Below are 72089 nucleotides of genomic sequence, written 5' to 3'. Positions count from 1 at the left end.
GGAACTGAAACATCTCCCCCTGCCTATGTAGTTTTCTGTGTATGATATGACTATATGTATGTATTGGGGTTTCTTGTCGTTAAAGACTTTTTAAATGTATTATTTTTATTTTAGATTCTAACTATTAGATTTGTCATTATATATTGTTTTTATCATTGCTGTAAGCCGCCCCGAGTCTACGGAGAGGGGCGGCATACAAATCTAATAAATAATAATAATAATAATAATAATAATAATAATAATAATGATGATGATGATGATGTTTGTCTGGTGGTGGTCACCAATCACAGAGCACTTGTTGCATGTTGTGTGTGTGTTTATATTCTATAAAATCAATTTAAAAATTTTATTTTTAAAAAAAGGCTATGAAGGCAGCATGAAGTTTCACCTACCTGCCCAGAAACCGCCATTTGGGTTCTTTTCCCTCTACACATACACAGAACGCTTTGCACATGTACAGAGGATAAAAGAACCCAAATGACAGGTGGGTGAAGCCTCATACTGCCTTCGCAACTGGCTCTCCAATGACCAACAGGCACAAGCGAACTGGGAGCATTTTACCCTTGTCCTAATCCAACAGCTACAAGTGGAATAATAATTCAACATCATTTTCCAAGTAAAACTCTGAAAAGCAGAAGCAAAACAAAGTACAGTGGTACCTCTACCTAAGAACACTTCTACTTAAGAACTTTTCTAGATAAAACCTGGGTGTTCTAGATTTTGTTGCCTCTTCTTAAGAACCATTTTCTACTTAAGAGCCCAAGCCCGGAAAAATTTCTTAGGAAATATGAGAGCGGCACAAAGGCCCGGCCTGTTTCCTGCCAGGTGTATGGGAGGCGCATACTCTTCCTCGCTGCCTCAGAGTCCCTCTTTTTTTTTAAAGTCTTAAAATTTTGGATTTTTTTGATTCCCCTCACCTCACCTTCTTCCTTCGGCAGTGACTGTCCGCCTCCTCTTCTTCCTCCTCCTCCTCCCACCCAAATTCCGAGCTTTTATTTCTTTCCTAATGGGTTGGCACACATTATCTGCTGCACGAATCCCAGCGACCGGTTAGGTCCCACAGAGTCGGTCTTCTTTGGGTCTCGTCAACTAAACAATGACGTCTGGCGGGACCCAGGGGAAAATCCTTCTCTGTGGCGGCCCCGACCCTCTGGAACCAGCTCCCCTGGGAGATCAGAATTGCCCCCACCCTCCTTGCCTTTCGTAAGCTCCTTAAAACCCACCTCTGTCGTCAGTTTTGGGGGAACTGAACTACCCTTTTCCCCCTAGGCCTATACAATTTATGCATGGTATGCTTGTGTGTATGTTTGGGCTTTTTAATTATTTTAAACATTAGATTTGTTACATGCTGTTTATTACTGTTGTTAGCCGCCCCGAGTCTACGGAGAGGGGCGGCATACAAATCTAATAAATAAATAAATAAATGAATAAATAAATAAATAAGTAAGTAAGTAAATAAGTAAATAAATAAGTAAATAAGTAAGTAAATAAGTAAATAAGTAAATAAGTAAATAAGTAAATAAATAAGTAAATAAGTAAATAAGTAAATAAATAAATATTTGTTTTTACATTGATTCCTATGGGGAAAATTGCTTCTTCTTACAAACTTTCCTACTTAAGAACCTGGTCACGGAACAAATTAAGTTATTAAGTAGAGGTACCACTGTATTGCTTAACACCTGAAACCAAACATTGCCTTAAGAAGTGTGAAGGACCTACTCAATCATCCTGTTCCTACAATACTTGACGTCTGTAAAGTACACAAAAGCATACAGAGTAGATGCATCTTCCAGGGAAGGCTGTGAGCCAAGGACAAGTGAAATATAACAGGAGCCATGCTTTTGTCTTTTCAGAGTTGAGACCGTGAGCTCCAAATACCCACCTTTCAACCACCAGAGAATGTCAGCGTACATCTTGTCCGAGACATCTGGAACAGAAACAAAAAAAATTGGTTAGGAACTGCAGGGCAGCTGTGGCTGAATGAGGGAGTAGTCTCAGCTACTCACCCTTTCATTTATGCTCCTCGCCCTGGTCAGATTCCTGAGCTTAAGAACAGGTTCAAAACCTGCTACATTTCCACCTCCCACCAGAATCCTGAGCTGATCCCTTCTCATCTCCAGCAAACCTTTCCTACTTCAAAGTTATTGGTTTAGCATTAAGAGCTTTGCCTTGGAATTAATCTGACCCCCAGGAAACAAGGGCTGTGCATTACTGAATATATTTCTATATCTTTAAATGGAATGTGTCCCCATCATTCAACGATCTAGTACCGTGATAGTAAACCTATGGCAGGTGTGCCACAGGTGGCACACAGAGCCATATCTGAGGACACATGAGGCATTGCCTTATGCCAGCTTCAGTGCGCATGCGTGCGCTGGCCAGCTGATTTTCAGCCTTGGGGGAGGCTGTTTTTGCCTTTCCCAGGCTTCAGGAGGTTTCCCTGAAGCCTCCAGAGTGGAAAAAACAGCCCAATGGGCAAACCGGAAGTCTGTTTTTTTTAACTTCCGGTTTGCCCGTTGGGCCATTTTTCACACTCTGGAAGCTTCCAGGAAGTATAAATTACGTTGTATTTTATTCAGGTTTACTTGATTATTGATATTAAATGACTAAGTACCCTTAATACGGAGTGCCAGTTTAGTGTAGTGTTTAAGATACTAGTCTAAAAACCAGGAGATTTGTGAGTTATAGTTCTACTTTGCACACAAGGCTAGCTGGGTAAGTTTTGGTCAGTCACTCTTTCCCAGCCCTAGCCAATGAAAAATGTTGCCCACCCCCCAAAGAAAACCAATCCTCCAGGAAGTCCACCATTGATTCAGCACACACACAGGAGGGGGAAAAAACACAATTAATATGAAGAGCCAGGTTGGCATAGCAGTTAAGGAACCAGGTGAAAAAAATATGTAACCTATGAGTCGTAATTCTGTTTTAGGCCTGAAGACAGTTTAGCAATAGTAAAACTTTCCAAAAATATTACTAAAAACAAAAAACCTGTAGGGACTAATTCAGTGTTTCTCAAATTTGGCGAAGGAATTCTGGGAGTTGATATCCACGTATCCTTTTTTTCCTGCAATACGTTTTATTATATTTGGTCTTTCAACATTTGCTTTCTGAGTTCCGTCCGTCCGTCCGTCCGTCTCCTTCTTTCTTTCTTTCTTTCTTTCTTTCTTTCTTTCTTTCTTTCTTTCTTTCTTTCTGTATTTATTTATTTATTTGATTGATTGATTGATTGATTGATTGATTTGTTTGCCACCCCTCTCCGTAGACTCGGGGCGGCTCACAACAGCAATAAAACAATTCATGACAAATCTAATAATTTAAAAACATTTTAAAAACCCCGTTATTAAGCAGGCATACACACAAACATACCATGTATAAATTGTATAGGCCCAGGGGAGATAACTCAATTCCCCCATGCCTGGCGGCAAAGGTGGGTTTTAAGGAGTTTACGAAAGGCAGGTTTACGAAAGTCTTAACAATATGTATTTTTAAATAGTTACAATTCATTATCATTTCATTTTAATACAACTCTCTTGTTTATTTTCATCTTAATATCTATGTTTTAGTCTTTTGCCCCTCTTATTTTATTTCTGTTTTAACCCTCTATTCGTTCCCATTTTTCCTACTCTTCTCTTTCCTTTCCAACAATCACAGATGTGGGTTTTTTCCACTTTGTAAATTTCTAATATACGTACATACATTTCTAACTTTAAAATATTTTACTTTCCTTATCCATATCAATTTTACTCTTTAATACAAACTAAATTTACCTTCTTAAGAATTAATTCTATCACTTTATCAACTTTATCAGTTCAAAGCTAATTCTTATCTTATATGTCCCATACAAATCACTTTTCAAAAAATGACCAGTTTTCATTTCATCTGGCTGACTGAATGACTGACCATAATATCAAAGTACTTTCATCTTAAAATTTTTAAAAAATAAATTACATTTTAAGAGGCTAAGGTTTTGAGGGACTCCCTGCAACATCAGTTTCTATGATCTTGAATTAAAATCACCTTATAATCCTTACAATTCAACAGTTAAATGACAACTGCAAGGAATAACAAACTGACTAAAATGAAAGTAGAGTTCCTTAATTATTTCCAGTGGCGGAACTGTTATATTTTTGGAAAAAGGGGTTTGGTAAGTATGGGGCCACTCCCGAAAGAGTTTCTTCCTGGTACTTTCAGCCCACTATAATTTATTTATAGAGTTAAAGTGCTACAGTTTTAAAGCACTTCCCTGGCTGATTGTAAGCCCGGGCAGACTTGTATTGGTTCAGGCAATCCTTTAGGTAAAAAGGATCCCTAAATTTTGCCAGTCCTGATGCATCCCACCTTTTGAATGAAGAGCTCCAATTATACACTATTGAAGAAGATCTGTTTTGGAGCTGAAATGTTTTTGAGTATTTTCCATTAAAGGTGTATATATTCGGCTGCATTGCTATAGGTATAACAAGCAGGAACAGGGAGATTTTGATCCTGCTGTATAGAGCGCTGGTGAGACCACATTTAGAATTCTGTGTCCGGTTCTGGAGACCTCACCTACAAAAAGATATTGATAAAATTGAACGGGTCCAAAGACGGGCTACAAAAATGGTGGGAGATCTTAAGCATAAAACTTATTAAGAACCACTTAATGAACTCAATCTGTACAGTCTGGATGACAGAAGAGAAAGGAGGGACATGATCGAAACATTTAAATATGTTAAAGAGTTAAAAAAGGTTCAGGAGGGAAGTGTTTTTAATAGGAAAGTGAACACAAGAACAAGGAGGCACAATCTGAGGTTAGTTGGGGGAAAATCAGAAGTAACGTAGGAAAATATTATTTTACTGAAACAGTAGTAGATGCTTGGAACAAACTTCCAGCAGACATGGTTGGTAAATCCACAGTGACTGAGTTTAAACATTCCTGGGGTAAACATATATCCATCCTAAGATAAAATACAGGAAATAGTATAAGGGCAGACTAGATTGACCATGAGGTCATTTTCTGCCGTCAATCTTCTATGTTTCTATATGGATCTGCTCACAGTCTGCAACAAGAAAATACATACAGCTTAGCTCAAAAGATTATGTGCCTAATTGTTCACAAGAAGTGCATTTTTTGTGATTGCATCTATTTGCTCGTGACAGAGAGTAGAAGCTTTTCACTTGCAAAGATTGGCTGCTTCCGCAAAACTTTCTCCTCCTGAGCAGCTGAATTAACTCAGCCAACCAAATGCACTCGGTTTGCACGACACACAATGTTTAAAAAAAAAAAAAGAATCACAGTGATACTAAACAAGCTGAGCGTGTTGAACGAATGAATCTGCTGAGGCTTCGCCTAATCTGACGAGGCTGTACTCAACCGTACAATTTGCACACTTACAGCCTTAAACCTGTAAATCGGGGATGTGCAATTTCCATTGGCTCAAAGGACAATGCTGGACTTTGCACAATTTGTTGGTTGCCAGATACTCCAAAATGGCCCAGCCTGGACCTATAGTTCTCTTGATCTGGGAGATTATGGGTCCTTTCTTATCTTTTCCCCAAACTCAATTGTTTGCTGTGGGTGGCAAAAAAGCAAAAAAAAAAAAAAATCCAGGTCAGGTTTGGAAGCTGTGTTTTAAATCATTAATGAGTAATAGGGCCTTTGATGAGCTAAAGTGCTCTCAAGCCATCTTTGAACCAGAAATGAAGCCAGCATGAATTGTGTCACAGCCCCATGGCTGATCCCTGTGCTGCCTCCATTGCTTCTGTTTTAGCAGCTGGTCTCCTGACCACTGGACAAAAGTAGAAACATAGAAGATTGACGTCAGAAAAAGACCTCATGGTCCATCTAGTCTGCCCTTATACCAGTAAAGGGTGACAGGCAGCAGATTTATACAGACCTCGAGACTGCCCTTGAATACTTAAAATTTTGCGACCTTCTGACATGCAAAGTCAATGGGGGAATCCAGATTCACTTAAGAACGGTGCTACCCAACTCAACAACTGCAGTGGTTCACTTAATAACTGTGATTACAACCAACATACATAAGAACATAAGACCATAAGAAGAGCCATGCTGATTCAGGCCAAAGCCCATCGAGTCCAGCATTCTGTGTCACACAGTGGCCTACCAATTGTCCATGGGGATCTTGAGCAGAAAGAGAAGGCAAAACTCTCCCTTTCCCTTGACCCCTAACAAATGGTACTCAAGGAATCCTGCCTGCTTCAACCAACATAGAGGCGGCACTTGGACATCTGTTTCAATAACTACTGATACACTTGGCATCCATGAATCTGTCTAATCCTGCCTTGAAGCTATCCAGGCTGACAGCTGTCACAACCTCTTCTGAAAGTGAATTCCATAAACCAATGACCCTCTGGGTGAAGAGATAAGAAATATGACAAATGTCTTACTTAGAAACAGAATTTTGGGGTTTAACTGTGGTTGTAAATCAAGAATTACCTGTTGTACTCTGTCCAAATACTAATAAGGTCCAACCTTAACTTTTTTTGATATCAGACAAGATGAGCTAGATGAGGGGTCTCCAACTTGGGCAATTTTAAGACTTGTAGACTTCAACTCCCAGAATTCCTCAGCCACAAGTTGCCAAGGCTGGAGACCCCTGATTTAAATTGTACTCACTAGCCCAGTGATGACAAACCTATGGCACGCATGCCACAAATGTCACACAGAGCCAAATATAAGGGCACGCGAAGCATGTACAATTTTTTAATAAAAAATCCTGGGCCCTATTAAAGAATACAAACACGACTAGACCTATAAATTAATGTGTACATTCAGTTGGCTAACCCATCTTTCAAAAGTGTTATGTTTAAAAAATTATACAAACTTTAATAATCAGGGGGAAATCTGACTCCAACCTCCAACCTCAGCAACCAGTTAGGTCTCACAGAGTTGGCCTTCTCCGGGTCCCGTCAACTAAACAATGTCATTTGGCGGGACCCAGGAGAAGAGCCTTCTCTGTGGCGGCCCCGACCCTCTGGAACCAGTTCCCCCCAGATATCAGAGTTGCCGCCACCCTCCTTGCCTTTCGCAAGCTCCTTAAAACCCACCTCTGTCGTCAGGCATGGGGGAACTGAAATTTTTTTCCCCTTCCCCCTAGGCTTATAGAATTTATACATGGTATGTTTGTATGTATGATTGGTTCTTTAAATTGGGGTTTTTAGATTATTTTTTAATATTAGATTTGTCACATTGTCTTTTTTATTGTTGTTAGCCGCCCCGAGTCTTCGGAGAGGGGCGGCATACAAATCTAATAAATGAATGAATGAATGAATGAATGAATGAATGAATGAATGAATGAATGAATGAATACATGTTCGTAATATGGAGTATTAGTTGAACTCCCAGAATTAAAGTGTGACACAATGCCTATTGATTGAACTTGCACAGCACACTTAACACTTATTTTCTGGATTTGCACAATACATTAGATCTCACAGAAAATCCCTAACCAAGATTAAAATTAAATCAAACTTGTAAATTATGCCCATACAGTCACCAGTTATTTAAATGACTTTAAATAACTAAATATTTAAAGTTATATGAGTGGCTCCTTCATCTAATCCTTTAGAGCAGGGCTCTCCAACCTTGGCAACTTTAAGACTTGTGGACTTCAACCGAGGAATTCTGGGAGTTGAAATCTACAAGTCTTAAAGTTGCCAAGGTTGAAGACCCTTGAGCTAGATGACTAGACGAGCCCTCCACTCCTCCACTTGCAACAGAATACCCTACATAACTAGACTTACAATCCTAGGTTTAGCAAGCTTAGAACTACGTCTTCTTGAACACAACCTAAGCATAGCCCATAAAATCATCTGCTACAACGTCCTTCCTGTCAGTGATTACTTCAGCTTTAACCACAACAACACACGAGCACACAACAGATACCAACTTAAAGTAAATCGCTCTAAACTCTACTGCAGGAAATACAACTTTAGTAACCAAGTAGTTGATGCATGGGACTCACTATCTTACTCTGTAGTATCACCACCTAACTCCCAAAACTTTATCCTACCCCAGGGGTAGGCAAAGTTGGCTCTTCTATGGCTTGTGGATAGTGATGGGCTATCAACATTTTTACTACCATACCGTGAGCGTGGCTTATGCATTTTGTTTCAACATCTTTCAGCGCAAATTGGGTGATCTGGGGTGGAGCTCCAAATTTTGCTATCGGAACGGAGTTCCTGACCGTTCCCGTAGGAGCCCATCACTGCTTGTGGACTTCAACTCCCAGAATTCCTGAGCCAATCCTGCTAGCTCAGGAAATCTGGGAGTTGAAGTCCACATGTCATAGAAGAGCCAACTTTGCCTACCCCTGCCCTAGGCTATCCACTGTTGACCTCTCCCAATTCCTTTAGAGGTCAGTAAGGGGCGCACATAAGTGCACCAGAGTGCCTACTGTTCCTGCCCTAATGTTTCCCTCTTACTAGGTATCATGTATATTATTATATCTTTGTATACCACCAATACGTACTTGACAAAACAAACAAACAAATTATCATAGCTAATAATGCAACTACTGTACTGTATTTCGCTTGTGGCTAGTCATCCATTCACTCCTTTGCTGGGCCATCCCCAAATTCTTCAGTAGAATATATCCTTTTGTCTTTTAAAATTTCATTCAGGCAGGCAGGCGTGTTTTTTTGACATATTTTCCTCTACCATTTGTGTCTGTGAAATAGCAGCATGTGAGTTAGGACAGTGTTTGCCAACCTTGGCAACTTGAAGATATTTGGACTTCAACTCCCAGAATTCCCCAGCCAGCATTCGCTGGCTGGGGAATTCTGGGAGTTGAAGTCCAGATATCTTCAAGTTGCCAAGGTTGGCAAACACTGAGTTAGGAAACCAAAAATACTGAAATAATTTTGGGTTGTTGTTGTTGTTGTTTTAAATAAATGCACTGCCTGAATGAAAAGCATCTGTCTCTTCAGTGCCAAAAGGGCGTGCGTGAGGTTCTTCTTTTTTGTGTGCCCTGCCACTTCCTGCTGCCCCTCCCTCACAAAATGCCCTGCTCCTTAATTATCACTTTGAAGAAGCCAGGATCTGGGGAAGGAAAAATGAGCCTTTCTACTGAGCCACGCTCCTCACAAAGATGCCATTGGGGTGCCACCTGCTGTCCACAAAGAGAACTGCAGGAGAAACAATCAGAAAATCCGTTTCGCGTTTTTTCTTCAAAGAACCAGAAAACTAACCTCGAGAGGTCAGCTTGAAGATTCTGGCCTGGTACTGAGCCAAACAGAGCTCTGCTGAACAGGGTTCTTCTAAAGCTAGGTTGAGGACAAGTCCACGGAACCCCCTTCTCCTGGCATGAAGACAACCACTTTGATTAAATAAGGTCCAGGAGGGAAGTGTTTTTAATAGGAAAGTGAACACAAGAACAAGGGGACACAATCTGAAGTTAGTTGGGGGAAAGATCAAAAGCAACGTGAGAAAATATTATTTTACTGAAAGAGTAGTAGACCCTTGGCACAAACTTCCAGCAGACGTGGTAGACAAATCCACAGTAACTGAATTTAAACATGCCTGGGATAAACATATATAAGAGCCGGGGTGGCGCAGCAGGTAGAGTGCTGTACTGCAAGCCACTGAAGCTGACTTGTAGATCTGAAGGTCAGCGGTTCAGATCTCATCACCGGCTCAAGGTTGACTCAGCCTTCCATCCTTCCGAGGTGGGTAAAATGAGGACCCGGATTGTGGGGGCAATAGGCTGGCTTTGTTAAAAAGTGCTATTGCTAACATGTTGTAAGCCGCCCTGAGTCTAAGGAGAAGGGTGGCATAAAAATTGAATAAATAAATAAAATATCCATCCTAAGATAAAATACAGAAAATAGTATAAGGGCAGACTAGATGGACCATGAGGTCTTTTTCTGCCGTCAGACTTCTATGTTTCTATGACTTCATTCATCAGACCAATACTCGAATACAACTCGCTTGTATGGAACCCACATTGCATAACTGACCTTGACACAATTGAGAGAGTCCAGAAATACTTCACAAGAAGAGTCCTTCACGCCTCCTCTCGAAGCAAACTACTGTACCTTACTCCTCCAGACTTCAAATACTAACGGTTAAACAATCTACAACTACGTCGCCTCCAATTTTTAAATTTCAAAAATAATCTTTATTAAATACTTAAAATTTAACTGTTGTTCATAAGATCATACACCATAACGTCCTTCCTGTTAGTGGCTACTTCACCTTCAACAACAACAACACAACAGCACATAATAGATACAAACTAAATGTAAATTGCTCCAAACTAGACTGCAAAATATAACTTCAACAACAGAGCAATCAATGCCTGGAACTCACTACCTGACTCTGTTGTTTCTTCTCCTAACCCCAAGATCTTCAACCTTAAATTATCTAAAGTTGACCTCTCCCCTTTCCTAAGAGGTTTGTAAGGGGCGTGCGTACCTACCATCCCTGTCCTTCTCTCCTATTATCCTTTTTATCACCTCTTTATACTTTGTTATGTTAATACAAATTCTAATTCTAATTCTTAACTATTCCCAGGGAGGTGTCCACATTCAACTCCAGTACCTGCCTTTCAATATCCACCTACAAGTAGGCAGCCCAGGGTGATGGAATATAGTACACCAGGGGGTATTTCCCGAGGAGCAAAGAGGCAGCTCAGAGTGGAATCTTTGGCATGAAGAGACCTACAATGGATCCTCCCTAACTTTTCACAGGGCAGTTGTTTTGTCGGGCTGTCTGGTAGACTCCTCACGAAAATTCACAGGTACAAATTTCAGACACACACACATTTGAAAATTCAAAACAATGTTCTTTATAATGAAAATTCACTCAAACCAAGCCCTCTTTTGGTATAGCCAAGAGCACTCGTCTCCAAACAAACTGGTAATTGGTACAAGTCCCTTATCAGTTCTGTGATACTTAGCTTGCAGCTGTGAGGCAATTCACAGTCCTTCTTCTTTCACAAAGTGAAACACACTTTGCTCTGGTTTAGTTTCAAAGCAGGGAAAAATCAGCACACAAAAGGTCAAATGCAGCAAAGCAGGCACCAAACACAATGATCAGATAATCCTCCACAATGGCCAAACTCACTAATTACCACAGCCCCACCCAACCACAGGTGGCCTCATTTTCTTTGATAATAATCTCTCAGTTGTTGTTGCCTATGCATCGCTCTCCGCATGCGTGGCTGTATCATTAACTCTTGTTCCGAATCCAAGGAGGAGCTAGATAATTGATCTCCTTCTGAGCTGTCTGCCACATTCTCCTCCTCCCTGTCACTCATGTCTTCTTGGTCAGAGGAGCCTTCATCAGCAGATTCCACCGGGGCAAAACAGGCCTGCAGCATGTGGATGTCTCCCCCACATACACAGTCCTTGGGGCAGGAGCTGGGCCAGAGCTAACCACAACATCAGTGATGGCCTGTTACTGGAATGGTAAAATGCTATGTTCCGGGAGCGATTATTTGGGATGTGCGTGCAGCTGTGCACCCCCGAAGCAGGCACACACTCCCCCGTGTGAGATTTGGCTTCTGCACATGGGCACCATGCAAAATCTTGTGTGAAGGCGCTCGTGCGAGCAAAATTTCAGAGATTTTTGGTGACTTTTTGCTTCTGCGCATGCACTGAAGCAAAAATATTAGCGAAAATTACCAAAATCTCGCTCTCACAAGCATCTTCATGCAAGGTTTTGCTTGTTGCACATACACAGATGCCAAATCTCACACCGCCGGGCTTGCGACAGCTGCAGAGGGTGCACCGGTAGCGGTAGCATCAAACATGGCAGGCCTTATGCTATATTACCGTAATAGTTATGGTAATAACCAGTAGTGGTTTGCTTCCAGTACGGATAAGGATCCCCTCAAGATATAAAAATCTTTTATATACATAATAGGTTTCCTCCCAATTCTAAACCCATCACTCAAAGTCAACAGCCGGACTTGCAAAGGGCAAGGATTTCAAAACTCCACAGAGTGTCAAACCATATTTCCTCCCTAACGGGCCCAATACACTCTCTGGGCAGAGGTGGACAGCAGGCAGGATGGGGTGGGATGCAGTTCCACCGGCGGAAATGAAGATGAGTGTGTAGCTCCATCTGATCGGTGGCTGTCACTTCCTGGATTACTAGGCTCGGCTCGGCTCTCCTTTCCCCCCCCTACTGCTGTGTCTGCGCTCCTTGCTTTTTTCCTCTTTCCTCCTTCCTGGCCTCAGACAAGCTTCCCTCTCTCCTGCCCGGCTCCCCTCCAGCCTCACACAGCCACCTCCCACCTGAGGTGCAAGTAGAAAGCGTGGGTGGAAGTGGTGCTGGCAGCATTTATGCTTCTGGCAGCACCCATTAACCTAGCTACCCAGCTCGAGGTGTGGGGGGGCCACCCAGGAAGGAGATTGTGGGAAACGCGAAGCAAATTGTCACCCCAGCAAGCAGCCCTGGTAAGGTTGTAAGTCGAGGACTTAACAGTTCACAAGGATGATGATTGTTCAAGCCACTCCCACCTGATCACATGGCTGGCAAGCCACTCCTACACAGTGACATGATCATTAAGCCACACCCACAAAATAAGCCATACCCACAGTGTAGCAGTAAAAATTTTGGCTGCCCATTACTGTCTCTGGGGTAGACTGCATTCATGCATGTCCTAAAAAAACAACAACTCTTGTAGCCACCTTTTTATTTTAAGTCATGGCTACCTTAGATTGCCAAGCTATTTTGCTGTTAAATAAACTCTACTTTGACTTCAAGTAGTTGTCCTGTGTTCTTTGAAACCTAGCTCAATGAACCAGAATTTACTTATTTATTTGTTTATTCGACTTCTATGACGCCCAATCCCAAAGGACTCAGGGCTGCTTACAACAACAATAAAAATACAGTATGAATGAATACAGAGTGATAAAAATGAAGTTGAACATTATCTAAAACTAAAACATTGTCTAAAACTAAAACCCCATAAAAAGGTTATTAAAAAAGAATTTCTTTTAATACTTGGTTCCTTGCTTCTGATATGCAGGGATACTTTAGTAGTGCTTTCGCCTCTTATTCCATCTTCATTTCAGGGAAAATAGCCTGAAATGATACGCTCCATATCCACAAATTTGTGGCACTAATTAACCAATTGATGCTGCCCTGCTTATTTGGTCTTTGGCCTGTTTCCCCACCTCTCAGCTATGAGGATCACCTGAATCCCAGGTGTTTTTTTTCTTTTTTAAATGGGCCGACTATTTAATTCCCATCTTGATGAATCTAACTAAATTATAACAGAAAGGCTATACCTTTTGTCCTTCAGTAAACTTGCCTGGCAGGTAATTTTCTTTCCAGTGGCACTTCCGTCTTTCCACTCCTCACTTTTGCCCTTAGGGTACGGTACTTTTTAGCTCTTACACTGCTCCCCTAAGCCAAGCCCCTTTTTTCAAACTCCAACTCTTCAACAGTATTATCTGGCAGCTGCAGCGATATGGATGACCACCAGATGGCAGGCATGACACACAAAAACGTTCTTTACTGCCATCTAGTGGTCAATGCATCACATTGGTGGATCAGTCAAACCACCGTTTCAAGGAACTATGAAAAAGTTCAACTGACTTATGGTACAATGAGAATGGTGAAAAAAATAACATGGCAACACAAAGATATCCAAAGAGTTGTGCATGCCAACTAGAAGTAATTTCCACATGGTGGTTAAGGTGGACAGAGCAGGAACTATAACCAAGGAAATTACAAATGATGGCTTTTACATTATCTTACAATTGCTCTGCTAATCAAATAATTTGCTCACCACCATCAAACTATTCACTAAGGTTGCATTGCTATTACTATTAATCTTCTCATCGTTCCTATCACCCATCTCCTCCTACTTATGACTGTAAATTGTTGCCTCCTACTTATCCTGAAACTTTCTGTTAATATTGATTGATTCCTGATTGCTTCTTTGAACCCTATGACAATCATTAAGTGCTGTACCTCATGATTCTTGACAAATGTATCTTTTCTCTTGTGTACGCTGAGAGCATATGCACCAAAGACAATGGATGGATGGATGGATGGATGGATGGATGGATGGATGGATGGATGGATAGATAGATAGATAGATAGATAGATAGATAGATAGATAGATAGATAGAGGAGGGAGGGAGGGAGGGATAGATGGATGGATGGAGGGAGGGAGGGAGCGAGGGATGGATAGATAGATAGATAGATAGATAGATAGATAGATAGATAGAGGATGGATGGATGGATGGATGGATGGATGGATGGATGGATAGATAGATAGATAGAGGAGGGATGGAGGGATGGATAGACAGACAGACAGACAGACAGACTCATTACAAATGGACCATCAATGCCTGCTCTAGGGAACAACAAGACTTTCTGTTGCCTCTGGGACAGGAGGGTAAGCATAGGTCAAACTTTGATAACATACCTACAAAGAAAGCACTAAACCTGGCAATGGACTTCCCTCTCTGTAACTTGAGGAGGTCATCAGCCTCCCGGCTGTAAGTTGCACGTTCTGGTCCTTGTGAATCCAAGCAAGTCGATGTCCTCTCTGAGCGTGCTTTCATCACCGCCTGCTTTTTCCTTGGGACCGTAACATAGTCAGACGGGAAATCCAAAACCACCTCTGACTCCATAGCTGGCTGGTCCAATAACTGTTCTTGAGCTGGCACACTGAAGTGCCTTTCTTGCCAGTCTGGTGCTAGGTGGGCAGCGCAATGGTCCCTAGGCTCCGGAACGTAGAAATTTTGGTACGTCTCCATCCAGTCTGGTGCTGGTAGACTGGCGCGCTTCTTCGAATCTGGAAACAGGTGGCCAGTGTCTGCTTCAAGTAAAGGCCACCAAGTGGACTGAGGCCCAAACTTCTCTAGACACCGCGGAGGTAGGTTTCCGCCGGTCCCGGCAGCTTGTGCGTATGGCAAAGCTCTGAGGTTAGTTTTTGCATCGGGCTGAGTCAATTCCTGGCCGTTCGCTGCAGACAGCCAAGGGGCGTCAAGACTCCTTGGAGGAAAGGCAGGCAGGACCTTCCGTGTGGTTTCAGGCCTGCTGGTGAGCGAGTTCCTCTGAGCCTCAGCTCTTTGTGCAAAGAACTGCTTCTGGGCTGCTTCCAGTTGTCGATGCAGCTTGCACCTGTACTCGGATTCGCTCTCTGGATGGAAAACGGGTTTACGGAGGAGTGAAGTTTGGTCGCTTGGTAGGGATTCCGACCACAAGGTCTCCTCTTGGATTGAGTTGCGCACTGCTTTCTTCTCTTTGGGCGGCCTTACTTCTTTGCTTGGTGGTAGGGAGTCTCTGTGAACAGGGCAATGTTCTTTCATGTCCGTATTTGAGGTAGAAACCGGGGTCCAGGAGAGCGCCTCATCTCCAAGAGAAAGGGAAGGTTTGAAGGCCCTTTTTTCCATCTCTTGGTGGAGCTGACAACGATATTCGGACTCGGTCTCTGGATGGATGACCGGCCTTTTGATTCCCTGAGTCGATTCACGTTTTGTCTGGAGGTTCCTCCTCACGTCAAGCTCCATAGGTGCAGCATAATGGCACACGGGTTCAGTCCAGGTGAGGAGGGAATTCTTTCTCTTCTCGTTCTCTGTCGAGAGGGGAGTTTGATGAAGTAACTCAGGCCTCGGAGAGAGGCAACGTTTGTGGGCTGCGTCCATCTCTTGATAGAACGGCTTCATATAATCCGGCAAGGGGGATGCTTTGGACCTAGCTTCGGATCCGAGAAGGTTTGTTTTAGTCCACATCTCTAATTGAGGCGCCTCCTTTTTGGAAATAAAAGTGTCTTGGCAAACAATTTCTGTTTGAATGCATTTATCGTTTGGGCTGGGGACACGTTTACGGATTACTTTCTTTGGGGTTCGGGATGGACATTGCTGCCCAGGTTCGGTCACCAACTGAGAAGTCAACTTGTACGTTTGAGTCCACGAGTCCTTTAAGCTGCTAGCAGGTTTATCAAAGTACCGGGGGGCTGGTGGGAGGGAGTCATTCCACACCGTTATGAAAGGTATGCCTTTGTTCTCCATTTCAGAGTTCTCTGTACTTCCCGAAGCTCGGCGTCTCTGGTAGATCTCGTCTCTTTGTGAATTCAGGCTCTGCTTCATTGCTATAAGCATGCGGCTAGCGGTCATCTTAACCTGGCCAGGCTGGTAGGAGTATTTTCTATGAGAGTCCATGACAGCTTGAGGTGATATGGTTCGGGCTGCTGTCTTCCCTTGTTGTGGAGGGTTGGTTTCTCTTTGGGGTGAAATATTCGGGTTGAATTGGCTGCCTCGCCTTGAGTAAGTACCCTGAGAGAACTCGCTTCCTCGATGGGGTGGGGCATTGGCCGGGGCCTCTGTCCCTTTGTATGGCGAGGCACTCCTGGTGGTAATGTTTCCTTTCTGAGGAGGAAACCTCTGTGCTGGGTCGTTTGGTTGCTGAAGCGAAGAAACCTGGGAGGCCTCACTCTCTCTCCGCGAAGAAGGGCTTGAAGAAGTGGGGACCGATCCTCGTGGAGAAGACATCCTTTGGGTAGCCTCGCTACCCTTCGGGAAATTAGCGGGACCCTGTGGGACTTCGCTCCCTCTCCGTGAGGTGGAACCTGTGGGGTAAGATCTCCGCGGACCTTCATTTACCCTTCCTCTTGGAGAATAAACATTCTGGGGGGGCGTGCCCTGGGAAGCTTCACTTCCTCTGTGGGGGGAGGTGCTCCGGTTGAGGTCACTTCCTCTCGGGGGTGAAGCTGTTTTAGCCATCTCGCTTCTTGGCGGAGAAAGAGATGCCATCGGAGGGCTGCTCCTTCGACGATCCTGCGGACTAAGGATCCATTCCCGCTGAGGTGAAACGGCCCTCGGAGGTTCATTATCATGATGGGAATATGGGTTTTGATAGGGATCGTAAGCTACTTTGACTGGAATCACATGAGACATAGCTCTCCCTTGTCAGCTAGCCCAGTCTGGTTGGTGATATTTTGTCATTGGATGTTATACATTGATCAGTTTTCCTTGGGTTCTCCATCAATTTTGCACCGACCTTATCCACCCAACAGTGGCCCATTTCTGCCTTTCATAAACCACTTGGTTTTTCTAATATGGCCCCTTTATTTCATCAGTTCTACACTAGCCCAGTAAGATCATAAAGCAGTGATGTCACACCCTTAGACTATGACATCAACTACTCCACGCCATTGGAAACTTTCTAAGAGATCACACAATTCTTCCACTTCTAATTTTCAGTGTTTTACTTTATTCATCTCTTCATTACATACTCACCCATATTTTTAAAATTCCATATTTTTCAGAATATAAGAGGCACCTTTTTCCTCCCTAAAAGAGGCTTATACTCTGAATGTAGCTTTTCCAAAGCTTTTTTCCCAGCCCTAACAAGGTGCTAATGATCTTCCCAGCTCTTACTTTGCAGGCTCTTTCATTGTTACTCTCTCCGAAGAATGTTTTTCCAGCCCGAAGTCTTTGCAGGTTTTTTTTCATTGCTCTACTTGCTCTGAATAATTTTCTTTCCAGCCCTAATGAGGTGCTAACAATCTTCCCAGTTCCTACCACCTTGCAGGCTCTTTCATTGTTACTTTCTCTGAATAAGGTTTAATCAGGGGATAAAATAATGTGCTCAAGCTGACCAGGCTAAAGACGCTAGCCAGATAAATACCTGGCGAGCAGATTTTTCCTCTATTTCCCTCCCCAAAAACTAAGGTGCGAGTCTTTGGAGAGGGGCGGCATACAAATCTAATAAAAAAATATTATTATTATTATTATTATTATTATTATTGTTGTTGTTGTTGTTGTTGTTGTTGTTGTTGTTGTTGTTATTGTTATTATTATTATACCACGAAAAATACAGTACCCAAAGTGTCTTATAAATTGTAAGAGTTTATAGAAGTAAGATGCCACTACCAAATAGGGTCCCATATTTGAGATAGGCTAGTGATGGCAAACATATGGCACAAACATATGGCACATATCTGCTGGCACATGAGCCGTTGCCCTAGCTCAGCTCCAATGTCCATGTGTGTGCGGGCCAGCTGATTTTTGGCTTGCACAGAGGCCCTGGGAGGGCGTTTTTGGCTTCCAGAGAGCCTCCAAGGGGATGGGGGAGGGTGTTTCTACCCTTCCCCGGCTCCAGGGAAACCTTTGGAGCCTGGGGAGAGTGAAACACGAGCCTACTGGGCCCACAAGAAGTTGGGAGAGAGGCCATTTCCAGCCTCTAAGGGGCTTCCTCTGGGGTGGGGGAAGCTGTTTTCGCCCTCCCCAGGCATTGAATTATGGATGTGGGCACTCGTGTATGTGCAATGGCGCGCATGCATGCTCTTTCGGCACCAGAGGAAAAAAAGGTTCGCCATCACTGTGATAGGCCTTCTCAAAACTATTGCCTCCTAAAATACCAAATGCCCCCAAATTCATAAATTGCTTCAGATTTGGGTATTTCATCAACTGTTTCAGCCTAGTGGTGTTCAGGCTATTTGTAGATCAGATGTCTCAAATCAGGGCCACTTTAAGACTTGTGGACTTCAACTCCCAGAATTCCTCAGCCAGCAAAGCTCAACACCTCACCTCAGCAAAGCTGGCTGAGGAATTCTGGGGGTTGAGGTCCACAAGTCTTCAAGTGGCCTGGGTTTGAGACCTCTGTTGTAGATAGCTGGGGTTTGTTTTTAAATATATTTTATTAATTTTCAAAAACAAACATAACAGACATAACATACAACATTTAGTGGAGCTACAGTCGCTCCGCTCAAAGTGGAAGTCATCATCATCATAATAAAAGAAGAACATCATCTATAAAATGTATGAAGATGTATAAAATGAAAATATCAGTTTTAACATTGTAAATCTAAACCTATATAAAAATTTATAGAGATATATATTTTAAAAAATTTATGAGAAGAATTTATGTTTATATTAGTAAATAATTACCATCTAGTACAATTTTACTACTAAATTCAAATATTCAAAGTAATATAACAACACACATCCCTTTTTCCTTGTTTCCCACCAAGTATATACCTTCTGCCAAATATCATAAAATTCTGATTCTTCTTGGTTGTTTAACCGTCTCATCATCATGTCGAGCTCGGCACAATCTAAAACTTTCTTAAGAATATCTGTTTCTTTTGGAATCTCAGTATCTTTCCATTTTTGCGCAAAAGCTATCCTAGCTGCTACTAATATGTGAACCATTAAATAATATATGTCTTTTTTGTATTTATTATTTGATATGCCTAGTAAAAAGAATTCTGGAATTTTCTTAATTTCTTGTGTTATTTCTCTCAACCATTTTTCTTTTAAGTTCCAATATTCTTTTGCTTTTGGGCACGGCCACCAAGTGTAATAGTAGGTACCTATTTCTGTTTTATATTTCCAACAGTTAGGCGAGTTAGTTTGAAACATTTTTGAAATTCTACTTGGTGGTAAGTGCCAGTAGATAGCTGTTTTATTATATGTACATTCATCCATTCATCCGTTCATTCATTCATTCATTCATTCATTCATTCATTCATTCATTCATTCAAAGAGTTGGAAAACCTTGCAGGTCATCTAGTCCAACCCTACACCACCCCAGAAAGATGGCAGTCCAATCTCTTTTTGAAAGTGTTGAGTGTTGGGACGTTCACAACCTCCGCAGGCAGGCCATTCCACCGATTGATCGCTCTTACCTTTAGAAAGTTCTTCCTTATTTCCAGGTTGAATCTCTCCCTGGGCAGCTTCCATCCGTTGCTCCTAGTCTGTCCCCCTGGTGCCCTGGAAAATAGTGTGACCCCCTCCTCACTATGGCAGCCCCTCAAGTATCTGAAGACTGCTATCATGTTAATGGCTTGTTTAGTGACCATCTTGGACTGCAAGATATATTGCAATTACAAGAGTGATGAAAAGTAATTTTGGGGCACATCTTTACATGTATGACCTTTGAAATTCTGTAAAGCGAATGAAACTGAAGTTAAGATCATATGTAGAGTCACAATTTCACTTAGCGACTGCTTTGCTTAATGACCAAGTTGCTAGTCCCAATTGTGGTGGCTAACCAAGGATTACATGTATAGGGTATGATTTATTCTTAGCCGCTATGTACATTAATGTTTGTTTATTGTAATTGCTTTTATTGTATTTTTTTTGTTCAGAATCGTTTGTTGAGATGGATGGCCATATAAATGGAATCTAAGAATGAACAAATTAAGGAAGGACAGAATAACAGAGTTGGAAGGGGCCTTGAAGATCTTAACAGCAGATATCAACCAGAATATCTCCGGGATCGTCTTCTGCCGCACGAATCCCAGCATCTGATAAGGTCCCACAGAGTTGGCCTTCTCCGGGTCCCGTCGACTAAACAATGTCGTCTGGCAGGCCCCAGGGGAAGAGCCTTCTCTGTGGCGGCCCCAGCCCTCTGGAACCAACTCCCCCCAGAGATAAAAACTGCCCCCACCCTCCTTGCCTTTCGTAAATTTGCTTAAGATCCGAGTCTGCGGAGAGGGGCGGCATACAAATCCAATAAATAAAATAAATAAAATAAATAAATTGCTGAAGACCCACTTATATCGCCAGGCATGGGGGAATTGAGACATCTCCCCCGGGCTTATATAGTTTATGTATGGTATGCTTGTGTTGTATGGTTTTTAAATGATGGGTTTTAGATATTTTTTAATCTTAGATTTGTTATATTGTATATTGTTATTATTACTGTTCTGAGCCGAGTCTTCAGAGAGGGGCGGCATACAAATCTAATAAATATTATTATTATTATTATTATTATTATTATTATTATTATTATTATTATTATTATTATTATTATTAGACCAGCAAGGGGGTGCCCAACATCTTTAACTTTTAGCTGAAGAGCCCATGGAACAAAAAAATTAATGTCTTATGTCACATGATTAGATCCACATACCTATCGTAAATTGCACCACCTAGATCCGTGATGGTGAATCTATGGCACGGGTGCCACAGGTGGCACACAGAGCCATATCTGCTGGCACACGAGCCGTTGTCCTAGCTCAGCTCCAACGTGCATGTGTGTGCCAGCCAGCTGGTTTTTGGCTCGCACAGAGGTTCTGGGAGGGTGTTTTTGGCTTCCAAAGAGCCTCCAGGGGGAATGGGGAGGGCATTTTTATTCTTCCCTGGCTCCGGGGGAAGCCTTTGGAGCCTAGAGAGGGCGAAACACGAGCCTACTAGGCCCACCAGAAGTTGGGAAACAGGCCTTTTCCAGCCTTCAGAGTGCCTTCGGGGGACGGGGGAAGCTGTTTTTGCCCTCCCCAGGCATAGAGTTATGCGTTTGGGCATTCACACATGCGTGATAGCACACACACAGACTCTTTCGGCACCCGAGGGGAAAAAGGTTCGCCATCACTGACCTAGATAAAATTGGCTGATCTTAAGCTAAGCAAAACCTGGTTAGGATCAAGCTTGGATAGGAAACCAGGATATGTCAGAAGTGTAGACCAGACTAAGATGAGACTAAGAGCCCTCGGAGAGGGGCGGCATACAAATCTAATAAGTAAGTAAGTAAGTAAGTAAGTAAGTAAGTAAGTAAGTAAGTAAGTAAGAAAGAAAGAAAGAAAGAAAGAAAGAAAGAAAGAAAGAAAGTAAGAAAGTAAGAAAGTAAGAAAGTAAGAAAGTAAGAAAGAAAGAAAGAAAGAAAGAAAGAAAGAAAGAAAGAAAGAAAGAAAAGAAACATGGGGAAACAACCAGAAAAAATGTAGCAGTAAATCTCTTTACTGACTGTTGCCAAGAAAATGACCCCAGGAGTCAGGATTAATTTATGAGGGTCTTTACTTAAAATCCACTTTCTAGCTATTCTTAGAAGTTTGACTCCCCCGCAGAAGCTTTCTGAAATGGAAGACAACTTTTTAAAAGTTGAAAGCAAGCTTTACTAGCTGCTAGTTTGCTTCCCAGTTCAATACAAAGTGCTGGGGATCGTTCATGTCCTACACAACATGGAGGCCGGTTATTTGAGGTGCCGCCTCTCACTGGTTACACTACTCATGTGGCAGGAGGGACATGTTATAGCAGGGGTGTTAAACTCAAGACCAGGGGGACCAGATCCAGCCTTCTGGATGCTTACATCTGGCCTGAGGGGCTGCCCTAGAAAGAGCAAAGGATCACCCTGTGGTGCCTCTGCCGGAGAAAACAGTCTCCTGGGCTCAGTTTTTGCTGGCAGATGCTTACAGGAGGCCGTCCCAGCCGAAAACAGAACTTTCTCTAGCAGAGCACTTGGGCCACCACAAGCGTCCAATGTCAGTGACATCAAGCTGGCTAAGTCCATCCTGGCCAAGGCTGACCATCACCCCCCAGGTCGAACCCAGCCCTGATGTGTCTCTCAATGAAATTGAGTTTGACACCCCTGCGTTATAGGTTCTGCCTACCTAGAGTCCCCTCCAACTCTCTTGTTGTTGCTATTTATTATTTATTATTATTATCTGATTGGACCCAGGAGTTGGCCATTTTTTACTGTGGCACTTACCCTTTGAAGCCACATTCCTCCCCAAGGTGAGAGTGGCATGAACGTTACTGCCCTGCTCGGAAGGTCGTCATAACCTGGTTTTGCCACTGGCCCCGGGGATCCCATGGAAATACTCAGCTCACAAAATTTTATTTATTTATTTATTTATTGGATTTGTATGCCGCCCCTCTCTGCAGACTCGGGGCGGCTAACAACAGTAATAAAACAGCATATAATAATAATCCAATACTAAAAACAGTTAAAAACCCATTACTGTATTATAAAAACCAAACATACATCATGCATAAAATTGTAAAGGCCTAGGGGGAAAGAGTATTTCAATTCCCCCTGCCTGGTGGCAGAGGTGGGTTTTAAGCAGCTTACGAAAGGCAAAGAGGGTGGGGGCAATTCTAATCTCTGAGGGGTGTTGGTTCCAGAGGGCCGGGGCCGCCACAGAGAAGGCTCTTCCCCTGGGTCCCACCAAGCGGCATTGTTTAGTTGACGGGACCCGGAGAAGGCCCATTCTGTGGGACCTAACTGGTCGCTGGGATACGTGCAGAAGAAGGCGGTCCCTGAGATAATCTGGTCCGGTGCCATGAAGGCCTTTATAGGTCATAACCAACACTTTGAATTGTGACCAGAAACTGATCGGCAACCAATGCAGACTGCGGAGTGTTGGTGTAACATGGGCATATTTGGAAAAGCCAATGATTGCTCTCGCAGCTGCATTCTGCACGATCTGAAGTTTCCGAACACTTTTCAAAGGTAGCCCCATAGAGAGTGTTACAGTAGTCGAGCCTCAAGGTGATGAGGGCATGAGTGACTGTGAGCAGTGACTCCTGGTCCAAATAGCTGCACTGTGTATAAGATTGTGATTGCATTGTGTGTAAGATTGCAATTACAGTAGTACCTCTACCTAAGAACGCCTCTACTTAAGAACTTTTCTAGATGAGAACCAGGTGTTCAAGATTTTTTTGCCTCTTCTTAAGAACCATTTTCTACTTAAGAACCCAAGACCAGAAAAATTTCACAGGAAATTTGAGAGTGACACGAAGGCCCGGCCAGTTTCCTGCCATTCCCCCTTTAATCACGGCCATCTCGGGCTTTTCTGGGCTGCCAGAGGAGCCTTTCGGTGGCACTTAAGGAGGCTTTGGCAGTCCAGAGTGAATGGAGCATTTTCCTTTCTTTGGGTGCTTGGAGAGGGAATAAACCACTTTGCCGTGGTGACTCCCTCACGCAGCCTCCCATACATCCGGCACGAGGTTGCCTCCTGGAGCGTCTGGGTGCGGAAAGGCAAAATGGGATGCTTTGCCTCAGCTGGATCAACTCGGCTTTAGCCAAACCAAGGAGTCACCACAGTGAAGGAAAGGCACCAGCTACAAAGCGAGTGAGCGAGAGGAGAGGGGAGCCCTTCAGCATGGGAAGGAAGAGGAAGCAGGTAACAGTAGCAGCAGCAGCCGTCTTTCGGTCAAAGGAGCGGGAGGTTCCCCCCTCTCACCCTCGTTGGGTTTCTCTCTCTGGTGGAGTGTATGGGAGGCAGCCTTGCGCCTGGTGTATGGGAGGCGTGTGCTTCTCTTCGCCGCCTCAAAGTCCCTCTTTTTTTTTAAGCCTTAAAGTTTTGGATTTTTTTGATTCTCTTCACCTCACCTTCTTCCTTCGACAGCGACTGTCCTCCTCCTCCTCCTCTACTTCCTCCTCCTCCTCCTCCCCTACTTCCTCCTCCTCCTCCCACCCAAATTCCGAGCTTATATTTCTTTCCTAATGGGTTGGCACACATTATTTGCTTTTACATTGATTCCTATGGGGAAAATTGCTTCTACTTACAAACGCCACCCCCCCAGAGGCCCTCCAAATGCCAAAAATTTCCAAAAATTAGCACAGAGGTGGCATTCCATCCTAGGGAGACTCTTTCCAAATGCCAGGGATTTGGGCAACCTCTGCATACTTGTTCAAGAATCCTACCTCTCTGCATTGGCCCTGGAAACAGAATTCAGGGCAGCTTCTCTTCAGCTGACACTTTGATGGATAAACAGGTGCTTTAACCATCTACTGGGAATGTTTATTTATTTATTTTTGTTTGTTTTGTCAAACACGTATTGATAATATACATAGATATGACAATGTTTATTCTGATAAGAGGGAAACATTAGGACAGGGACAGGAGGCACACTGGTGCACTTATGTACGCCCCTAACTGACCTCTTAGGAATCAGGTGAGGTCAACAGTGGATAGTTTTTAGATTGTTTTTAATATTAGATTTGTTTACATTGTTGTTAGCCACCCCGAGTGTTCGGAGAGGGGCGGCATACAAATCTAATAAATAAATAAATAAAATAAAGATAGACTAAGGGTAAAGTTTTGGGGGGTTGGTGACAAAACTACAGAGTCAGGTAGTGAGTTCCAGGCATTAACCACTCTGTTGCTTAAATTATATTTTCTACAGTCAGGTTTGGAGCGGTTCACTTTGAGTTTGTATCTGTTGTGTGCTCGTGTATTGTTGTGGTTAAATCTGAAGTAGTCGTTGACAGGAAGGATGTTGTAGCAGATGATTTTATGGGCTATGCTTAGGTCGTGCTGAAGGCGATGTAGTTCTAAGCTTTCTAAGCCCAGGATTTCAAGGCTGGTTGTGTATGGCATTCTGTTGCGAATAGAGGAGTGGAGGACTCTACTAGTGAAGTATTTCTTTTTAATGTAATAAAGTCCAGTATGTGGTGTGGATTCCAGACAGATGAGTTGTATTCAAGGATTGGTCTGGTAAATGTATTGTATGCTCTGATCGGTAGTGTGATATTATGGAGAAGCAGCTACATAGCATTAGGTTAACAACTCTTGAAGCCTTTTTGGCGATGTTGTTGCAGTGGGCTTTGGCACTTAGGTCATTTGATATGAATATTCCAAGGTCTTTGACAGAGGGAGAGTTGTCTGCAAGGTCTTGTTTATTCAGCTTCTGGTTTGAGTTTGTATCTGTTGCATGCTTGTGTATTTTGCACCAGAGGATTAAGGGTTCAAAAGTTCAAATCCCCACTGGACCATGGGGCTCATTAAAATAATCATCCCAGCAACAGGCAGCATATCAATTTATATCATCATCATTTATTTATTTATTTATTTATTAGTTGGACTTGTATGCCGCCCCTCTCCGAAGACTCGGGGCGGCTCACAACAAGTAAAAACAGTCACAACAATCCAATTAATTAAAATATTTAACGATTTAAGAAAACCCCATGTAATAGGAAACACACACACAAGCATACCATGTATAATTAACATGCCCAGGGGAGATGTTTAGTTTCCCCATGCCTGACGGCAAAGGTGAGTCTTAAGGAGTTTTCGGAAGGCAGGAAGAGTAGGGGCAGTTCTAATCTCCGGGGGAAGTTGGTTCCAGAGAGCCGGCGCCGCCACAGAGAAGGCTCTTCCCCTGGGACCCGCCAACCGGCATTGTTTAGTTGACGGGACCCGGAGAAGGCCCACTCTGTGGGACCTAATCGGTCGCTGGGATTCGTGCGGCAGGAGGCGGTCTCGGAGATCATCATCATCATCATCATCATCATAGATCTGTTCATTTTGCCCTACACCGGCCTACCTCACAGTAAGGATACCAATGAAGAGTTACCCCATATTGCCCTGCTTCAGGCTCCTTCTAAAGGCTGATGGGGGGATGAAATAAGTTAATTGGACATAAAATGAAACAGGGACAACCATTTCAATATGAGCCAGCAGTGTGCAGCAGCTGCCAAAAAAGCCAAAACAGTTGTAGGCTATGTTAACAGACGAATATAATCAAGATCATGTGAAGTGTTAATATCACTTTATAATGCATTGGTAAGGCCACACTTGGAATATTACATTCAGATTTGGTTGCCAGGATGCAAAAAGGATGTTGAGACTCTAGAAAAAGTGCAGAGAAGAGCGACAAAGATGATTACGTGACTAGAGGCTAAAACATATGAAGAATGGTTGCAAGAACTGGGCCTGGCTAGTTTAATGAAGAGGGACCAGGGGAGACATGGTAGCAGTGTTCCAATATCTCAGGGGTTGCCACAAGGAAGAAGTCAACCTATTCTCCAAAGTACTTAAGAATAGGACAAGAAGCAGTGGGCGGAAACTAGTCAAGGAGAGAAGCAACTTAGAACTAAGGAGAAATTTCCTGACAGAATGGTTGATCCATGGAACAGCTTGCCTCCAGAAGTGGTGAATGCCCCAACACTGGAAGTTTTTAAGAAGATGTTAGATAACTATCTGTCTGAAATAGTGTAGGTTTTCCTGCTTAAGCAGGGGGTTGGACTAGAAGACCTCCAAGGTCCCTTCCAACTCTTGTTGTTGCTGTTGTTAGAATAGAATTCTTGTATGACTGTAACTTGCTGTTTGTATCCTAAGATTTTTATTAATATTGTTTCTTCATTGCTTAGTTCAGTGTTTCCCAACCTTGGCAACTTGAAGATATTTGGACTTCAACTCCCAGAATTCCCCAGCCAGCATCCGCTGGCTGGGGAATTCTGGGAGTTGAAGTCCAAATATCTTCAAGTTGCCAAGGTTGGGAAAAACTGGCTTAGTTGACCCCTATGACAATTGTTAAGTGTTGTACCTCATGATTCTTGACAAATGTAACTTTTCTTTTATGTACACTGAGAGCATATGCACCAAGACAAATTCCTTGTGTGTCCAATCACACTTGGCCAATAAAGAATTCTATTCTATTCATTCTTTATTGGCCAAGTGTGATTGGACACACAAGGAACTATTATTATTATTATTATTATTATTATTATTATTATTATTATTATTATTATTACAGTATTATTATCCTCATCCTCATCATTATTATTACTACTACTACTACTATTATTGCTACTACTACTACTATTATTGCTACTACTACTACCACTAAAGCCCTCACACAACAAGCCGGCCATTCCCACCTCCGCGGCCCTGCCTGCCTTTAAAGCTGTGCACAAAGAGGTGGTGGTGACACACGCGTGCAGGCAGCGACGGCTCCCAATTTGCACGGCGGGGAACGCGCATCCTTTCTCTTCCTCCCTTAGACATCCGTCGCAGGCGGGGATACGGGCTGGGTACTTTGCACATGCTCAGAAGCTCCCCCCGCCTTCCAGGCAGCGGAGCCCCCTCCCCTTTCCGTCTGCTCTCTCTTTCTCCCCCCCCCCAGAGGAGGAGGAGGGAGGAGGAGGGAGGGGGGCCCGCCCAGCACGTGCAATTAACGCCCTCCTTCCCCCGTCGCCGCCGCCTGCGCCGACTTCTCTGCCGCGCCCACCCTACCCTCCCTCCCCGCCCAGCCGAAACAAACGGGAAGGCTCGGCGGAGGAGAAGGAGAAGGAGGCGGCGGCCCCTTTAAGAGCAGCGCCGGGGGCCGCCCTCTGGCGGTCCGCGGCGGCAATTGCAGGTGCAGGTGCAAAGGCTTACCCCGGGCTCCTTCCAGGTGCGGCCGCTCCGTCTCGGCTTCTCCTCCCTCCCTTCTCCCCCCCTCCCTCCGCGGGCCGGTCGGCGCGGAGCATGGAGCGCGAGCGGGGCCCGCGGGCCTCGGCCGTGGACCTGGGCTTCGGGGCGCTCAGCACGGCGCAGCTCCGCGCCCTCATGCGGGACGAGACCTGGCTGGAGCGCATCGTCAAGCTGAGCAGGAAGGTAACCCCCCCCTTCCCCCGAAAAAATAATAATAATAATGAATAATAATAATCATCTTTTTTAAAAAAAAACCAACGCCGCGGCTTTTTGGGGGGTGGGGGGGTGGGAGGAAACCCCGGAGGAGGATCGGGCCCTCCGGAGGGGCGAAAGAGAGGGAGAAACGGAGGGAGGGGTGGCATCCTCTGCCTTCCATTCGAGGGGGGGGTGTCTCCCAGCCCGGCGGCAGCAGCAGCAGCCTTCCCTCTCCCATCCAAATACAAAGACCGCCTCCGCCCCCCTCGGAGGGGGGGGGGAGAAAAGAAGCCCAGGCAGCCTTTCCACAAAGGGGGCATCGAGGAGGCCCGCCTGAACTGGCATCCCTGGGGCTGTGCCACCCGAGCCCCCCCCTCTTTATTTTGCAGCAAAGGCAGCTCCGGTTGTGTGTGTGTGGGTGCTTGGAGTCTGGCAGGGGAGGGAATGGGGATGGTGGGGGGGTGTCTAGTGCCAGTCCATCCAGCCAGGCCTGCGCCTAATGCCACAAACAATGGCCAGAACCTTTTTTTTGCAGAATGTCTTTGGCCCAAAATGCACAAGGATAGCTGGGCCTCGGGTGGGAGGGGAGGCCCTCTTACCCCAACTGTTGGATATGCCCTTGGAAGATCTAACAACCCCCCCCCCCACACACACACACCCCTTCTCATGACAAGATAACACCCTGTCCCGTCTCTATAAAGATGCCACCACCGGGATCCAGTTTTCGGCTACTCCGGTTCCACCTCTCCAGACGCTTATGAGGCCCCCTTTGTGGACTGTTGTTGGGTTTTGGGGGGGGGGGGGCTTCTCCACCCACCTGTCACTCAGCTTCCTTCCTTTCCCTGAAAAGGAGTCTCTTTCCTCTTCTCTAGCCCCCCCATCTTAGAAATACACCCCAGAAAAGAGATGCCCAAGAAATGTTTGACATTATTATTATTATTATTATTATTACTACTACTACTACTACTATTATTATTATTATTATTATTACTGTTACTATTATTATTTGTTAGACTTGTATGCCGTCCCTCTCTGAGGACCTGGAGATGATGGAGTCATCCAAGGGAGGGTGTGGGTGGGATGCTTTGGTGGTGGATGTTCCCAAGGCCTCCGTGCTTTTGTCTCAGCATCCTGGACCAGACCCTCCCTTCCCCATCTTTTTTCTCCCGCTGGCGAAAATCAGCCACAATGGTTGACCCTGCGCTGAAAAGAAAAGGGGGTTTATTTTATTTTTTCTTCCCAGATCCAGCAAAGCCTCATTGACTCAGCCATGGAAACACGGGCGGGGGGGGGGGGTTTGTTGGCAAGGGGGGGGGGGACTGTTGACCGTGTGTCTAGCCAGGCAGGCAACATGTCTTGTGCTGGGTAACCGAGGGGGAAAAAAAGGTTGCCGAATGAAGTGCCACTAGCGTGTCAGGCGTTTTCATCATAAATGCGGTATGATTTTTTTTGCCTTTCGACAGGCTGTTGGAACAAAGCAGGGGGATAAAAAAACCCTCCCCTCTTCTTTTTTCCCCCCTTTATTTATTTGGCATCCAGCTAACTTCCTCCTTGCTGCCACCCACCCCCCAATTGCAGGAATTCCCCACCCCTTTTTGTGCCACCCTCCCACCCACCCCCCTCCAGACCTTCATTGAATCTGCTCCTGGTCTCACAGTTGCAACGTCACACGTGTTGTCATCCATCCTCACAAGGAGACGTTTGAGGCTGTTGATTTTGGAAAGGCACCTTCTCTGCCTCTTTTCCCAAGGAAAAAAAAACCCAGCTTCGCTTTTTGCAATATCTTTTGTCAGTTTAGGAAGAGCTGGTTGCTCCTGAGCTTCCTGCCCTTGGTTTGCGCTGGAGGCAATGCCGGCTGCCTGTATACAAAATCTTTAACCGGGTCAATTAGAAGACTTAAGCAGCTGCTCTCAATTGTGGTTAATTTTCATCTTGGTTGGCCTTTTGCTGCTTGGTATGTTGTGTGAGCCCAGCCTGTATGGAGAGTTAGGGTTCAGTCTCTATTCAAAAACAGTGGGTTAGTTCGGTCTGCGGAGAGGGGCGGCATACAAATCTAATAAATTATTATTATTATTATTATTATTATTATTAATATTATTATTATCATCATTAATCAAGACAGCGTACAGTATTGTGTGAACAGGCATAGGGAGTTGCTAGAACACACAAGGAGCCCAGTACCCTCTTAAAAGTTGTCTATTAAGATACTCAAAGTCTTTTCCCCATAGTTTACCATCCCCAGTGGCCCCCATCACTCTTAAGACGATCCAATAAATCTATGTCTTCCCCAAATACGAGTTCAAGTGAAGTACTAGATAAACCACAAATATTACACAGCATATTTATTAAAATACCATCCCCAAAATGTGACCTTTTTAAATTAAAGGCAAATTGTCATAGTTTCAAGACTCCCATAGAATACTCAGAGTTGATTTACCAAGTCAGTAAATAGGAATTTCTGCTTGAAGGAGCTGTACTCCCCGAAAATATCTAATTCATAATTGAAGGGTGAGTTTCTGACATATTCTCCAAAGCAGGACAAGAAGCAATGAATGGAAACTAATCAAGGAAAAAGCAACCTAGAACTAAGAAGAAAGTTAATCAGTGGAACAGCATGCCTCCAGAAGTTGTGAATGCTCCAACACTTGAAGTGTTTAAAATGCTGGATAACCATTTGTTTGAAATGGTATAAAGTTTCCTGCTTGAGGGGGTTGGACTAGACTAGAAGACCTCCAAGGTTTCTTCCCATTCTGTTGTTATTGTGGTTTGTTCAGAGGTTTGATAAGGGCAGTCACTCTAGAACAGAGGTATGCAAAGTTGGCTCTTCTATGACTTGTGGACTTCAACTCCCAGAATTCCTGAGCTAGCATGATTGGCTCAGGAATTCTGGGAGTTGAAGTCCTCAAGTCATAGAAGAGCCAACTTTGCCTACCCCTACTCTAGAAGAATAACCTTTTGGCAGCTTCTCAGTGGCTTTGCTTGCAATAGGCAAAAAACAGTAAACCATGTTCAGGGATTGAATGCCAATTGGTAACAGGGAATAGCTCCCTGTGCTCATTAAATACTTTCATGAAGAGGGTTTGGAGTTAGCTACTATGAGAGAACAAACACAGACTGGAGTAACTTCTCAAGAGCCCATGTTATTTAGGGGAGGCCTAAAGAGCATCTGGTAGTGGGAAGATGTTGCCAGATTGTGACAGCTAAGGGCTGGCAATACAATTTTTCAATCAACTAATTAAGGGGGAAAAGACAAAGCTAATAAATACCATTTTGCCACCTGTACATTGTTATGTGAAAAAAAAGGCACGTGTGCAACTTAAAAAAAAAATCCTGGCCCCTATTATACAAACATGACTACATTTATAAATTAATGTGTACATTCAGTTGGCTTACATATCTGTCTAAAGTGTTGTGTTTAAAAAATTATAAAAACTTTAATAATCAGGGGAAATCTGACTCCAACCTCAAATATTAATGTTTGGATTTAGCAGGAAAAAAATGACTTGTAATATGGAGTATTAATTGAACTCCCAGAATTATAGTGTGACACAATGCCCATGGATTGCACTTTCACAGCACACTTATCACTTATTTTCTGATTTGCACAATACATTAGATCTCACAGAAAATCCCTAACCAAGTTTAAATTAGCTCGTAATTTATGCCCATGCAGCCACCAGTTATTTAAGCAAGATGTATGAGTGGCTCCCTCATCTAATCCTTTAGAACAGTGTTTCCAATCTTGGCAACTTGAAGATGTCTGGACTTCAACTCCCAGAATTTCCCAGCCAGCATTTGCTGGCTGGGGAATTCTGGGAGTTGAAGTCCAGATGTCTTCAAGTTACCCATGTTGGGAAACACTGCTTTAGAGCAATCCTCTCTAACCTCGAAACTTTAAGACTTGTGGACTTCAACTGAGGGATTCTGGGAGTTGAAGTCCACAAGTCTTCAAGTTACCAAGGTTGGGAAACCATGCTTTAGAGCTATTTTTTTTCTACTCATAGGTACATCATCCTTCTAAGATAGGTAAGAATTTTAGTTCCTGATTGTATAAGGCTGAAAGTTGATCTCTCACCTAAAGTGGTCACTTTAAAATCCATGACTTCTGAACACAACATTCTTTAGGCCTGTTTATATCTGTGGCAGCAATAGCAACTGCTGCTAAATAGTTAGATTTATTTTAGATCCATTTACATCAGTTTGGGGGTTTTTTTAAAAAAAATTATTAAACATATACATTAAAAAACCAAAAACATACATACATATAAACATATAAAACATAGGGAGAAACAGAAAGAGAAAGAGCAAAAAATCTAAAATTTACATTTATAGCCTTTTAGATATATACATGGTTATAATTTGTACTTTGTTTTTGTACTAATGGCTTATTTGTGCCTATTTGTATTTCTCTTTCTCTATGTCCATACATTTATCTTTTACATAGGAGACATAACTGTCAACTGTTCTGTTGACTTTTGTAGTTTTGCAACCTAATGGTATGGCTGGTTTTTTTTAACTTGGTTACCAAATTAATTCAGTGTCTGGTTTGAGTAACACTCTGAGCCATTAACTAACCATACAATTCATTGGATTAATATTATCAAACTTTGTATGCTGCATCCAGGCAAACTTTCTATGACCTGCTTCAGCATGTTTTTATGAATACAGATATTGAATTTCCTATGGGATATATTCACTACAATGCTGGTATATCGCTCCGAGACTCAAGCACTGGGAGTGCCACCAAGCTGTTTCTTTTACTTTTTTGTATTGAATCAGCTCAAATCACTTTGTAACAAAAATGTAATTTGTATCTTCAGATTGTATTGTTAAATACTGTTTCTTTACAGCAATGTTTCCCAACCTTGGCAACTTGAAGGTATCCGGACTTCAACTCCCAGAATTCCCCAGCCAGCATTTGCCTGTTTGTATTTGCTGGCTGGGGAATTCTGGGAGTTGAAGTCCAAATCTTTTCAAGTTGCCAAGGTTGGGAAACACTGCTTTGCAGCATTTGCTCAAACATATTTTGAATCTCAAATGATGTTGGTGATGCTACTAGAACAGCGATTCTCAACTTTCTAATGCCGCAACCCCTTAATACCCCCAACCATAAGTCTAGCGCCAATTCTCTCAACAGAGCTTTTTTAAGGTCAGAGGGACTGTAAATGCCTGATTGGTCGGATGGTTAAAATATGTTCCAAGGCGCCAGAATAGAATCTTTAGTTCCTAGCACCATGGGAAATTTATCTTTTTCCATAGTCTTAGGCGACCCCTGTGAAACAGTCATTAGACCCCCAAAGGGGTCCCAACCAGTGTTCCCTCTAATTTTTTTGGGGGGGGCGGAAAAGTATAGTGTCTGAGCGGCAGTCCCTTTGGGACTGGGCGGCACAGAAATAATAAATAAATAAATAAATAGATAGATAAATAAATAGATAAACAAACAAATAAAAAACCCACCCTGTTTTGCCTCAGAGAATTTCAAAATAAAATACTGTACTGTGTGTCTATAACAGTGAGCTCATAATAGGGCAACTCTATGAATATCAAAATGCCACTTAAATAGTTGAGCTAGTTTCAAACTAGATTTTGTTTTTCTTCCTCTCTTCCTTACTCCCATTCTTTTTCTTTCTCTTTTCCTTCCTCTCTTTTTTCTATCTGTTTCTCTCTCTTCCTCTCTTCCTCTCTCTCTCCTTCCCTCTCACTCTTTCCCTCTCGGCTTCTGGGCAGGTTTGGAAAACTCTGAGTTGATGATGATTTTTAAGTGAGCGATTGCTCACTGCTCAGCTTAGAGGGAACTATGGTCCCAACCCCCAGATTGAGAACCACTGTACTATAAGATGGTGGGTATGCTACCCTGTTTCCCCGAAAATAAGACGTACCTCGAAAGTAAGGCATGTCAGAGGTTTTGTAGAATTTGCTAATATAAGGCACCTCCCGAAAATAAGGCGTAGTCAAGTTTACATACGGTATGGTGGAAAAACATACGGTACCATTCAAAGCTGTTCATAGCGGTACCGTAATAATGTGGCGTGCCCTGCTGGCCCCTTCCATCGCTTTGTACCGTCCAGTACAGCAGACACTGTCTCACCGCCATTACAGTCTCCACTACAGTGCGTGGACTGTAGTTCCTCTGGTGGCCGGAAGCTGCAATAGCAGGAGTATACTGTTGTACCATATAAGTGCCATCGTTTGTGTGTGGGTGCCATACTGACAGGTACCGTACCGTAATCAGTGTACTGTACGGTACACTTTCTTTGGGGGCGTCAGCTTTTCTGCCTGTGAATTTGTCTTATTTGAGAAATATAAGCCCCCCTCCCCCCGAAAATAAGACATAGCACAACTTTTGAAGCAAAAATTAATATAAGACAGTGTCTTATTTTCAGGAAAACACGGTAGTAAAACCACCCATAGATATAGTGCATGAATCTAAACCCTTATAAATAGATAAACCCAGATAAGAAACAGACAAAGCAAAGATTAGGCCAAAAAATCCAACAACCCTCAAATGAGGATGATAGAATAGAATAGAATTTTTATTGGCCGTGTGATTAGACACACAAGAAATTTGTCTTGGTGCATATGCTCTCAGCGTACATAAAATAAAATATACATTTGTCAAGAATCATGTGGTACAACACTTAATGATTGTCATAGGGGTCAAATAAGCAATGAAGAAGCAATATTAATAAAAATCTTAGGATATAAGCAACAAGTTACAGTCATACAGTCAACATGGGAGGAAATGGGTGAAAGGAATGATGAGAAAAACTAGTAGAATAACAGTGCTGATTTAGTAGAAAGTCTGACAGTGTTGAGGGAATTATTTGTTTAGTAGAGTGATGGCGTTCGGGAAAAAAACTGTTTTTGTGTCTAGTTGTCTTGGTGTGCAGTGCTCTGTAGCGACGTTTTGAGGGTAGGAGTTGAAACAATTTGTGTCCAGGATGTGAGGGGTCAGTAAATATTTTCCCCGCCCTCTTTTTGACTCGTGCAGTATACAGGTCCTCAATGGAAGGCAGGTTGGCAGCAATTGCTTTTTCTGCAGTTCTGATTATCCTCTGAAGTCTGTGTCGGTCCTGTTGGGTTGCAGCACCAAACCAGACAGTTATAGAGGTGCAGATGACAGACTCAATGATTCCTCTGTAGAACTGAATCAGCAGCTCCTTGGGCAGTTTGAGCTTCCTGAGCTGGCGCAGAAAGAACATTCTTTGTTGTGCTTTTCTGATGATGTTTTTGATGTTGGGTGACCATTTTAGGTCTTGAGATATGATAGAACCTAGAAATTGAGGATGATAAGCAGCTCCATACAGAAGGAAGCCACGATCTAAAATCTGTAGAACAGCAACTTGGGGAAAACACTGGGAAAAAAACAGCAAAAGTATCAAACTGGATTGCTAGGGGGTTTGCCAAACAGGCACATTATTTTAGCGGGGAAAGTGGCTTTCCCCGTTTGGGTGAGAAGTCCAAATCTTCTTCTCGGTGTATTCATGGGGAAATCCTGCAATGGATGCCCAGGATAGCCATGCAGAACCCAACGGAACTCTGACAAGCTGAGCAGATACGCATAGAGAGACCTTTCAGCCTGGTCCAGGCGCTCATTAAATATGTGTCTTTTCAGTTCCAGAACCTGCAGCTGGAGCGGGAGGTCCACCTAGCTTCCAACTATAACCTCGCCAAGCAAAATTTGGGCTTGCAGCCTCGGCTGGAGAATGGCAAAGCTTCCCTCGCTATCAAATACCAGGAGTTGCAGGAGCTACGGGAAACCTGTCATGACAAGCAGCAGCGCTTGGGTGAGCCACAGTCTGTGTCTTCCTTTCTCCCCCTACCCCACCGTCTTCCAAGAGTAGAGGCAAAGGTAGGACGGTCGGATCTGGGCTGCCTTTAATCTAGATGGGCGTTTCTCAAGAATGGTTGCTGGGAATTAGGGAATGCTGGGGGTTGAAGTCCGCACATCTTAAAAGTTGCCAAAATTGAGAAACTGTTCTAGATCAGTGTTTCCCAACCTTGGCAACTTGAAGATATTTGGACTTCAACTCCCAGAATTCCCCAGCCAGCGAATGCTGGCTGAGGACTTCTGGGAATTGAAGTCCAGATATCTTCAAGTTGCCGAGGGTGGGAAACACTGTTCTAGATGATCAGCAAAGGGAAAAAACATGTGTTAGTGGTTCAGACTTTTGAAGGTCTGAGAACATCTTTGATCAAAAGGGCTTCATTCAGGATGGGTCAACTCCCCCTTGGCCAACTCAACACAAGTCAACTCATCATGGCCAACTCACTGTGGGACAAGAGTTACACTACTAATAACAAAGAAATGGTGGAATAGAATCCTTTTTTTAAAGGATGTAAAAGGAGAGACAGAATGAATTGTGAATGGCATTTCTTTAAAAAAAATATTTTAAATAATGAAATAAAATTGTTAAATTGTCCCACAATAAGTTTATTTATGTATTTATTTTATTTATTTTTTCATACAAAATAGTAATTTTTTGTAGTATGTTTAACATAATATAAGTATAAAGTAGAGATAGAAAAGATAAAAAGACATTAGGAACGGTAGGCACGAAGGTGCATTTATGCCATTCCGGTTTCATTCATGAAAGTCTGCCTCCCTTTAAACTAAGCCTACCTTGCAAAAAGTAGGATTTCAGAATAGACTGATTAATAATAATAATAATAATAATAATAATAATAATAATAATAATTATTATTATTATTATTATTATTATTATTATTATTATTTATTAGATTTGTATGCCGCCCCTCTCCAAAGACTCGGGGCGGCTCACAACAATAATAAACATCATACAGTAAACAAATCTAATATTGAAAAGAAGAAAAAATATCTAAAAGCCCATTATATAAAATCATACAACACAAGCATACCATACATAAAACTATATAAGCCTGGGGGAAATGTTTCAATTCCCCCATGCCTGGTGGTATAGGTATACAAATAATACCAATACAAATAATAAGATAATACAAATAATCCTCAGCAGTTCAATGAAGATGATTAGGGGAGTGAAGACTAAAACATATGAAGAATGGTTGCAGGAACTGGGTCTAATCTTATTAAAAGACCAGGGGGGACATGATAGCAGTGTTTCAATATCTTGGGGATTGCCACAAAGAAGAGGGAGTCAACCTATTCTCCAAAGTACCTGAGGGCAGGACAAAAAGCGATGGATGGAAACTAATCAAAGAGGGAAGCAATTTAGAATTAAGGAGAAATTTCCTGACAGTTAGAACAATTAATCAATGGAACAGCTTGCCTTCAGAAGTTGTGAATGCTCCGATATTGGAAGTTTTTAAGAAGATGTTGGATAACCATCTGGCTGAAGTGGTGTAGAGTTTCCTGCCTAAGCAGGAGGTTGGTCTAGAACAGGGGTCTCCAACCGCCGGTCCGCGGACCGGCACCGGGCCGCTGGGGGTTTTCAGCCGGTCCGCGGCGCCAGGGCCCCCTCGGCCTTTCCGCGCTGCCCACCGCCCGCCCGATTTGCCCCCTCTGCTCCTCTGCCACCTCCTGCCTTTCACCGCAGCTCCTCCCGCACCCGGAACGCACGCCCTGCCCGCCTCACATTTGCCGAGAGGACTTTCGCCCCGGGCTCTCAGCAAGGGGGCTGCATGAGAGGCGGGGCCGGCGGAAGGTGATATTCAATGTCGGGGGCGCACGGGCGGTCTTGCGCGCGCTCCCTATCTCCCTGCTAGCCCACTCGGAATACTGTATTCAAAATAAGAAAAGCCTTCGCCGGCAAAGGCTTTTCTTATTTTGAATACGTATTCCGAGTGGGCTAGCAGGGAGATAGGGAGCGCGCGCAAGACCGCCCGTGCGCCCCCGACATTGAATATCACCTTCCGCCGGCCCCGCCTCTCATGCAAACCCCCTTGCTGAGAGCCCGGGGCGAAAGTCCTCTCGGCAAATGTGAGGCGGGCAGGGCGTGCGCGCGTCACCGCTGAGAAGAACGGAGAGAGAACGAGAGTGAGTGAAAGCAACAGACAGCAAGATAGAGAGAAAGTGAGAAAGAGAGAGTGAGAGAAAGGGGGGGAGAGAAAGAGATAGCAAGAGAGAGAGAACAAGAGAGAGAAAGAGCGTGAGAAACAAAACAAGAGAGAAAGAGAGAGAGAGAGAAAGCAAAAGAGACAGAAAGAAAACAAGAGAGAGAAAGTGAGAAGAAGAGAGAGAAAGAGGGGGAGAGAGAGAGAAAGAGAGAGGGGGGAGAGAGAGAAAGAGAGGGAGAAAGAGAGGGAAAGGGGGGAGAGATAGCAAGAGAGGGAGAGAGAAAGAGAGAGGGAAAGGGGGAGAGAGGGGGGAGAGAAAGAGGAGATAAAGGAAGAGGAGAGAGAGAAAGGAAGAGAAAGAAAGAAAGAGGGATAGAAAGAGAGAGAGAGTGAGAGATGCTCAGTGAGCCTTTCTTTGAAGTTGCCTTTCTTTCTTTCTTTCTTTCTTTCTTTCTTGCTCTTTTTCTTTCTCTCTTTTACCTTTCCTTCCTCTATTTCTTTTCTTTCTCCTTCCTACCTTCTTCCCTCCCTCCCTCCAGTCCTTCCTCTCTTACTCTCCCCTTTCATAAGTTTCCTTGCTTCCTTCCTCTGTTCCTGTCCCTTCCCTCTTTCCTTCTTTCTTCCTTCCTTCCTTCCTTTCCTCCCTTCCTTTCCTCCCTCCATTTCTTGCTTTCCTTTTCCTTCCTCCCTTCTTTCCTCCCTCATTCCCTTCTTTCACTCCTTCCTCTCTTACTCTCCCCTTTCACACCTTTCTTTGCTTCTTTGCACCCTTCTTCTGTTCCTGTACCTTCCCTCTTTCCTTCCTTCCTTCCCACCCTCCGTCCATTCATTCACCCATTCCTCTCTTGATCGCCCCTTTTACGGCGCCGCTGACAGCTAGCTCCCCCCCCCCCCCACCGGGCCATGGAAAACTGGTCTAGTTGAAAGCCGGTCCCTGGTGCAAAAAAGGTTGGGGACCTCTGGTCTAGAAGACCTCCAAGGTCCCTTCCAACTCTTATTCTATATTCTATGTAATTTGAGTGAGATGAGACAATGTGTTTCAATTACAGATTTCAGCTTGAGTACAGCGTAGATCAGTGATGGCGAACCTATGGCACGGGTGCCACAGGTGGCATGCGGAGCCATATCTGCTGGCACACAAGTCATTGCCCTAGCTCAGCTTCAATGTGCATGTGTGTGCCAGCCAGCTGATTTTTGGCTCACACAGAGACTCTGGGAGGATGTTTTTTGGCTTCCTGAGACCCTTCAGGATATTTTTACCCTCCTCCGGCTCAAGAGAAGCCTTTGGAGCCTCGGGAGGGTGAAACACCAGCCTACTGGGCCCACCAGAAGCTGGGAAACAGGCAGTTTCTGGCCTCCAGAGGGCTTATGGAGGGCGGGGGGAACTGTTTTCGCCCTCCCCAGGAATTGAATTATGGGTGTGAGCACTCACACATGTGCGATAGCACACGCGCACACTCATTTGGCACCCAAGGAATAAAAGGTTCACCATCACTGGCCTAGATAGTCCTTGATTCCCCAAGAGGGGATATCACCAGCATTGGGTTGCTAGCTGGTATGTGCCACACTGTGTACCGGTAGCGAAAATGTAGCTATGCGCACAGCCCTGTGTTGGTGTGCGTGCATGCCCCAGCGAGATTTGGGCAATTTTTTGCTTCCGAAATCTCTTTCTCACGTGCGTCCTCTCCTGGGATTTTGTTTCCGGTGCATGCGCAGAAGCAAAATCTCGTTGGTGTGCACACACGTGGAGCTGTGCGCGCATCGTACCGGTAGCGGCGGTAAGTGGCAACTCCCGCTTGGATATTATGTACAGGTAGTCCTCAATTTATGACCATGATTCACCCCAAAATTTTCACTGCTGAGCAAGACAGTTGTTCAGTGAATTCTGCTCCATTTGATTTGTTAAACGAATCTGGCTTCCCCCCATCAGTTGCTTGTTGGATGCCAACTGAGAAGGTTGCCAGACCTAAATTTTGATCATGTGATTATGGGGATGCAACAATGGTTGCAAGTGAGAAAATTGGCATCAGGTCACTTTTTTCCCAGTGTGTTGTATGTTCAAACAGACGTTAAAGGAATGGTTGTAAGTCAAGAACTGTCTAGGCCAGTGATGGTGAACCTTTGTTTCCCCCAACCTCCAGAAGCCTTCTGGAGGCCGGAATAGGGGTCATGTAGTCCCCTTTTGCAACTTTCTGGCAAGCAGAATAAATGTGGAAGCCAGATTCCCTTAAAAGAGTAGCTTTCATTCTTATGACTCACATAAATACCGCAGCTAGAATATCGCTAGCGCAAATGTGGAAAAAGGAACAGACCCCATCGGAAAGTTTAATTATTGACAAAATATATAGATGTGTAGAGATGGATGAAATCACAAACTCAATTAAGGGAATTAAAAGCAAAGAATCAAAACGACCATGGTACAAATGGCATGAATGGATTAAATAAAAAAACTAAAAATGTAACAATACAAAGTATCATTATATATAGGAAGAATAACAAATACCGTTGCAATATTAATAGAAATGAAGTACAAGCATTTTCTTTCTTTCCTTTTATTTTAAAAATGTGTTCTACCAATGATATATATATTTGAATGTATACCATTAATAAAAGATATAAGGAAATGAATGACATATACAAAAGGTAATAGAGATGGAATAAGATCTGTAAAACCCAAACAAAATATGTGAGAAATATTTTTGAAAACAATAAAGAAACTTTTAAAAAAGAGACAGAGAGAGAGTAGCAGGTTGCTACTGGTGCGGTAAAGGATGGCGCACTGGTAGCAATCACTGTGCTGCTCATGCAGCTTCAGTTAGCTTGCGTGCCCATGTGAGTCCCAACGTGGTTTTGCTTCTGCGCATGTGCAGGATGCAAAATCTCATGAGGGAGTGCACACATACATGAGAGTTCAGCAATTATTTTTCCTCCTGCGCATGCACAGAAGCAAAAAAATAAATCACCAAAACCTTGCGCGCGCCGCTTGTCCCCTCACAACATTTTTCTTCCTGTACATGCGCAGAAGCAAGACACACTGGGATGCGCACACACGCATGCAAGCTAACTATAGCTGGGTGCGCAGCGCATCATTAGTGGCAGTAATAGGAATCTGCCCCTGCCTTAACACCTGTGCTACTAACTTAACAACTGCAGTCATTTACGTAACAAATGGGGCAGGAAAGATTGTGAAATGGGATAAAGCTTACTTAAGAAATGTCTCACTTCACAACAGGAATTTTGGGCTTAATTGTGGTCATATGTCAAGGGCTGCCTATACAGTGGTACCTCTACTTACGATCTTAATTCGTTCTGTGACCTTGTTCTTAAATAGAAAAGTTTGTAAGTACAGTAGAAGCAATTTTTCCCATAGGAATCAATGTAAAAGCAAATAATGCGTGAAAACCCATTAGGAAAGAAATAAAAGCTCGGAATTTGGGTGGGAGGTGAAGGAAGAGGAAGAAGAGGAGGAGGACAGTCGCTGCTGAAGGAAAAGGTGAGGTGAATCAAAAAAATCCAAAACTTTAAGGCTTAAAAAAAAAAGAGGGACTGTCTGAGGTGGCGAGGAGGAGCACGAGCCTCCCATACACCCGGCGCAAGGCCACCTCCCATACACTGCGCCAGAGAGAGAAATCCAGGCGGGCGAGAGGGGAGAACCTCCCACTCCTTTGACCGAAAGGCGGCTGCTGCTGCTGCTACTTGCTTCCTCTTCCTTCCCATGCTGAAGGGCTCCCTTCTCCTTTCGCTCGCCCGCTCGCTTTGTAGCCGGCGCCTTTCCTTCACTGTGGTGACTCCTCGGTTTGGCTGAAGCCAAGTTGATCCAGCCGGGGCGAAGCGCCCCCTTTTGCCTTTCCGCGGTCAGACGTTCCGGGAGGCAACCTCGCACCGGGTGTATGGGAAGCAGCACAAGAGAGTCACCACAGCAAAGTGGTTTATTCCCTCTCCAAGCACCCAGAGAAAGGAAAACGCTCTGTTCGCTCTGGGCTGCCCAGAGCAAAGGGAGTGTTTCTTTTCTCTGGGCGCTGGCAGAGGTTTATTCCCTCTCCAAGCACCCAGAGAAAGGAAAACGCTCCGTTCGCTCTGGGCTGCCAAAGCCTCCTTAAGCGCCACCAAAAGACTCCTCTGGCAGCCCAGAAAAGCCTGAGATGGCCGGCATTAAAGTGGGAATGGCAGGAAACTGGCTGGGCCTTCATGCCGCTCTCAAATTTCCTGGGAAAGTTTTCCGGGCTTTAAGTAGAAAATGGTTCTTAAGTAGAGGCAAAAAACCCCTTGAACACCCGGTTCTTATCTAGAAAAGTTGTTAAGTAGAGGCGTTCTTAAGTAGAGGTACCACTCTACTGGTTTTAAACTACAAATGGCTCAGTACTGAGATACTTCTAGGACAGTGATGGTGAACTTATGGCAAGTGTGCCACAGGCAGCACGCAGAACCATATCTGAGGACACATGTGGCATTGCTCTGTGTCAGCTCCAGCAGGCAAGCCAGCTGATTTTCGGCCTTCTTTTTGGCTGTTTTTGCTCTCCCCAGGCTTTAAGAAAGTCTCCTGAATGCTGGGGATGGTGAAAAAGTCTCAATGGCCCAACCAGAAGTTCGTTTATGAACTTCCAGTTGGCCCACTGGGCCATTTTTCATTCTCCCCAGGCTTCAGGAGGCTTTCCTTAACCCTGGGGAGAGCAAAAAACAGCCCAACGGGCCTAGCGGAAGTCTGGAGGCTTCAGTTAGACCTGTATGCATGCGCGGGTGATGGGCAGTGTAGGGGGATGTGCGATGCATGGGAACAGTCATGGTTGTGCGCATGTATGGGAGAGAGAGCACTGTATTATGGGTGTGGGCACATGTGCGCTTGTTATTGCGCCCATGCACACATCCTTTTGGCACCCAAGCCAAAAAAAATTTGCCATCACTGTTCTAGGACTACCTCCATGGCATAGAACTAACCTTCCTGGTTCTGTTGGTCCCAAGTTGAGAATTTGAGATTCTCCTCTTCTCGAGTGATTCTGAAGGGATTAAAAAAAGAGTTTTTTATTTGATGCTCCGTCACCATGGAACAGTTTTATCTGTTTATATTTACCATTTAAGCAAGTGGTCCCCTCCTGTTAAATATTCAAAGCAGAATTTTTCCGTACAGCCCTTAGTAGCATTCATTAATTTCAAATTTTTAAAGGATTGGATGTGATCAATCAGTTCAGATGCTGAGACTGTTTATGTAATTGTGTGACCGATTTACATTGTTTGAATGGACTTCGTTCAGTTTTGTGATGCCCCACTCCCACCCCAGCAATTCATGGAGAATCAGCAGTATATAAATACTGTAAATTATTTTATTATTATTATCTGCGGAGAGGGGCGGCATACAAATCTAATAAATAAATAAATAAATAAATTATTATTATTAATAATAATAATAATAATAATAATAATTAGATTTATATGCCACCCTTCTCCAAGGACTCCGGGAGACTTACAACATATAAAAAAGATAGTACAGTGATCCTTCATTTTTCACAGGGGATGTGTTCAAGACCACCCATGAAAAACGGATTTCCGTGAAGTAGAGGAAAGATATTTTTTTATGTATTTAACAAGTATTTGGACTTTTAAAACCCACCCTTTGCATTAAACAGTCACTCTATAATGTTTCTCAGCTGGAACTACATGTGATATCCTACTAGTTTCTTTAATACAGTACTGTATAGTAGTTCTGTAGAAGAATTTTATGAATTTTTAATGGATTTAAATTTTTTAATGGATTTAATGGATTCAAGCCCCCTTTGAAAATCCGTGAAGTAGCGAATCCACAAAAGATGAACCGTGAAGTAGCGAGAGATTACTGTATACATTGAGATACAGTTAATTTGAAATTAAAAGTTACATTTTAAAAAGTTACATTTAAAAATTAAAAAAAAATCTATTAAGATACGCACATATCCATTCAAGCAAACTCATTATACATTCAGTGAGTAGTGCTTCTAGTTTTTTGAACATTTGTGAGCGCAAGGCCCAACCTGAAGTCACCCTACAATTCTTTTACAAGCGCCAACTGAAAGGGGACCAAATAGATCTTATGTGCTGGCACCCTGGAGGACAGGGGAGGGGGGAGTATTCCAAAACATTTCTATGTTGTAAGTCACCCCGAGTTCTTGGAGAAAGGCGTCATATAAATCCAATCAATCAATCAATCAATTCAAGATGGCGGTTGCACCTAACTGAAGTCCCTCCCCATCTATATACTGTATATGATGCCCATAAAAAGAGTTGGTGCTTCTATTGCAAAATCACACATCATCATGGCTTTTTGGAGACACATTCTGATTACCGTAATTTTCGGAGTATAAGATGTACCACCGCCACCCCAAAAATAGAGGATGGAACTGTCAATTTTATTTTTATTTATTTTATTATTTGGATTTGTATGCCGCCCCTCTCCGAAGACTCGTCTTATACACTGAATGTAGCCATTTTTGCTGTCCTGAAGCCCTGCCCCCATTCCATATTTGTGAAAAATGGACCCGTTTTTCACAAAAATGAGGTGGACCATCTGGGAAGCCTGCAGAGAGTTCCTGGGGACTGGAGGAAGGCAAAAATGTCCCAATTTTTGCACAAAAAAGTCCCAATTTTTGCACAAAAAAGTCCCAATTTTTGCACAAAAAAACCCCAGGCGAAAAACGGGGACATTTTTGTCATCCCCCAGCACCCAGGAGCTCTGTTGCCAGACCCTTTGCCCATCCCATTTTTGTGAAAAAGCGGGGTGAAAAACAGCCTTTTTTTTTTTTTTTTTTGCAAAAATTGGGTTATTTTTGCCTTATAATTACCTCATCTAGCATGACTGGAGGAGGAATTCTGCGAGTTGAAGTTTACCATTCTTAAAGCTGTCAAGTTTGAAGTTTGTAAAAAGTGTACATGGTTGCAAAAAGTATACATGTTTGTAAAAAAGTATTCTGCTACATGGTATTTTATTAAATAATGTATTACTACACCATTGATTCAGAATACTTTTCCCCTTGTTTTCCACCTCTAAAATCTAGGTGCGTCTTATTATTTATTCATTTATTCATTCATTCATTCATTCAATCATCCATCCATCCATCCATCCATTCATGTATTTGACTTCTATGCCGCCCTTCTCAAAGCGACTTATACTCTGGTGCATCTTATACTCCGAAAAATACGGTAGATTTGGATTTGACTTGGTCCATGTGGGCACCCATTTCCAATACATGATTGTGAGTGGGGTTTGTCTAACACAGGGGTCCCCAAACATGGCAACTTTAAGACCTGTGGACTTCAACTATGCTGGCTGGAGAACTCTGGGAGTTGAAGTCCACAAGTCATAAAGTTGCTGAGTTGAAGACCTCTGATCTAACATTAAATCAGGCCCTTCTATAACTTACTCCATTACTGTATCCCACATCCCCCAGTATGGAATGAGAGACAGCAGGCTTGGCCTCCTTCTTGTGAAAACCCTCCGAGGGGCCTGACTGATGATATTCTGTCCTTCCTTGGTCACCTTTCCTCAAGACTAAGCACCTTGAATCCTTGACTTGGCCCCCGTCGGATGTAGACTTCTAGTCCCCTTCGCCCAAGTGGTAATAGTCTTAGGTTGGAAGGATGCAACAAAATGGACAATACAGAATTGGTACCGGTACATGGTGGAACACATTCAGTTTGAAATTATGGATACAACGATGAATATGATTAATGAAAAAACTGATGGGAAGATGGGACAGGGTTAGAGGTTTTATGGTTAGTAGAATTCGAGACCAAGTTATAAAGAATAAACTTGGAATCACTCTATAATTTTTAAACATGGTCATGTTCTTGGTTTAAAATAATATAAATCAGTGCACCCTTATTTCGGTGGAGGGGTCTGAATGAATGATGTTGGGTGGTGGGAGTGGTTGGGTGGTCTTTTGTGTAGTGTGTATCTGTTATTAAAAATTAATAAAATTTATTTTTTTAAAAAAGACTTCTAGTCCCCTTTAACAGGTGAAAGAGAAAACCGTAAGTTGAAGGCACTATTATAGTCTCTCCTTTTCGAGTTGACAACCTGGGATTATATTTACTTGCAACGATTGGCACGCCTCGTTTGGGGAGCGCACCTCGATTGGCATTCCTTCCAGCTGTGGCGTCAAGGATCACGGCACAGCTGGTTGGCCATGTGGATGTTTAAAGCTGAACTTGCTCTTTGTCCAACAGGAGCGTGCATGGCAAAGTGGACGCCAGAGAACGCCCTGAGCAGGCTACAGGCTGAACTGGAGAACGTAGAGTCCAAAGTGGAGGTGAGTCCAATGAGGAACAAGCTAGGATGGCTACTCCAGGACTGCTGCCGCCAGAAATCCTCTTTTTTATATATACATAAAAGGAATAAATTCTTTCTCTGAATCTTCTTCCCACGTAGAGATAGGAGCAAAGTGACTCTAGGCCAGTGTTTCCCAACTAGTGAATGCTGGCTGGGGAATTCTGGGAGTTGAAGTCCAGATATCTTCAAGTTGTCACGATTGCGAAACACTGTTCTAGGCCACCTTTCTCCATCCCAGCCCATCAAAAGTTACCTTCCCAAAAGGTGTGACAGACAAGGAAGGGAAACAAGAGAGTTTTCCTCCGCTTCTGTCTAAGCTTGAGAAGAGAGACTTTTTAAAAAACTTTGTGCTTCACAGTGATGGGCTCCTATGGGTACGGTCAGGTACACAGAACCGGTAGTAAAATGTTGAATTTTTTTCTTTTTTTTTCCCTTCTGAACTCTGGGTATGTTTTTCCTATCGCAGTAAATGAGGTTGAATGTGTATAATTTTAGAAGAGCTGTGCATGTGTGTGTGTACATACACATACAGTTCATATAGTGGATGATGTATATTTTTGTGTGTCTGTGTGTAATATGTATGTACGCAGATGGCATATATGGCCGGGGGCTATTAGATCCTTGCCCCCGGCCAATGAATTTGTTGAGAGAATGTGGAGTGAATGGAATGATTGCCTTTTTTAATGCTTTTTGGGGTTTTAGATTTTAATAAATTAATTGGATTTAAGGTAATTCTACACTGTTTATTATATGTTGTGAGCCGCCCCGAGTCCTCAGAGAGGGGTGGCATAGAAATCCAATAAATAAATAAATAAATAAAATATATACATAGAATTAAATGTACAAGAATGGTGGAAGGTCTTAAGCATATAACATATCAGGAAAGACTTAATGAACTCAATCTGTATAGTCTGGAGGACAGAAGGGAAAGGGGGGACATGATTGAAACATTTAAATATGTCTAAGGGTTAAATAAGGTCCAGGAGGGAAGTGTTTTTAATAGGAAAGGGAACACAAGAACAAGGGGACACAATCTGAAGTTAGTTGGGGGAAAGATCAAAAGCAACATGAGAAAATATTATTTTACTGAAAGAATAGTAGATCTTTGGAACAAACTTCCAGCAGACGTGGTTGGTAAATCCACAATAACTGAATTTAAACATGCCTGGGATAAACATAGATCCATCCTAAGATAAAATACAAAAAAATAGTATAAGGGCAGACTAGATGGACCATGAGGTCTTTTTCTGCCGTCAGTCTTCTATGTTTCTAAATAGAATATTTTGGATGTTTAGGAATAGTAAATAGATAGGAAAATTGTATCTCTTTGAGGTGAGGAGAGGCCAGGCACCTTAACCCTAATCCAAACTCTTGAGTGAATGATGTCAAGTTGGCCACCGGTAAGCCAGTCACATGACCTTTAAGCCACCCCCGGGTCACATGATCATCAAACCACTCCCACCTGGTCACATGGACTGCAAGCCACACCCACAAAATAAGCCACAGTGTAGTAGTAAAAAAAATTGCAGCCCTTCACTGGGCTTCAAGGAGGTGCAGTGATTATGGTTTTTCAAAGCTGCATCTCTTAAGAATTGGCTCGTGGCCAGTATGGAAATTTGAACAGCCTTTTAGCTGCCACAAGTTTTCATTTTTCTGGCTATAGTTGCAGACCCTTAACATATTGAACTGGGCCAGTGAAAGATCTAATGACTGCATTCCCAGAACATTATCAAACTTGTGTAGGGTTAACTTTAGGAACTTTTCTTTTTATCTGTAAGCTGAGCACTCAAGCTCTTTGACTGGTTTTGGTTCATATGTATTGTGCATTTTTGTTTAACAAAAAATGTGTTAAGTATAACAGGTTTTGTTTGCTTGCTTGCTTACTTATTTATTCACTCATTCATTTGACTTCTATGCTGCCCAATCCCGGCAGGGCAGTTTACAACAAAATATAAAAATACAGTTAACAATAAAAAAAAGTGCAATATAAATTAAAACAATAACCCCAGTAACAAAAACTCACAACTCAGCAATCCAATCAATACAACATACCATTCAACTCGATTTGGCTGTGAAAGATGTAAATTCATGGCCCTCAGGCCTGCCAGCAAAGCCAGGTCTTCATAGCCTTTCGGAAGGCCAGCAGTGTGGGAGAAGTACAGACATCGGGCGGGGAGAGTTGGTTCCATAGAGCCGGGGCAGCCACGGACAAGGCCCTCCCTTGCGGCCCTGCCAACCTGCATTATTTAGTCAGAAGGATCCGGAGAAGGCCAACCCTGTGGTTTCTGGAAGGTATACAGCAGGAGACGGTCCCATAAAGAGTCTATAGCAGTCATGGTGAACCTTTTTTCTCTTGAGTGCAGAAAGAGCGTGCAGGTGCACTATTGCGCATCTGCGAATGCCCACACCCATAATTCAATGCCTGGGGAGGGCGAAAACACCCGGAGTCCCTCTGGAGGCCAGAAACGGACTCTTTCCCAACTTCTGGTGTGCCCAGTAGGCTTCTGTTTCACCCTCCCCAGGTTCCAAAGGCTTCCCTGGAGCTGAAGAAGGGTAAAAACGCCCTCCCCCATCCCCTCGGAGGCTCAATGGAAGCCAAAAATGCCCTCCCAGAATCTCTGTGCGAGCCAAAAATCAGCTGACCGGCACACACATGGCCATTGGAGCTCAGCTAAGGCAACAGCAGATATGGCCCCGTGTGCCACCCATGCCATAGGTTCACTGTCACTGGTCTATAGGTTCAATGTGTTGTGCGAAGCCTTCCTTGATGTTATTACTATTACCATTATCAACAACAAATATCAAATTAAACATGTTGGGCTGTTTCAGTGGTGCTCAAGCTATGGAACGCCGTCCCCTCCTTGGGAGAGAGAGCAAGACACTGAGAGTGGAGGTGAGGCATGATGTTTTAGGGACATATAGGTCCCTACAGCATTTATATGTTTAAAAAGCCTCCTTCGCATCAAGCTGAAATCTGGTGGCACCCGGATGCACCCAGGCTCACCGTTTGCCTGCTTCAAGGATTGTTATTCCCCAGCCTTTCTGTCTAGTCCAGGGGTAGGCAAAGATGGCTCTTCTATGACTTGTGGACTTCAACTCCCAGAATTCCTGAGCCAATCATGCTAGCTCAGGAATTCTGGGAGTTGAAGTCCACATGTCATAGAAGAGCCAACTTTGCCTACCCCTGGTCTAAGCTAAGGAATTCCAGGAGGTCTCTCATCCAAGTCTTAACAAATTGATGCTTGGGGTTGGACTAGAACAGGGGTCTCCAACTTTGGGAACTTTAAGACTTGGGGCTGGCTGAGGAACTCTGGGAGTTGAAGTCCAAAGTCTAAAAGTTCCCAAGGTTGGAGACCCTTGGACTAGAACACTTCTGAGGCTCCTTGCAACTCTATGATTCTTTGCTCCACTCTATGTTCTGTGTTCTAACTTAGCTTTCCAGATCAGTCAAAGTTAGCTGAGTGCTGCCATCTGCTGGTTACCAGAGTTTTAGAGTCTCCCATGTAGCACACTCCAACTGCTCTTATAATGAGCTTGCAATGAAACAAAGAATGCCATACAAGCAGTAGCGGGTTGCTACCACTACGGATCAGGATGCCACATTGGTAGCGAAAATTGAGCTGCGCACACAGCTTTGTGTCCCTCGCGTGCACGTGCGCGCATCCGAATGAGATTTTGCTCCTGTGCATGTGCAGAAGCAAAATCTCGCTCGGACACGCACATGCGCATGCCAGAGATGCAAAGCTGCATGCACAGTGCACCAAGCGTGGCAGGAATTGTGTACAATTAGTCCTCTGCTTGTGACCGTTCATTTAAGCAACCTTTCAAATTTACAAATGGTGCTGAGAAAGGTGACTTATGTATGTATCTCTGGAAGGAGTTCATTCCAGAGGGCCGGGGCCGCCACAGAGAAGGCTCTTCCCTAGACCAGTGATTTTATTTATTTTATTTATTAATTGGATTTGTATGCTGCCCCTCTCCAAGGACTCCGAGTGATGGCAAACCTTTTTTCCTCAGGCACCAAAAGCATGTGTGCATGCACTATTGTGCATCCTTGACTGCCCACACCCATAATTCAATGTCTGCGGAGGGCCAAATTGCCCCCCCTCCCCCGGAGGCCAGAAATTGCCTGTTTCCCAACTTCTGGTGGGCCTAGTAGGCCCATTTTTTGTGCTCTCCAGACCAGAGGCTTCCCTGGAAACGGGCTGAGGAACTCTGGGAGTTGAAGTCCACAAGTCTTAAAGTTGCCAAGGTTGGAAACTACTGATCTAAGCCCTTAACACTGTGTACCTGGCTGTTAAATGTCAGTGCAGTGCGTGTCTATGGACACACATCTCTTTGTAGGGGATTTTGCATCTTTGCTTGCAAAAATATATATATATATGGTCAAGGGGCTAAGAAAATAGAAGGAACCCAGATTCCAATTATGCTTGTTAAAGTTTTGTGCTGATTTGAATGTCTCGGAAAGAACTTGTTTCCATTCTTAAATGAGATAAGAAACGTGGGGTTTTCCAACTGTTTTGGACTCCAGCTGCCATCAGCACCCATTGGCATAACGGTGCTCCAGGAATTGTATTTCAGGACAACTGAAGGAAATTGGGATATCTGTCAATGTTTGCAATCTTGTCCCAGGGTGTCATTCTCCTCCCTCTATTCCTTTGGCAAATTTTGAAGGTTGCCTTGGAGTTTGCAGCTTCCCTTAAACACCTTTGGAGCCAATACCGGAACCGTCTTCAGAGCGCGAATCCCAGCGGCCGATAAGGTTCACAGAGTTGGCCTTCTCCAGGTCCCGTCGACTAAACAATGTCGTCTGGCGGGCCCCAGGGGAAGAGCCTTCTCTGTGGTGGCCCCGACCCTCTGGAATCAACTCCCCCCAGAGATTAGAATTGCCCCCACCCTCCTTGTCTTTCGTAAATTGCTTAAGACCCACCTGTATCGCCAGGCATGGGGGAATTGAGGCTTATATAGTTTATGTATGGTATGCTTGTGTTGTATAGTTTCAATGATGGGTTTTAGATGTTTTTTAAATATTAGATTTGTCGTATTGTTACTATTGTTGTTGTGAGCCGAGCCTGTGGAGAGGGGTGGCATACAAATGTAATAAAGAATTATTATTATTATTATTATTATTATTATTATTATTATTATTATTCAAAATAATAATAATAATAATAATAATAATAATAATAATAATAATAATAATAAATTAGCAATTCCCTATAATGGGACCGTCTTCTACCTCACACTTCCCAACAGAACCCACAGGGTTGGCCTTCTCCAGGTCCCGTCAGCCAGACAACGTCAACTGGCAGGGCCACGGGGGAGGGCCTTCTCTGTGGTGGCTCTGCTTCATTGGAGTCAACTTCCCCCAGAGATTCACATTGCCCCAACCCTCCTGGCCTTCCAAAAGGCCTTAAAATACATGGCTTTGCCAGCAGGCCTGAGGCCGTTGAGTTATAATATTCTGCTCCGGCCTAGCATTGTTGAATGTTGTTTAAGGATGGGAGTTTGGTGTTATTATGGTTTTATTATGGGGGTTTAATTGTTATTTATTGTTATTACGGTTTTATTACATACACTGCCCAGAGTCCATTTTGGAGTTGGGTGGCTCATAAATCTAAATAAGTAAGTAAGTAAAGTAAAGTAAGTAAATACATAACAGTGTTGGCAAACAACTTTTGGCTCAGGTGTCAAAAGGGTGTGTGTGCGTGTGATAGCACACGCCCGTGTGTCCACACCCATAATACACTGCCCTACCCCCATGTATGCGCACAATCCTGACTGTTCCCGTGCATGCGCACAACCCCCCAGCTGCCCATCCCCCGTGCATGCGCATAGGCCTCACTGAAGCCTCCAGACTTCTCATAGGCCCGTGGGACTGTTTTTCGCTCTCCCAAGGTTCAGGGAAGCTTCCTGAAGCCTGGGGAGAGTGAAAAATGGCCCAGCGGGCCAACCGGAAATTCAGAAATGAACTTCCGTTTGGGCCATTGGGCCATTTTTCACCATCTCCAGGGTTTAGGAGACTGTCCTGAGGCCTGGGGAGAGTGAAAACGGCCAAAAAGAAGGCCGAAAATCAATTGGCATTCATGATGGAATTAACATACAACAATGCCACGCATTGCCCTAAGACAGTGATGGCAAACCTATGGCACGGGTGCCACAGGTGGCACGCAGAGCCATATCTGCTGGTACATGAGCCGTTGTCCTAGCTCAGTTCCAACATGCATGTATATGCCGTCCAGCTTATTTTTGGCTCACATGCCCTCTGGGAGGACGTTTTTGGCTTCCAGGGAGCCTCCGGAGGGATGGGGGAGAGCATTTTTACCCTCCCCCAGCTCCAGGGAAGCATTTCGAGAACGGGGAGGGCAAAACATGAGCCTACTGAGCCCATCAGAAGTTGGGAAACAGGCCGTTTTCGGCCTCCAGAGGGCCTCCAGGAGGTGGGGGAAGCTGTTTTTGCCCTCCCCGGGCATTGAATTATGAGTGTGGGGACTCGCACATGTTACACATTAACTTGATTTTTTAATTAACCCACATTCTAAATTTGCACAAAACATTAAACTCTGATAACATTATAGAGGGCCTTGAAGACCTGGTTCTTCTCCTAGAGTTTGGCCTAGGGCAGAGGTGGGGAACAATGGCCCCTTTATGACTTGCGGACTTCAACCTCCATGGAAGATGCCAATGGCTGGCTCAGGAATTCTGGGAGTTGAAGTCCACAAGTCATAAAAGGGTCATCTTTGCCCCCTCCAAACCTGGATTAGGGTGATTGGACCCCTAATGAGTTCGATACTGGCCAGATTTACCATCTTTTTTCTTCATTGGTTTTCACCGGTTTGTTTTTGTCTGGTATTAGTAGATCCTTGGAACAAACTTCCAGCAGACGTGGTTGGTAAATCCACAGTAACTGAATTTAAACATGCCTGGGATAACCATATATCCATTGTAAGATAAAATACAGGAAATAGTATAAGGGCAGACTAGATGGACCATGAGGTCTTTTTCTGCCGTCAGTCTTCTATGTTTCTATGTTTCTATATTATAATAATAATAATAATAATAATAATAATAATAATAATAATAATAATAATGTCAACACAACACAGCAAACGAGATCACTATGCTGGATTTCGTATTTCATCACCAGTCGGGTGATTATTATTATTATTATTATTATTATTATTATTATTATTATTATTATTATTATTATTATTTAGACTTGTATGCCACCCCTCTCCAAAGACTCGGAGTGGCTCACAACATTGATATGTGGTATAAATTAATATATGTACCAGGTTTTCATGTAGTGGCTTCCAAGTCTGAAAGTACAACTCTCCTACCATTTCTTTTTCCAAACTGATAAGTTAGGGAGGTTCCTTTTTGAGGTTCTTCCGTTTTCCTGTTTTACAGCTGCAGGCTCTCCCACCACTTACCTAATTGTTCCCCAAGCAGCTTATCTTTCCCTCCACCCATCTCCCAGACACCATTCCCACCAGGGGTGGATTCCACTTGCCTCCCCTACCAGTTCGCATGTGCAGAGTTTTCTTTGCTAGCCATTTTGGAGGAGTGGAAACTGGAGGACCGGTTTGGGGCATGGTTCAGCGAGCAGGGGCAAATTTCCACCACTGGTTCGGGCAAACCAGTCCAAACCAGTGGCAACCCACCACTGATTCTCACATACCATCACATCACCTGTCCTCTGCAGGCTTACAGGGGCCTTCGTTACACTCCCTTCTTCAGTTTCTCCCACAATAAAAACTTTAATGAGCGCTGGGAGTGACTGACCCAAAGTTTTCCTCTGAGCTTCCATGGTTATGGATTGACCTGAACTTGAATCTTCTCGGTCTTTATCCAACACTCTTAGTCATTAATTAACAGTCTCAGCCATTGTATATATTGGCTGCCTTTATTGGATTGCTTAAAAATACAACCAGGGAGATGGAGGAAAACAGAGAATCTAATCTATGTAAACAAGCTATGTGAGACTACATTTCTAAACAATGGACCCAAAATTTAATTTCTTCTGTTTACTAAACACTGCAATACATTTTCAGCAAAAGTGAGCCAACAAGAGTTTTAGAAAGCTCCCAGAAATAGCAGAAATAAGTTTGGAATGTCTTTCTATAATCACAGCAAGTACAAAAAGAATAGGGAATGCCCTATACAGTGTTCCCTCGATTTTCGCGGGTTCAAAGTTCGCGAAACGTCTATACCACGGTTTTTCAAAAATATTAATTAAAAAATACTTTGCGATTTCCCCCCCTATACCATGGTTTTTCTCGTCCGATGATGTCATATGTCATTGCCAAACTTTTGTCTGCCTTTAAAAAACATTTTTTTAATAAACTTTAATAAATAAACATGGTGAGTAATAATCTAAACGGTTGCTAAGGGAATGGGAAATTGTAATTTAGGGGTTTAAAGTGTTAAGGGAAGGCTTGGGATACTGTTCATAACCGAAAGTAGTGTATTTACTTCCGCGTCTCTACTTCACAGAAATTCGACTTTCGCAGGCGGTCTCGGAACGCATCCCCCGCGAAAATCGAGGGAACACTCTATGCAAACTAAGGGGGGGAAATGTCAATTTCAGATGTCTATGAAGAGTCTGATGGAATGAAAGAAAAAATGCTATATGAAAGAACACAATCCCTCCCTTGCTATTCCTACGCTCATTTCTGCCTTTAAATTCACTGTGCCATCCCTCGTGTTACAGAGGGCTTTAATCAGAATCCATTTGGAATACTGTGTCCAGTTCTGGAGACCTCGCTTAAAAAATAAATATTGATAAGATTGAGTGATTCTGGGGATGGGCAAGAAAAAAATTACAAGATCTGAAGGACAAAATATATCAGAAGAGATTGGGGAGACTGAATATGGATGGCCCCGAGGACAGAAAGGAAATGCAGGGACAATATATTCAGGCTATTAATAAAGTTGGAACAAACTTCCAGCAGACGTGGTCGGTAAATCCACAGTAACCGAATTTAAACATGCCTGGGATAAACATATATCCATCCTAAGATAAAATACAGGAAATAGTATAAGGGCAGACTAGATGGACCATGAGGTCTTTTTCTGCCGTCAGTCTTCTATGTTTCTATGTAAAGTTCTAGAAGGCAGTATTTTCAGGATTAAAGCAAAAAATCAAGAACAAAGTGGACACAACCTCAAATTGATATGAGGGAAGCTCGAAAGCAAGGGTAGAAAGTCTACAGAGAGGGGCGGCATACAAATCTAATAAATAATAATCAATAATAATAATAATAATAATACTTCACAAAAAGAGAAGTGGAAGCTTGGAGTTATCTCCCAGCCGAAGTAGTCAGTCAGTCATCAGTAACAGAGTTTAAACATGGTTGGGATAAATATATGTCCATCATCCGACAAAAATTAAAATAAATAGCAATAGCATTTAGACTTATATACCACTTCATAGTGCTTTTACAGCCCTCTCTAAGCACTTTACATAGAGTCATCATATTGCCCCCAACAGTCTGGGTCCTCATTTTACCCACCTCAGAAGGTTGGAAGGCTGAGTTAACCTTGAGCCGGTGGTGAGATGTGAACTGCTGAATTACAGAATAGAGTAGAATAGAATAGAATAGAATTCTTTATTGGCCAAGTGTGATATGCTCTCAGTGTACATAAAAGAAAATACACATTTGTCAAGAATCATAGTACAACACTTAATAATTGTCATAGGGGTCAAATAAGCAGTGAAGAAGCAATCAATATTAATAGAAATCTTAAGGATACAAGCAACCAATTACAATCATACGTGGAAGGAAATGGGTGATAGGAATGATGAGAAAAAACTAGTGGTAATAGTAGTGCAGACTTAATAAATAGTTTGACAGTGTTGAGGGAATTATTTGTTTAGCAGAGTGATGGCTTTCGGGGAAAAGCTGTTCTTGTGTCTAGTTGTCTTGGTGTACAGTGCTGTATAGCGATGTTTTGAGAGTAGTAGGACATGACAGTAGTTAGCTGAAGTTGCCTGCAGTGCTGCACTCTAACCACTGCACCACCCCGACTCTGAATAATAAGTATAGTAAAAATAACCCCCAAAGGTCAGACTTGGTAGACCACTAGATCTTTCCCCGCTGTCAGTTTTTTTGCTTCTATGCTAAGTAAAGATTAAACTTTAAAGCCCTTCATGGCATTGGACAAGAATATCTCCAAGACCGCCTCCTGCCGCAGGAATCCCAGTGACCGATTAGGTCCCACAGAATGGGCCTTCTCCGGGTCCCGTCAACTAAACAATGTCGGTTGGCGGGCCCCAGGGGAAGAGCCTTCTCTGTGGCGGCCCCGACTCTCTGGAACCAGCTCCCCCCAGAGATTAGAACTGCCCTCTTTGCCTTTCGTAAACTCCTTAAAACCCACCTTTGTCGTCAGGCATGGGGGAACTGAGATATATCCCCTGGGCCTATACCTTAAATATCTTAAATTGTAAATTATTAGATTTGTTATGAACTGTTTTTATTGTGTTGTGAGCCACCCCGAGTCTATGGAGAGGGGCGGCATACAAATCTAATAAACAAAGAAACATAAATAAACAAACTCCACTTTTGTAAATGGAAACAGGGACGAGCACCATGTTGGTTTATGGCTCAGCAGAAAACCCTCAACGGGAAACGCTTGATCGTTGAAATTTGCTCGGAACACCAACTCTCCCAAATGGCCTCTTTCATCCTCCTTTCTTTGTCCGCAGGAACAAATGGAGCAGTTCCTATGCTGGGACCTCCCCATCGAGAGCTTTGTGGAGTCTTTCCAGCACAGCCGCATGCTCTCCCACCTCCGTCGTACTCAGCTGGAGAAGCTACAGGAGATCCTGAAGGTGGAGAAGGCAAAAACTCCCGAAAAACCAAGCCCGAGCTGCGAAGAGGAACCGCCTGCCGTCTCCCCGGCACTTCCGACCCCTCCTCCTCCTCCTCCTCCTCCTCCGCCACCACCGCCGCCTTCGGCTCAGGCGGCCCCGGCTCAGAACAACGGGCCCCCTCCTAAGGTCTTCCAGCTCCGCTTGGCACCGGCGTTCCTGATCCCCTCCGAGGCTGTGCTCCCCATGACGGCAGCCCCTCAGAAGTGCTGCCTGCCCACCCTGGCCACCTCGCACTCCACCACTAACTTTGTGAGCTCCCCCTTGGGCTTGATCGGGCACATCCACTTGCCCCAGGCGCACCTGCCTCACCAGCAGAAGAAGAAAGAGCCGCCGCACCGGTAGCTGCCACGGCACCCACGGGACATTTTGACCAGAGCCTCTGACACCAGCTACGATGGGCCAGAGTCTGAGGTGTGACGCCAGCCTGCCAGGAACGCCACCTTCCCAGACTTGGTGGGAGTTAAGGGTGGGCGTACGGCAGAGATCTGGCTCCCTTTTCTCTCTGGCTGCCAAAATAATTTTAGATTCCATCTCCACTCCCTTCCCCTTCACCGTCCCCACCCCTCCGTCCACCACTAGGCAGTTTGGCTGGCTGGGTTGATCCAGTGTTTACTCTATGTATAGGTGGCCAAGACCGCAGGGAGTTGTGTGCCCTGCCTCCTCCCCCCCCCTCCACCCTTCCCCACTTGAGAAATAAGGAAAGTTATGTCGCTTCTTCGCCCCTTCTTTTTCGGGAGCCTGAATTCCACCATCACGCACTCATTAGGCGCCTATCTCTCGAGTCAGGTGGGGAGGAAACTCCTGCAAACTGCTTGTTGCTTTTCTGGAGGCCGGGTGAGATCAATTTCAGGCAGGGCTATCTCTAAACACCCCCACGCCACCCCTCCAGGCAGACGGCCGGCTGATCTTCTCTCTCGCACAAGGGACTCCATTTCAGTAGCCAAGTAGGAAGAGAACATACAGGATTTGGGGGGCGGGGGGCAGTTGTGTGTGAGGGTGGGGGTAGGGAATAGAGCACAGCACATTTCCGGGGGTGGAGAAAGGAAGGGGAGGCCAACTGCTTGGAGGGGGCAGTTTTTGGATCTAAATTGCCCCCCCCCTCCTATTCATTTTTTTTCTACTGGGCCAGAGGGGGGGGGATGCGGTCTGCAGATGAAGCGGGGAGGGGTTCTATTGATGTGATGGGGTGGGGGTTGAGGTTGCAAAAGCACAGGGTAGAACATTTTAGCCCAAAGTTTATGCCACGGCTAGAGAATGGGTTAGTACCAGCATAGGCACACGGTCTCAACAGGGTATACATAAACGGGAGAGATGAGAGGCAGCCCCCACAAGGCTCTATATGGGGAGACAAACCTTCCAGGATGGGTGGGGGAGGGAGCAAGGAAATATTTTCAAGCAAACTTTTCTCTCTTTTTTTTTAATTCGATGGGCTTGCTTAAAAAAAAAGGATAATAAAACCTGAAGGATAAAATTCTGAAGACAGCAGGGAGGGAGATTTGAACTGGAATAATAATAATAATAATAATAATAATAATAATAATAATAATAATAATAATAATGTTCTCCTAATATTAATCCCTTCCCCTCAAGCAATTGTAGGTGTGATTGGACTTAGAGGGTACAATGCAGGGGACATTAGCCGTGCCAAGATCCCACTGGAAGCAAAGGCGGAATAAAACGGAAGGTGGCTAGGAGTGCCATCTGCTCCATATCCGGTCTACAGCAAAACACTCCTTGATTAGAATGTAAAATGGATCACTTTTTATATTCGCCTCTGTGGAGGGTGCCCACAGTGTCTCTGAGCGAGTCACTGCTTTGGCTTTTGCTCCTGCAGTAGCCTTCCAAGTTGTGGATAATACAGTACTGTGATTATTTCCCTGCTCAGGGATATAAGGGTGCGTTTGGCCATTCCCAATGGACAGTCCTGGCGCTCTGACCTCCTCAGAGCTGGCCAGAAAATAAATTACTCTCTTCAGGCCTCCTGAGGTCAAGGTTGTTTGTCACACTTTTCTTAAAAAATTTGGGGGGGGGGGAATCAAAATTCCTAAGCTTTGAAATGTCACTTTCAACTATCAAAAGTTCTTCACTTTTCGCTTCTGTGCAATGAGGTTTTATTTCAGCTCCAGCAAGGGTGACTATGTGAAGATCCCTAATAGGACACCCATTTGGAGAAGGGCAGCTGAGCTACCATGAAGTTATGGCAGCCAAACTCTGCCATTCCCATTAGAGCAGGGTTTCCCAAACTTTTAAGACGTGCGGACTTCCAAGTTCCAGAATTCTGGCTGGGGAACTCCATCTTGGCTGGGGAATTCTGGGAGTTGAAGTCCGCGCATCTTAAAAGTTGCCAGGGTTGGGAAACTGCAATAGAGAAAGGGGGCCTTGTGATTAGAAATTGTAAAGGGGTGTTTGTGTGACTGTGATTCGGATCAGTAGACATGTTGCTCAGGCTCACCAGGTGAGGAATGGCTACTTCCTACCTCAATGGGTAAGGATGTCCTGCAACTGAACCCACCGTATCTGGTTTTGGGGGGCTAATGTGGGGGAGTGAAAATTTATTTATTTATTTATTTATTTATTTATTTATTTGTCAGATTTGTATGCCGCCCCTCTCCGTAGACTCAGGGCGGCTAACAACAATAATAATACAATGTAAACAAATCTAATGTATTTAAGTTAATTTAAAAACCCCAATTTAATTGTACCAGGAAGGACCCATTGGGCATCTTTTCAAATCCTGAGTTTCAAAAACCAAGCCCCTAATCTTTGTACTAAAAGATTAGAAGGCAGGAAGTTCTTTTGCAACGGTTGGGAAGCCTCTTTTGAAAAGCTTCTGCCACCAATGCATAGTTCCCTCTAAGCTGAGCAGTGAGCAATCGCTCACTTAAAAATCATCATCAACTCAGAGTTTTCCAAACCTGCCCAGAACCCGAGAGGGAAAGAGTGAGAGGGAAGGAGGAAGAGAGGAAGAGAGAGAAACAGATAGAAAAAAGAGAGGAAGGAAAAGAGAAAGATGAAGAATGGGAGAAAGGAAGAGAGAAAGAAAATCAAAATCTAGTTTGAAACTAGCTCAACTATTTAAGTGGCATTTTGATATTGATAGAGTTGCCCTATTATGAGCTCACTGTTATAGACACACAGTACAGTATTCTATTTTGATATTCTCTGAGACAAAACAAGGTGGGTTTTTTATTTGTTTGTTTGTTTATTTATTTATTTATTTATTTATTTATTTATTATTTCTGTGCCGCCCAGTCCCAAAGGGACTGCCGCTCGGACACTATACTTTTCCGCCCACCCCCCAAAAAAAAATTAGAGGGAACACTGGCCACCATCATTTAAAATTGTGGGATTTCAGTGTTCGGACTTGATTTTTTTTTTTCTAAAACAAGGAGAGTAAAAAAAGAACAGCGAAGGAGGTTAAAATCTACATAGGTGTCTTATTTTTCCTGCCACCAAATACCTGGGCACTTCCCAACTCACCAAGGCGCTGCGGCAATTTAATAGCCGTCTTCATGGGAACTGGAGCACAGGTTGGATTGGGGAGTTATAAGAAGGGCACGGAAAGTTATAACAACGCAGGAAAGAATCTCTGCTACTGCTTTGAGATGGTGCCAGAAGTGAAACCCCTTTCCTATTCTCACCCCGATTAGACTTGGAGGGTGGTCCCCTACGCTAGAATGTAAACGATCCTCTGTTCAGCTTCAGTCGTTTTATATTTTCTCCATTAGACTCACCAGCCAGCCAGTACAATAACACATTGTCTTCGGCCGAGGACCAGCTAAAAAACCCAGACAGCAGGGGGAACAAAGAATAAAGTGTGCAGGGTGGGTGGCTTGGTATGTGAGGCAACGCCGTGTAATGCAATCCATTTCTGAGAATTCCCCCACACCTTCCTTTGTCTCTTCAGAGCTAAGATGCTGGATAGCTAAAATAAAACATTGCATTGCAACAATTGCATCGGTCTGAAATTTCAAGCTCCAAAATTCAGTTGGATAAGAACTCCCATTTCCAAACTCTGGGTTTAATATAAAAAGTACCTTTTGCCAGAACACATGAGCCAAAATTCTGTTTGAAGTATTCATTGGCCCAAAGTTTAACATTTCACAGGCAGGGTTTTTTTCCCCCCTTGTATCCTTTAAGTCCAGCAACATCTATAATTCATGTGGATGGGTCACACTCAAGGCCCAATGTATCTAGTCTGGCATTTTCTTTGTAACAGTCACAGCCAATCAGCAGGCTCAGGAAAGCCTATGAATGGAGCATCTTTCAGTAGTTTGCTCCCAGCAACTATTTCTTAAAGGTATACTGCCTCTGAAATTAGAAGATCGGCTTTATGCTCTCGTGTCTTACAGCCAGTGTTAAGACGCCTCATTCATGAATTTGCGTCCATTGTTTAATTACAAAAAAAAGAATAACGAAGGGAAGAATAGAGGAAGAGGGCGCTACATTTAGGAGAGTATTTGTGCCAGCGTTTTAACAAGGATGTTTGAGTTGCCAACATTTGCTTGAAAATTTCCACTCAAATCTATTTCAGCTCCCAAGAAAAAGGGAACAAGAGAAGGCCATTTCTCAAGTATATGTTCATTCATTTAAATGCATGCAAATTTAAAGTCACTAGTTTTCTAGCATTGATGCTGAATTGTTTTTAGTTCTGATGGCTAGGTTCAAAAACAAAATAGCCCTGGCAGGGGCCTAGACCCTGGTTTTCTTCGGTGGGAAGCAGGAGTGGGCTCTTAACTGACCCCAAAGGGCAAAACCGGTCCTACCATCGAAAACAATCCTCAGTATCTCAAAAGAAGCCTAGAGAGGCCACAACACGCTCTTGGAATGTAAATCTGCTCCTTCAATTTTGCCACAAGATGGAAGGGACAGGAGGGGAGGAGGGGCCGTTTCCAGTCTCCTCTACCTCTCGGACTACACTGGATCCCCTCCCTCAATGACGTAATGCACAAGCCGGAACTGGTTCTTCTTCTTCTTTGATTTTTTTTTATTTTTTAATTTCCTTTGGGGACTTTGCTGCGAAACTTTATACATGTGTGAAAGGGGGTTGGGGGTGTCTTTCCCAGGGGTCATCGATTCTGGCAGTGCCCCCAGCAGCTTCAAGGTAGACCTCATGCTGTCTTCGTGAACGTTTTTTTCCATGTAATGTTTTTTGGAAACATAAGTGTGGAAACATAAATGTGGAATATATATATATATATATATATATATATATATATATATATAATTCTTTGGAATAAATTTAAATACTACATTTCTGTATTCAGCATTTTCAAAGCTTGTTATTCTCTATGTGTGGGGAAGGCACCTTGGAGGGCCGTGGTTTTTGCAGGAAGGCAAAATATGTGTCTCTAATATTAATAACAACAACAGAGTTGGAAGGGACCTTGGAGGTCTTCTAGTCCAACCCCCTGCTTAGGCAGGAAATCTTACACTACTTTATCCAACTTCTGCTTAAAAATGTCCAGTGTTGGGGCATTTACAACTTCTGGAGGCAAGCTGTTCCACGGATCAACCGTTCTGACTGTCAGGAAATTTATCCTTAGTTCTAAGTTACTTCGCTCCTTGTTTAGTTCCCACCCATTGTTCTACCCTCAGATGATTTGGAGAATAGCCTGACTCCCTCTTCTTTGTGGCAAACCCTGAGATATTGGAAGACTGCTATCGTGTCTCCCCTGGTCCTTCTTTTCAATTAAACTAGCCATGCCCAGTTCCTACAACAGTTCTTCATATGTTTCAGCCTCCAGTCCCCTAATCTTTTTTGTCCTTCTCTGCACTTTTTCTAGAGTCTCAATATCCTTTTTGCATCGTGGTGACCAAAACCAAATGCAGTATTCCAAGTGTGGCCTCACCAAGGCCATATAAAGTGGTGTTAACACTTCACGTGATCTTGGTTATCCCTCTATTTTTTGTTTATGTTGGGGTTCCTCAGCAGGGATTTATTTTCAAGAGGTCTCCCACTACATATTGTGATAGACCCAAAATAATCATATTAGGGTTTAAGGTTATGTTGGTTCCCAAAACATGCTGAATTACCAACCACTGGATGCTATTTTACTAGTGTCTAGCACAGTGTTTCCCAACCTTGGCAACTTGAAGATATCTGGACTTCAACTTCCAGAATTCCCCAGCCAGCATTTGCTGGCTGTGGAATTCTGGGAATTGAAGTCCAGATATCTTCAAGTTGCCAAGGTTGGGAAACACTGGTCTAGCATTTTATGCCAATTCAGAAAGTTACTATGTTTACAAGTATGGTTGCACATTCAGAACCATCACATATTCTTTCTGGAAATGCATGGCAGTCTGTGGGCAGCTTTCGGCTGCTTTGGTTGAAAGCATAACATGACTTAACTCTTCCTTATTACATATTGTTCTCTCATACTACTAGGCACTGTGTATCCGAGTTGCAAAAACTTCCCTCAGAAAAACTAATTATTTGTTATCTAGCAGCTCGGATATAAATGTCTTTATAAAGCTGAGATGAAGGGCAACTGGATAAGTGTCAATTTCCCCCCTAAATCGGTGTCTCTTAATCTTAGCATGTTTACAATAGAAACAAAAACATAGAAGATTGACAGCAGAAAAAGACCTCATGGTCCATCTAGTCTGCCCTTATACTATTTCCTGTGTTTTATCTTAGGATGGATTTATGTTTATCCCAGGCATGTTTCAATTCAGTGGATTTACCAACCATGTTTGCTGGAAGTTTCTTCCAAGCATCTACTACTCTAAACTTTACTAGCATAATAATATTTTCTCACGTTGCTTCTACAATGTGTGACTTCAACTCCTAGGAGACCCCAGCAGTAATTCTCACTGGGGAATTTTGGGAGTTGTAGTCTACACATTCTTAAATTTGCCTAAGTTGAAAAATACTGGGGAGAATATCTGTTTGAGCACCAGGGGAAAAAACTGCCCGCTTAAAAGTTGCAGCAGTGCCCTCTGCTGATCCTATGAAAATCCAGCTGAGAGTTCCACAGGTGCTGGCAGGAGGCTACAGGAGAGGTTTCATTCCAAGAGATTAAGACCAACAGAATCCCCTGGGAGGAAGCACAGTCTTGTGGCCATTAGGATTTGGCCAGAGCACCAAGTCAGCTGAAGGGGGAAAGTAGGGAATGGACCCGATTGAATAAAACTACTGCTTGCGCCCTGAAGCACATTGAATTTGACTGTTTCTCCAAGGTCCTGAATGGAAGTAAATAAGCATTTATGACTTGGAATATATCAACAGTAATGACTGGATTTGTGCAAGAGCTCAATTTCATGTACGATCCGTTAAAAAGAGTAGATTTGTTTGTTTGTTTGTTTGTTTGTTTGTTATTTATTTATTTATTATTTATTTATTTATTCATTCATTCATTCATTTATTTTATTTATTTATTGGATTTGGATGCCGCCCCTCTCCATAGACTCGGGGCGGCTAACAACAGTAACAAAAAACAGCATGTAAATCCAACACTAAAACAACTAAAAAAAACCTTATTGTAAAACCAAACATCCATACACGCAAACATACCATACATAAATTGTAAAGGCCTAGGGGGAAAGAATATCTCAGTTCCCCCATGCCTGACGGCAGAGGTGGGTTTTAAGGAGCTTATGAAAGGCAAGGAGGGTAGGGGCAATTCTAATCTCCAGGGGGAGTTGGTTCCAGAGGGCCGGGGCTGCCACAGAGAAGGCTTTTCCCGTGGGCCCTGCCAAACGACATTGTTTTGTTGACGGGACCCGGAGGAGGCCCACTCTGTGAGACCTAACCGATCGCTGGGATTCGTACGGCAGAAGGCGGTCTCATAGATACCCTTGTCCGGTGCCATGAAGGGCTTTATAGGTGATGACCAACACTTTGAATTGTGACCGGAAACTGATCGGCAACCAATGCAGACTGCGGAGTGTTGCTGTTATATGGACATTTTTGGGGAAGCCCATGATTGCTCTCACAGCTGCATTCTGCACGATCTGAAGTTTCTGAACACTTTTCATGGGTAGCCCCATGTAGAGAGCATTACAGTAGTCGAGCCTCAAGGTGATGAGGGCATGAGTGACTGTGAGCAGTGATTCCCAGTCCAAATAGGGCCGCAACTGGTGCACCAGGCAAACCTGGGCAAACGCCCCCATCGCCACAGCTGAAAGATGTTTCTTTAATGTGAGCTGTGGATTGAGGAGGATGCCCAAGTTGCGGACCCTCTCCGAGGGGGTCAATATTCCCCCCCCCCAGGGTGATGAACGGACAGATGGAGTTGTCCTTGGGAGGCAAAACCCACAGCCACTCCGTCTTATCAGGGTTGAGTTTGAGTCTGTTGACACCCATCCAGGCCCCAACAGCCTCCAGACACCGGCACATCACTTCCACTGCTTCGTTGACTGGACATGGGGTGGAGTTGTAAAGCTGGGTATCATCAGTGTACTGATGATACCTCACCCCATGCCCTTGGATGATCTCATATCCATGTTCTAAATAAAACAGCTTGTGATGTCAATAGATTGGTCTGGATAAGTTACCAATTGGCACTTGTCATGTATACTAGAGAGTCAGTGATAATTGACTTATCCATAGAAGATTGCTTTAAAGGTTCTTGAGAAAAAATGTGAGCAAAACAATTAGGAAAAAATAATTACAATTACATGCTTATTCTTATTAATTGTTGCTATTAATACAACCTTATTATTTATAGCCTTAGACCCCTGCAATTGACAAATACAAAATTATTTTTAAAAATCTGTATTCCCCATAGCCCTGAAATGAATAAATCTAATAAGAAAGAACAGTATAAAGAATAGTATGTTTATATCTTTTATCACCTTGTTGTTTTAAACTGACTGCAAACCGAATTTAATCCTGGAAATCCGGCTGGAATTCTCATTCAGCAGAATTTAGTGGATGAGAACATAAGAACATAAGAAGAGCCATGCTGAATCGGGCCAAAGCCCATCGAGTCCAGCATTCTGTGTCACACAGTGGCCCACCAATTGTACATGGGGATCTTGAGCAGAAAGAGAAGGCAAAACCCTCCCTTTCCCTTGACCCTCAACAAATGGCACCCAAGGGAATCTTGCCTGCCTCAACCAACATAGACATGGCACTTGGACATCTGTTTCAATAACCACTGATACACATGGCATCCATGAATCTGTCTAATCCTGCCTTGAAGCTATCCAGGCTGACAGCTGTCATGACCTCTTCTGGAAGAGTGAATTCCATAAACCAACGACCCTCTGGGTGAAGAAATATTTCCCTTGATTTGTCCTCACTTTCTTACTTTAGGGGGTGCCTAAATAATGTCAACTGTGTTGGGTTTCAAGACATAATTTTCTTGTCTTTTTCTAGAAATCCAGTATCAGATAGAACTTTGTAATGGTTAACTCCTCAGGTGTGTTTAAGGATCTGAGAAAACAAAGGAGGAGAAAGGTCCTAGGATTAAAATCCAGGAAGACAGGATTTTATCAGGTGGAATAAAAGGTCTTGGTGATGAACAGAGAAAGTAGATGGCTCTTATATTCTAATCAAGCATTCAATGACTGAATGAATAGATCCTGCTTGAGCTAAACATGGAGAGGACTCTGTGTTCCAATACGGTTCATACAATACACTAAACCAGTGTTTCCCAACCTTGGCCACTTGAAGATATCTGGACTTCAACTCCCAGAATTCCCCAGCCAGCATTCGCTGGCTGGGGAATTCTGGGAGTTGAAGTCCAAATATCTTCAAGTGGCCAAGGTTGGGAAACACTGCACTAAACTAATGTTTCTCAACCTTAAAAGTTTTGTGGATGGGGAATTATGGGAGTTTAGGTCCACATGAGGTTGAGAAAAACTGCACTAAAACAAAAGCAAATACAGTGTTACCTCTACTTAAGAACTTAATTTGTTCCGTGACCAGGTTCTTAAATAGAAATGTTCTTAAGTAGAAGCAATTTTTCCCATAGGAATCAATGTAAAAGCAAATAATGCGTGCAAGCCCATTAGGAAAGAAATATAAGCTCGGAATTTGCATGGGAGGAGGAGGAAGAGGAGGAGGAGGAGAGTTGCTGCTGAAGGAAGAAGGTGACGTGAGGAGAATCAAAAAAAGTCCAAAACTTTAAGGCTTAAAAAAAAAAGAGGGACTCTGAGGCGGAGAGGAGGAGCACACACCTCCAATACACCCGGCACGAGGCTGCCTCTCATACACTGCCTCCCATACACTGGCTGCTGCTGCTGCTACCTGCTTCCTCTTCCTTCCCATGCTGAAGGGCCCCCCTCTCCTCTCACTCACTTGCTTTGTAGCCGGCGCCTTTCCTTCGCTGTGGTGACTCCTTGGCTGCCCAGAGCGAAGGGAGCGTTTATTTTCTCTGGACGCTGGCAGAGGTTCATTCCCTTTCCAAGCGCCCAGAGAAAGGAAAACGCTTCGTTCACTCTACCAGAGGTCCCCAACCTTTTTTGCACCAGGGACCGGCTTTAAGCTAGACCAGTTTTCCACGGCCCGGTGGGGGGGGGGGCTTTGGTCAAATGGGGGTGGGGTTATGGAGGGGTGGAGCTTAGTGACGCAGCCCTCCACACTTCTCCACAGGGCGGGGAGAATCAGGAGGCTCCTTTGGCGGCTGGGGGCTGCCTGGCTTTGTGATTTTGGCTGGGGGGGAGTTAGGAAGGTCCTACTTCTCCCCCCCCAGCCAAAAATTCAAAGCCTATCTGCTGGATAAGGGCGATGAGTGGGACAGAGCGGCGCGGAAGCCTCTTGCAGCAGCTGCCACAGCCACCGGCTTCGGCACCGCTCGTCCCGCTCATCGCCCGTATCCAGCAGATAGGCTTTGAGTTTTTGGCTGGGGGGGGGGAGAAGTAGGACCTTCCTAAGTCCCCCCCCAGCCAAAAACTCAAAGCCTATCTGCTGGATACGGGCGATGAGTGGGACAGAGCGGCGCGGAAGCCTCTTGCAGCAGCTGCCACAGCCACCGGCTTCGGCGCCGCTCGTCCCGCTCATCGCCCATATCCAGCAGATAGGCTTTGAGTTTTTGGCTGGGGGGGGAGAAGTAGGACCTTCCTAAGTCCCCCCCCAGCCAAAATCACAAAGCCAGGCAGCCCCCAGCCGCCAAAGGAGCCTCCTGATTCTCCCCTTTGAATCCCGCCGGCCAAGAGCACTCGGGCAGCAGCTTCTGCCAGACACGGGGAATGAGCGGGACGAGCGGCGCCGAAGCCGGTGGCCGTGGCAGCTGCTGCAAGAGGCTTCCGCGCCGCTCTTTCCCACTCATCGCCCGTATCCAGCAGATAGGCTTTGAGTTTTTGGCTGGGGGGGGAGAAGTAGGACCTTCCTAACTCCCCCCCAGCCAAAATCACAAAGCCAGGCAGCCCCCAGCCGCCAAAGGAGCCTCCTGATTCTCCCCGCCCTGCCCGACGCCCCACCCTGTCCTGCATAATGTCCTCTGCCGGGAGGGCAGTGGCACTGCGGACCGGCTGGAAAACCCCAACGGCCCGGTCCCGGTCTGCGGACCAGCGGTTGGGGACCTCTGCTCTAGACGGCCAAAGCCTCCTTCAGCGCCACCGAAAGGCTCCTCTGGCAGCCCAGAAAAGCCTGAGATGGCCAGGATTAAAAGGGGAATGGCAGGAAATTGGCCGGGCCTTCATGCCGCTCTCAAATTTCCTGGGAAATTTTTCCTGGCTTGGGTTCTTTAAATAGAAAATGGTTCTTAAGTAGAGGCAAAAAAATCTTGAACACCTGGTTCTTATCTAGACAAGTTCTTAAGTAGAGGCGTTCTTAAGTAGAGGTACCACTGTATTCCAAAGTAAGGACTTAGCACAATGTCCAAATCCGTTAATATGCATGAAAGGCAAATTCCTTGTGTGTCCAATCACACTTGGCCAATAAAGAATTCTATTCTATTCTATTCTAATCATGCCATTGGGCACATGATATGAATTAAAGGCAAATTACACTATTCACATGATTTGTTGGATGACATAATGGCTTACATGATGTCATTTGCTCCCTTTGCCTGTTCTATGGACATCCATTTATTATTTTCCATCTGATGCCATTGGATAGTTGCTACGAAATAAGACATGCCTAGCATTGGAAATTGGGCTGCTCTGGCGTTTATACTGCTTGGTTGCAATAGTATTTAATCTCTGATGCTTATAAAAATAACTTGTATTGCTCAAGTTTTTTGCATCCTGTCTGCCATGTCAATCATTATCATTATTATTATTATTATTATTATTATTATTATTATTATTATTATTAATTAGATTTGTATGCCGCCCCTCTCCGAAGACTCGGGGCGGCTCACAACAGTAATACAAAAACAATATAACAGTGAGACAAATCTAATATTAAAATAAAACATATCTAAAACCACAACAATTTAAAACCATACAACACATACATACCAAACATAGAATATAAAAGCCTGGGGGAGATAGAAACATAGAAACATAGAAGTCTGACGGCAGAAAAAGACCCCATGGTCCATCTAGTCTGCCCTTATACTATTTTCTGTATTTTATCTTAGGATGGATATATGTTTATCCCAGGCATGTTTAAATTCAGTTACTGTGGATTTATCTACCACGTCTGCTGGAAGTTTGTTCCAAGGATCTACTACTCTTTCAGTAAAATAATATTTTCTCATGTTGCTTTTGATCTTTCCCCCAACTAACCTCAGATTGTGTCCCCTTGTTCTTGTGTTCACTTTCCTATTAAAAACACTTCCCTCCTGGACCTTATTTAACCCTTTAATATACTATTTAAATGTTTCGATCATGTCCCCCCTTTTCCTTCTGTCCTCCAGACTATACAGATTGAGTTCATTAAGTCTTTCCTGATACGCTTTATACTTAAGACCTTCCACCATTCTTGTAGCCCGTCTTTGGACCCGTTCAATTTTGTCAATATCTTTTTGTAGGTGAGGTCTCCAGAACTGAACACAGTATTCCAAATGTGGTCTCACCAGCATTCTATATAGCGGGATCATAATCTCCCTCTTCCTGCTTGTTATACCTCTAGCTATGCAGCCAAGCATCCTACTTGCTTTCCCTACTGCCTGACTGCACTGTTCACCCATTTTGAGACTGTCAGAAATCACTACGCCTAAATCCTTTTCTTTTGAAGTATTTGCTAACACAGAACTGCCAATACAATAGTCAGATTGAGGATTCCTTTTCCCCAAGTGCATTATTTTACATTTGGAAACATTAAACTGCAGTTTCCATTGCTTTGACCATTTATCTAGTAAAGCTAAATCATTTACCATATTGCCGACGCCTCCAGGAATATCAACCCTATTGCACACTTTAGAGTCATCGGCAAATAGGCAAACCTTCCCTACCAGACCTTCCCCTATGTCACTCACAAACATATTAAAAAGAATAGGACCCAGAACAGACCCTTGTGGCACACCGCTTGTAACCTGACTCTGCTCAGAATACTCACCATTCACAACAACCCTCTGGTGTCTATGCTTCAGCCAGCTGCAAATCCATTGAACTATCCAGGGATTAAGTCCAATCTTCACTAATTTATCTATCAGCTCTTTATGTGGAACCGTATCAAAGGCTTTGCTGAAGTCCAGGTAGGCAATATCCACGGCACCACCTTCATCCAACACCTTTGTTGGATGAAGGCACCACCTTCATCCAACACCTTTGTGACATAGTCAAAGAAATCAATGAGATTAGTCTGACATGATTTGCCTTCAGTAAAGCCATGCTGATTTGGGTCCAATAATTTATTGTTTTTTAGGTGCTGATTTATCCTCTTTTTCAGTAGAGTCTCCATCATTTTAACGACAACTGATGTCAAGCTAACTGGCCTGTAGTTACCAGCTTCTTCTCTACTGCCCTTCTTGTGGATAGGCACAACACTTGCCATTCTCCAATCCTCAGGAACATCTCCTGTTAACAAGGATTGGTTAAACAAATCAGTCAGGGGGGTAGCAATGACAGATCTGAGTTCTTTAAGAACTCTGGGGTGGATGCCATCTGGACCCATTGCCTTATTTATCTTTAATCGTTCAAGTTCTTCTAAGACATCGGCTTCTAAGATCACTGGAGCTGAATCCATACAGTTGGAGGCAATGCTATATCCCTCTATAGTATTATTTTGTAAGGTGTCTTTTGAGAAAACTGAACAGAAGTAGCTATTGAAATGGTCAGCGATCTCCTTATTCCCATTAATGCATGTATTTTTCCTGGTACTAAGCTTCGTGATGCCGCAGTTTTTCTTCTTCTTATCACTAATATATCTGAAGAAGGTTTTATCCCCCTTCTTTAGAGATTTGGCAATTTCTTCTTCTTTTGAGGCTTTAGCAGCATATATTATCTGTTTCGCCTCCTTCTGTCTCATTTTATACACCTCCCTATCAGCTATACTTCCAGACTCTTTATACCTCCTATAGGCAGCCTTTTTTTCATTGACTATAGTCCTTACATCATTGCTAAACCATAGCGGTTTCTTCTTCCTTTTACCTTTAGTTATTTGTCTTACATACAGTCCAGTGGCTTTTAAGATGGCCTTTTTAAATACAGTCCACTGGGTGCTCGCTCCTGCCATTTTATCCCTCCCCTTTAATTCATTATCTAAATATTCCCCCATTGCATTAAAATTTGTTTTTCTGAAATCCAATACTTTGGTTGCATTATAGGATTGCTCACAATGAGTTTTTACATCAAACCACAAACATAGATGGTCACTGCAACCTAAATTTTCTCCCACCTTGACATCTGAAACCCAATTCCCATTCGTAAAAACTAAATCTAGAATATTCTCCCCTCTAGTTGGTGTCTTAACCAGCTGTGCCAGAGCTGCTCCTGTAAAGGCCTCTACTATATTCTTACTTTTGCATGTAAGGGCACTGGGGATATTCCAGTCAACATCAGGCATGTTGAAATCACCCATAACCACAATATCTCCCTTTACTGCCATTAGGGT

General features: G+C 43.7%; 1 protein-coding gene across 1 annotated transcript; it reads left to right on the top strand.

Annotated features, from left to right (window-relative positions):
- The first annotated feature begins 27568 nt into the window (after window positions 1–27568).
- On the top strand, window positions 27569–59181 carry VPS37D (VPS37D subunit of ESCRT-I). The gene is made up of 4 exons (XM_070735048.1): window positions 27569–28016; window positions 35644–35815; window positions 46218–46300; window positions 57029–59181. Exons 1-4 carry the CDS (start codon window positions 27888–27890, stop codon window positions 57536–57538), a joined length of 894 nt encoding a protein of 297 aa, XP_070591149.1. The 5' UTR covers window positions 27569–27887; the 3' UTR covers window positions 57539–59181.
- The last annotated feature ends 12908 nt before the right edge of the window (window positions 59182–72089 follow it).

Source organism: Erythrolamprus reginae, chromosome 1 (genome assembly GCF_031021105.1).
Source record: "Erythrolamprus reginae isolate rEryReg1 chromosome 1, rEryReg1.hap1, whole genome shotgun sequence".
NCBI classification, from domain to species: Eukaryota; Metazoa; Chordata; class Lepidosauria; order Squamata; family Dipsadidae; genus Erythrolamprus; species Erythrolamprus reginae.
This window is presented reverse-complemented; position numbering and strand designations above follow the sequence as displayed.

Excerpts from the sequence above, each read along its gene's own strand:
- VPS37D (XM_070735048.1), top strand. The coding sequence starts at position 27,888 with ATGGAGCGCGAGCGGGGCCCGCGGGCCTCGGCCGTGGACCTGGGCTTC. Across the intron at positions 35,816-46,217 it reads TGACAAGCAGCAGCGCTTGG|GAGCGTGCATGGCAAAGTGG; the intron begins GTGAGCCACAGT and ends TTTGTCCAACAG. Across the intron at positions 46,301-57,028 it reads ACGTAGAGTCCAAAGTGGAG|GAACAAATGGAGCAGTTCCT; the intron begins GTGAGTCCAATG and ends CTTTGTCCGCAG.